The sequence below is a fragment of the Dermacentor andersoni genome, chromosome 1 (genome assembly GCF_023375885.2).
Source record: "Dermacentor andersoni chromosome 1, qqDerAnde1_hic_scaffold, whole genome shotgun sequence".
NCBI lineage: Eukaryota > Metazoa > Arthropoda > Arachnida > Ixodida > Ixodidae > Dermacentor > Dermacentor andersoni.
In genome coordinates this window covers 305,738,474-305,810,562 of record NC_092814.1, presented here as the reverse complement: position 1 = coordinate 305,810,562, position 72,089 = coordinate 305,738,474, and the positions used below count along the sequence as shown (strand labels likewise).

Sequence of the window (72,089 nt, the reverse complement as noted above, 5' to 3'; positions counted from 1 at the left end):
CTACATAAATAATTAGTAATTATAAACTAATTAACCATCTAACGGCCAGTGTGTTGATCCGAACCTTTAGAGCGCATTTGAAAACATACGTTTCAGTTGTTTCTTTTGCGCTATATTTATGGCATCTATTTTCCATGATATTAAAAGAAATTCTACGAAAAGTTAGATCGTATCCTGCTGGCACGCCGGAGCAGTGCTGCTCACAAACAGTTTCTTTTAAATTATGGGGTTTTACGTGCCAAAACCACTTTCTGATTATGAGGCACGCCGTAGTGGAGGACTCCGGAAATTTCGACCACCTGGGGTTCTTTAACGTGCACCTAAATCTAAGTACACGGGTGTTTTCGCATTTCGCCCCCATCGAAATGCGGCCGCCATGGCCGGGATTCGATCCCGCGACCTCGTGCTCAGCAGCCCAACACCATAGCCACTGAGCAACCACGGCGGGTTCACAAACAGTTAACAAACGAACCATTTCTGCCCGTGTCGTGGCCGAATGTAGCCTTTCCGTCGCTATTTTAATTCGCCTAACCCGGCCAACTAACAGCCTGCGCGGTGATAGGCACTCGCCCACTACTTATCACCGTCACAAAGTATTCAGCGTTTAAGCCTATAGTACAGTCAGCTAACTGCATATCGGCGTCCAAGCAACGATGTTCATCCGGCATGATTGCCAGGTGCCTAGCGTCAGGAAAGCTGACGCCTGGCACCAACCTGGTCTAGTCAAATACTTTCTTCGTGTTACCGCCGTCACCGGAAAGGTTATAGTTTAGTTTTAAATGTTTTTGAAACAGCTAAGAAAAGGAAAGTACCTCGTGCAGAGCGTTGTCGCTAACCTCCGTGGTTTAAGTACAGACTGAGAACAGCAACTGAGCGAATACAATTTCTTTATTTTCGCGAACACGTTTGCAATGGTTTCCAGGGCTAAAATCGGCGGTCAGCAGCTTCACAGAGGCCCAGAAACCGAATACAAGGCAGGGGTTGGTTTCATGCGCGCCTGGTGCCCCCACCTTGCTAACCATGCCACACCATCAACAGATACATATAAGTAGGTAACAGACCATTAAAAACTCAAAAATTATAAGAAATTATAATAGCGTAATACGTCGTCGGACATGGTAAAAAATGATAACACAAGCAGCAAACGTGCTACAGTACTAAAGTATACAACACTAGATATCTAAGTAAGCGTATTGTAAAAAAATGCTCACATAAATGCTGACACAAAGAACACAACAAACGTATGAGTAAGTAACAGAGCATTAAAATAGCAGATCAACAGAGATATATTAGATAAACATTAAACATTAAACAACTTAACGTGAAATTATTCACTGCAAAATACACAACAACGTGAACTCCAAATAATAGCAGGATAAGGTTGCCCTCGTCCGAAGAACATAACTGAATAAGCACTTAAAGGTCCGTACGCTAAAGTAATTTAATTAAAATTACTTGACGTTAATACGGGCGTCGCTATATCTTCGTAGCTCATCATCATCATCATCATCAGCCTGGTTAGGCCCACTGCAGGGCAAAGGCCTCTCCCATACTTCTCCAACTACCCCGGTCATGTACTGATTGTGGCCATGTTGTCCCTGCAAACTTCTTAATCTCGTTTGCCCACCTAACCTTCTGCCGCCCCCCGTTACGCTTCCCTTCCCTTGGAATCCATTCTGTAACCCTTAATGACCATCGGTTATCTTCCCTTCTCATTACATGTCCTGCCCATGCCCATTTCTTTTTCTTGATTTCAACTATGATGTCATTAACTCGCGTTTGTTCCCTCACCCAATCTGCTCTTTTCTTATCCCTTAACGTCACACCTATAATTCTTCTTTCCATAGCCCGTTGCGTCGTCCTCAATTTAAGTAGAACCCTTTTCGTAAGCCTCCAGGTTTCTGCCCCGTAGATGAGTACTGGTAAGACGCAGCTGTTATACACTTTTCTCTTGAGGGATAATGGCAACCTGCTGTTCATGATCTGAGAATGCCTGCCAAAAGCACCCCAGCCTATTCTTATTCTAATTATTTCAGTCTCATGATCCGGATCCGCGGTCACTACCTGCCCTAAGTAGATGTATTCCCTTACCGCTTCCAGTGCCTCGCTACCTATCGTAAACTGTTCGTAAACTATCGTAAAAGTTCTGCCAGTTCTATTCTAGCTGTAGGGTTAGAGGCTTTCATATATTGGCGTTTCTTAATGAGACCTTTCGTCTCCTGCGATAGCTTACTGGTATACTAACGGAGTTACCACCTACTTCTATTGCGCACTCCTTAATGATGCTCATAAGATTGTGGTTCATTGCTTCAACACTAAGGTCCTCTTCCTGATTAAAGCCTGTTCTGTTCTGTATCTGTTCTGTTCTGTAGCTTGATCACAAATTCCTCTATTTTCCTTCTTACCGCTAACTCATTGATTGGCTTCCTATGTACCAGTTTCTTCCATTCCCTCCTAAAGTCTAGGCTAATTCGAGTTCTTATCATCTTATGGTCACTGCAGCGCACCTTGCCGAGCACGTCCACATCTTGTATGATGCCAGGGTTAGCGCAGAGTATGAATTCTATTTCATTTCGAGTCTCGCCATTCGGGCTCCTCCACGTCCATTTTCGGCTATCCCGCTTGCGGAAGAAGGTATTCATTATCCGCATATTATTCTGTTCGGCAAACTCTACCAGTAATTCTCCCCTGGCTGTTTCTAAAGCCTACGCCATATTCTCCCACTGACTTGTCTCCAGCTTGCTTCTTGCCTACCTTGGCATTGAAGTGGCCCATCAGTATAGCGTATCTTGTTTTGACTTTACCCATCGCCGATTCTACGTCTCCATAGAAGCTTTCGACTTCCTGGTCATCATGACTGGATGTAGGGGCATTGACCTGTACGACGTTCAATTTGTTATTAAGTTTCACAAGGAGACCTGCCACCCTCTCGTTAATGCTATAGAATTCCTGTATGTTACCAGCTATATCCTTATTAATCAGGAATCCGACTCCTAGTTCTCGTCTCTCCGCTATGCCCCGGTAGCACAGGACGTGCCCGCTTTTTAGCACTGTATATGCTTCTTTTGTCCTCCTAAGCTCACTGAGCCCTATTATATCCCATTTACTACCCTCTAATTCCTCTAATAACACTGCTAGACTCGCCTCACTTGATAACGTTCTAACGTTAAACGTTGCCAGGTTCAGATTGCAATAGTCAGATTCCAAAAAAGGTCAACTTTCAGGATCTGTAATTTATAAAAGTACAGAAACATGGCATTAGCCATAGGTCAGTGCTACGTGTGCGATTATCGCAATGCTGTTGAAGCAGTGCAATTGAAGTAATGAAATTCTTTAAAGTGGGAAGAAGTGGGATACATATAATGAGCGGGAAACATGAAGTTTATACGTATGCTGTATTTTTATGATGTTGTATGACTCGAAATAATGTTCAGTCGAAGATAAATGATCAATATTTGCGATGTTGCGAAGAACTTTCTTTTGTAATAAATAAATCTTTGTAATATTTCTTTGTGTAGTAGACAACCATATCTTACTGTAATGATTACTGTGTGAAGCAAATAGTGCATTGCACTGGAAGAATGGCACAACGCGACAGCGCTCCTGCAGTCATTGAAAGTTTTTTACTCAAATTGTCAATGTGGGAATCCCAAGTGAGATACGAGCTAAATGTAACGCCAAGAATTTTATATTCATTGGCAACTTCAATTCTGTGTGCGTCACAGTATATATGCTGTTCCACGTTAATTACTTTATTTTGAGCACGCAAAAAAAGAACCTTAGTTTTAGTTGGGTTAACTTTAAGAAACTTAGAATGGGACCAAAATACTAGTTTTTGAAGTACGTAATTACATCTTGACGCCAGATAGCCTTCATGAGGGGCAGAGAGCAAGATAGTGCTGTCATCCGCGTATACTCTTATAACAAATTTTGAGCTTCTATCAACACTGACGATATCGTTTGTGTATACATTACGCAAAAGAGGACCTAAAATATTGCCTTAAGGCACGCCACATTTTATGAGGGCATATGAATGGTAATTGCCGATGCACACATTCTAAGTAGTGTTGGTTAAATATGAACGGAATAACTCGATCTACCTACCACGAACCCCGTAATCTGGGAGTTTTTGTATAAATATATAATGGTGGAGTGAATCGAAGACCTTGCTATAATCGCTGAAAAGACCTGTAGTCGGGTAGAACTTTAGAAAAAAGGGGGCGTTTACTCCTCCGAGGCGGATGCACTCGAGCATCCACCAATGGGCGCGCATTCTGGACTGACGTCATGAGCAGGACAGCCGGTCACCCCGCCGACGGAGAAGATGGTCGCCCGCGCTTCAAACTGGGCCAAGTGGCGTCAGCTCTCTGCGTCAGCCCCTCGTCAGAGTGAATTCCTGAACTGTTTGTGATGGTCTATGATGCCCGAAATATCACTGCAAGCTTACGATGCACCATGTGTGCCGCGTGCGTTTATTCTGAGCCGTGATCCGGCGAAAAAATATTGCAGCGAGCATCGCTGACGCTGCGCTACGCTTTGCCTGAAAACAGGATCTCGCGGCGACACACCGCTACAAACACACATCCTGCGTCTTTGTTCCATGTTGTTTTATTTCGCTCCCAAGTGAAGTTAAGACGAGGAAAGTTTGCCAAAGTCTGGTGCCTACTGTTAGTGGCGGGTGTGTTCGTGCACTGTGCGGCTGCGTTTCTCGTCGGACGGGGTGAAGTGACGGAGCAAAACCATTCTCGGGAGAAATGAGGAAAGCGTGCGCACATGAAGCAAACCTACGAGTGTCTCAACGGAAAATATATGCAAGAGAAGCGTGAACGATCGTTGTCAGCACTAAAATAGTCGAGCGTTTAGCGGCGGTGTTCGAGCGTTGTGTAGCACCGTCGGTTGATTGCTGTCCACCAGTGCGCACTGCACGCGCAAGCTGTAGGATGCGAGCTGTGCCACAATCACGCATAAGGCTAGGTGTGCTGCGAGCACTCGATATGCTTTGCCACAACACGGCTCCGCAAGTGACTCTTGTCACTTGCAATGAAGCTAAAGAGCAGACGACGGGCAGCTCTGTAGAAGGCACGCGGTTATTTTTCTCTCGCGGTCCGGCATGTGCTGTAGCACATCAGAGATCTACTAAACCAGTCATCAAAATATAAAAGCCTTTATTTATACCGACAATTCCGCGTTTCAGAAGCGTGACTTCTTGAGCGGAACTATTTTAGTTGGGGAGGCATTCGGCTGTCGCGCTTTGGTTATCTGGGCGGGGCCTCCCCTTTTTTCTAAAGTTGTACTCGACTATAGAGTTATATGTTTATTTTCAATGTTCCGTAGCACGCCCTCTTCTAAACTTAACAAAGCTGTTTCAGTAGAACACACTTTCCTAACACCAAGATGGCCGTTGGAAAATTGAATCATTTTGTTACAGAAGCTGGTTAATCGAGAAAAAAGTATATTTTCTTAGCCTTTCGGAAAAGTTGGTATCACAGGTGCGGGCCTATAATTGTTCGCCTCGTTCTTATTGCCACCTTTGAAAATAAAAGATACCTTGGACCTTTTCGTTGCACCAGGAAATTGACCGAATTGGACAATAATATTAAATATTTAGGCGAGCACAAGCACAATGTTTTCAATAACTTCTTTATAGGTTTTAACTGCGGTTAATTATCTATATCTAAAGCCTTGCTCTTCTTTAGACCTATAAATATTCGACAGATTTCAGCTTGACTTATATCATGTAAAGCAAAGCTTTCAGCCGGGAGCTTGAGTGACGGTCTGATAACCCCTACGTTGCTATCTGCCAAAGCATGTTCAAAGAAGACTCGGATAAAAGGATCAACAACAATGTCCGACGATTTCGCGGTTATCGGACCTTAGCTTTACGGGCGTTTCCTATTTGTTTTATTGACAAAGAACCCTGCTGAGCACTTTCCACACAACTTCAGCTTGTTCTTTTTTAATGTCAGAAAACAGTCGTTGATAATATGTTGTCTTGGAAGATATAAGCTGCGCATACTATATAATCAGCGATTCCCAAACTGCAGTACGCCACTTCGCGAACAGCCGGATCTCACTTGAGGCACTAAACATATTCAGAAAAGGCAAAACAACAAGGAAAGACAGATGCGTGCAAATCCTGTGGATACCAGCCTACACCCCCGAATCAACGGCAGAGGACAATCCTAACGCGCCGGCACACAACGTAGCTCGAGGATTCACTTTCCGAGTTGCGACGAACGTAGACCCCTCGACAGAGCCCTCCAAAGAATGGGAAGACAGAATGACCAGGTTCAACGACATCACCAACCATTACAAGATGCAAAGATGCACTTATCCACCACCCCATCCTCAAGTGAGTAGATCGCAAGCTGTCCAGTGGCGACAACTACAAACCAAATGATACAAGAGTCCGAGACTAATGCACGCTATTTATTCAGAAATATGCATAACAGATAGAGGCAAAGTGTGTGGTACCAGAGCCACACTAGAAAACATGCTGTGGGAGTGCCCGGGATTAGTAGGCGAGAACTAGAGTGAGACCGCCACCAACAGCCTCCGCACGCGATGGCAGGCCGCGCTGCTCAACTCGAACCTGGAAGAACAACTCTGCCCTATTGAAAATCCCAGCATTGCCCATCATGAATTTTATGCTGGGCATCTTGTAAAATCTGCTGGGCATCGCGGAAAACATAGTGGGTATGATGAAAGTCATCGTGGGTATATTGGATGGATTAGGAGCAAGAATTTGGAGTGGCGCCCTCTCGCGAGTGACGTCATGGCCAGGACTCCGCTCGCTCCGGCTCGCTTGGCTGCCGCGCGTGCTCGTTCCTTACGTGCATGCTTGGGGTATTGGCGGCTCTAACTGTACTTACTTAAGGATATGTTGGATTATTTCTGCTGCCACGCCTGAACGGCAGTTTCTTCTTCAAAACCGCGTGCGTCATTAAAATTTGCGACTTGGATATCGTAAACTATGTAGCGCTGAAGGGGTCTACTGGTCTTTCAATGCATATATGTGTCTGTCCATTAATTTTGCTTAAAGTGAATGTCTGCAAGTTCAACACGCGAAGTTATATATGATGCTCCTCTAAACACTTAACATTCTCTTGGTACTTAGCTATTAGAGACATCGTATTTACATGGAATAAAAACCTTGATATTTGGTGTCAACATTATAGATCCGTGTCAGAAGGACACTGCCCAGGGAAGCTTTCATCACGATTCTTATTACTCTGGTGAGTTGTTTTAGTCAAATGTGGCAATTGTAGTAAGGCCTAAAAGGAAGAGTTAGGCGCGCATTTTGTGTGAAAATGTTTGGTACTTCTTTCACCGTTCTCTGCAACAGGCACCCAGAAACGCATCGTCTGTTAAGCTCCACGACAGTGCATCATGTAGAATACATATATACTTCACGAATACCATGACAGCAATCACGTTAAAGAAAATTTCATGGTTAAGATCGAGAACCAATCAAGTGCAAGCGATGAAATGTGTCATAGTGGGCCTCACTAGCTTTTATCGACCATATGGCACACCCCTCCCGCAACGGAACCGACCAACTGTCGTTATGGCGAGGCACGCATTGTTCGCGAAACCCAGCAGTTCACTACTACTTCGAATTGAAAACAGGAAGTAGCCCTTTACAGCGCCAATTAAAATGCCTATAGCATACTCGACGCACTACAGCGCCGCTTAGGCTACCTTGAAATGGAAAATTCAAACATATTCTGCCTCACCATGTCTCGACCCTGCGTTGTTAAATTATACAAACTGAAAAATATTCGCTTCATCAGTACATAAAAGAGAACGTCGCATACCCGCCTCATAAAGAAGACAGCACAAGCGTCACACGAATTCACTTGACTTTTGACCTCCACTGGGGAACAATATCTTCAATATGTGACACACTACTACTAAATGAGGCTTCGGTTTCTTGCTGGCTGCAGCGAAACGGCCCAAAAGGCATATTTCACACAAATATTTGGCCCGAGCAGCCTATGTCACTTCTCCAAACAGATTCATCATGTCTGTTTCTCAAGCAAGAAGCGCCAGTAAATTGCTCAAGTGAGTTGAACATGTAGCACGAAAACGGAATAAATATTGGTAAATTCCTTTCTGTGTGCTACAAACAGCTGTGAGCCTCAATCAGCCTTTCTTCAAATTACCGCCACCTAAATTTAACCGGTGATGGACGGCCTAATTTTGAGATGAAGTTAAAAACGCAAGTGGTGCTGGCAGAATCTTAACTGCAGTGTTAAGTCCTCGTGTTACTGCCGAGCGTTTCTGTGAATAAATAGAAAAATTCGATATTATACCATGAACTACTCGTCACGAGCAAACATTTTAAGCTGGTTAAAATGAAGATAAATGCTGTAGAAGTCATATATAGCCAGCGTTTAATTGGGACACGCATGTTGCACCATGGTGGGTATGGAATGTGCTTTCCTTTCGCGTCTATACTGTTATTATCCACGTGAGCTACTGCTGCAAAGTGTAGATCCGCGCATGAAAAACCCGTAAAGGGATTGTCTGAGCACCCTCGGGTGGCACTATAGCGCTGCCTTTGAAAAATATGTCGTCGTCTAGGAAATAAGCTGCTTGATTATACCTTCGCGTACGAAGGCGTCGGAAAACATCCATTCAAGAGGACCGTCATAAGTATACAAGCATGAGGAACGAATGCGAACAAATCGAAGCCCTACAGAAGCCGCCAGGACAGTGCCCGGACACCGCCCGAACTGTAGCAGACAGGCGCGAGTCCGTGCCCTGACGTCCCACGAGCGGCGCTCGCAGCGCCCTTCTAGATCGTTCTCGGGGCTAATGGTGGGTGCAGTGGTAGATAGTGGGATGTATTGGTGGGATACATACTGGGTGACTTGCCTCAATGGTGTGCGTGCTGGGTGAATGGCGGGCGTACTCGGTGGATCGTGGGACACATAATTACACTCGGTGCATTTGTTCAAAGGCTACTTTTCAATTTTAACTGACACCTAAACAATGAGCGATTGCAGAGATGTGCATATGATGTGTTACAGTTTCTGTAGAAGAAATTGTAGCATTCATTTTGTAGTATCACATTTCTTATTGCGATTAGGTGAGATCTTTCATAAAGGATAAGTAGCCCTATCAACACAAAGCAGCCATGATAAAAACACCAATAAAGGAAAATGAAGCAGCTGTTCTACTACAATAAAGTAGTGGAAAGTGAACTGTTTGTATTACATTCCACAACTCAAAACAGGGGATTTTTAAGTAACTGGTAACAAGCCAGCAACTCCAAAACAAACGCAAGAGACAACACAAATGTAGGCACCATATATTTTTTTACGTTGTCCATACAAAATATATGCAAAAGCGGACCAATAGAATACAGAACGCAATATGTATTGCTGAAACATCCTGAAATGACATACAAAGTGGTGGAAATGACTAAAAGTATCTTGGAGAAAATATTTAAGCAGGGGACAGAGAATGAACATGACTCAGTAAAGTATTCCAAAGTTCTATAGTATGGACAAAGACAATATTTAGATGTCTCGGTGCAGTGATGAGAATGAGACATATTCCGACAGGATGGTGTTAACTGGATGTAGGTCTGGGAACTGTTATGAATCTGCTGAGTAAACGAAATTGTGGATTGCTACACAGCATGGAAAAACTTCAATGATTCAATGTGGCGACAGGAAGAGAGAGTGGTAAGCTGAATATTTCAAAGGAAGGAGATATTGCAAAGGGAAAAAACTACATGAGAACTGTGCCTGCAACTTATTACAGAAAACATGAGCTGAATTATGACATCAGAATATTCAACGGAGAGCATAAACTTTCTGAACACAACAATATACATTGACAATGGGACACTAAGGACAACGAAAGTTAGGACTAAACTTGCTAAGCACTAAACTAAGGACAAAGACGAAGCTAGGAACCGGTCCCTGTGGCCACCCCAGGTGCTCTACATGCAAACATATTCAATCTACTACTATAGTAAAAAGTACAGCGTCAAATTACTCACCCAAGGTAACTTCGAGTTTCACCTGCACATCAAGCAACGTAGTCTACTGTCTAGAATGTGCCGCTTGTAGCAACAATACATTGGTGAGACTGAGCAACAAATTCATACAAGACTCAACGGTCACCACGCAGATACAAAACGCAATCTACCTAAAGCAGTAGCGAGCCACTACAATAAACCTGGTCATATATTCGACAAAGCAAGGCTCTATATACTACAAACGACTTTCCGCTCACCTCGCAAAAGGAAATATACGGAATCATACTTCATACACAAGTTTAAATGCTTTCACCCGACAGAAATTAATTTGGCACATGGAAACTTAGAATCTTTAAAAGTTGTAACGTAAATCTGAAATTCGCATGTCATCAACCAAGGCACAAAACACATTGTGCCACCAGCTAACCTTAATTCTTAACGTTGCCGATTCCTCGATTTCCAATTTTTCCCTGCCTACTACTCAATTTATTATACTCTTTCATGTTTTTACGTTTATGTCAACTATACGACCCCTTTTCCCATGTACACCTGCCTAAGCCCGCTTTTACTCATGTCACCCTCCCATTAGTTATTCCTCTTTAAGTTGCCCCCCTTTTTTGTCTGTTTTTATTATATTTTTTAAACACCCTAACCAACACATTGCAAAGTCCCATACGCCAGGATACCTTTTTCGGCGCCTCAGCCACACAGGGTATCGCCACTTCTGTATACCGCCGTGACGACACCTACGTTGAGCTACTGTGGCTAACGTCCCTAGAAAGACCATGCCGCTACCTTCCAGCTACGCCATGCACTGCATCTCAGACTCATTGTCGCTATCTTAACTCCTTCAAAATTAACTCCTTCCCGACGCACTGCTGCTAGGCTACTCAAGTCATTCTTTCAACTGATGTCTTTTTGGGTGTTCTTGTTACTCGCGCACTGACCACCTGACCGGCGCTTCTAAAGCCACAAAAAACATTCCGCCAACGACACCCCTGAATGCTCCCTAACCTCCCGCTTCCCCAACACCCTCCCATGCCTTTCTTTTTCTTTTCTTGTTCTTTTTTTCCTCTTGGTGTCCTCTTTTCTTCTCCTTTGCTTTCGTTTCTTTTCTCCCCGCATTCCCACTCTCCTGCTTTTCTCCCCTCGTCTTAGGAACCACGGTTACAGGCGTCAGGCTACAGCGCTCATTCTCTTTGAAGTCTCTCCCTTTACAACCAGCAGCCACCGACAACAACCGCACGTGACTTCACTCTACTAACCCTTTAAAACTAGCATGCAGAGGATGAGGAGCCCGCCTTTGACGAAGATAGCCTTATTGAAACGTTGGCCAGCCTTTCCGAGGCCCCTTATCCCTGTTTATAGCCTTTTACCACCGTGTGCTATTCCATCTGTCAGCCCCTTTAAGATTTCGGATGTTCTGATTATTGATGTTTGTAAGATATGGCCTATCAGCACTGTCGGTATGTTTTCAGCGATCTTATTTTATGTAAGCATAAAATGAGGAAAGAACTGCTACACAAAGAAAGCACGTCGAACATTAGTCGCATGTACGCTGTGACCTGGATAGCTGATCTTGCCTTACGCAAAACATCCAAAAATTTTCATGTCTGTCATCGGTGCCAAAATAAAGCAAGGTGCTGGGAATCATGCAGAGTTCCAGCGCTTGCCGCCAGCCTGAATTACAACGGATGACTATATAGTGTGGATGTAACTGGCCTTCTTCTTCTGCTAAGATTCAATTGTTTTGTGGATTGTATTATTTGATGTGCCGGTAACTCTTGTCTGGCATCAAGAATCTGCCGCGAATTCCGTTTCCTACAAAAATGTTTTTTTAGAAACAAACGAGCGTAAAAGATTGCTTTGTATTATTTTAAAATGCTTGTTTAGGCTTTTTTACATTGAAGATGTAGGTTAGCTTAGCAAAGTAGCAATATGTAGATTGAAAAGTAGGACACAAGAAATTGGCGGATCCCATGCATTGTGAGAATCGATGTAAGCGAATCTTTGTACGCTGTTTGCTTTGATTGACAATAATTAACAGTGATGTTGGCGGCAAATGTGTAATTTCTTCAGCGTTTAGTCCAATACGAGAGTGGTGAATTGATGCAAAGCATTACCTTGAGTGCACCACTGCTGTTTGTCTGCATAGTCCACAGAACACACAAGGGGATGTGTTTGCTTGAGGCGTTGTTGCGAGTCATTGTTCATAATCTCTGAGAGGGAACTGAGCATTGTCATCAAATCACACGGCGTACCACATCATGACAGAAGTATTAAACTTTAATTGAATTATGGGGATGTGCGTACTTCAATTACTTATTATAACTGTATGTATACATTGTTTACATACGTTCGCTGTCTGCACCAGGTTTCGCTGCATAGCGAAGACACTCCTGCTCTGTGTGGCGCTTCTTTCGGGCCTGGGTGTCCTCGACATCGAGTGCACACCTTGGAGCCATCTTGCTGGCGTGTGCTTACGGGCTGCTTCTACACACGTGGCCAACACACTATTGTGACTCCTGCTCAAAGCGCTCTCTTCAGGATAAGGACGATTGTAATATTTACTCTATCACAACCCAGCACCTGCATTTTTGTAGCATAGGAATTGAAACAAGCACAGCATGTGCAATACGCACAAACTGTGAAATGCTGGCACGGCACTGCCAGTAGGGATGCGCGGAGGTGAGCACCCTCTGGTGGTGTAGCAAGAAACTGAGCGACACGCGCAAGACCATAGCAGCAGCAGCGCCCGTAACGTTGGGAGAAGAGGCAAAGAAAGCTTCATTGTAAAACATTGGTTACCATCATTTGCAGCTAAATAAAGCTTGAAAACCAGCCATGTCTACAGTTTTTACATAACATTTTTTTATGCCTATATGGCAAATGCTAAAGTTACGACCTGGTTCCTCACCAACTGCATGAGTAACAGATAACGGTAGCAAATGACAGAGCGGACATACCTGGCAGCTTGCACCTTGCAGCTCCCCTGCATGCATTAGACACAGTGTAGCCAAATCGTGGCTCTCCCAATCTAACAGGAATTTGGGTGGTAAAAGAGCACACAAATTGTTCAAAATTAGAAGCCAAAGATACGCCCCATGAGGCTTTGAGTACAGCTACCATGTGATTGAACTTTGCAGTAAAGCCAACCTCCCGGTGAGAAGAGGCGTGGCTGTGGCAAAAAAAAAAAAAAAAACCCAATGTAAATCTGCAAAACAATGTGATGCATGTGTATGCATTCTCACTGCAAATAAAGCTGATCTGGCTTGCGCACTGGGTAGCATATGTTTGTGCGTAATATTTGCTGCACTTTATTATCTGAAAATTTTATTGAATCGATCGTTCGCGTCAAGTAATTGCAGCAGATTTCCTTCATTCACTTATTGCTACAAATCATTGCAAAAACAATTCATTTCTATATTTATTGCACTCTTGTTTTAGACTGCCTGGAGAAATACATGTGACCAGCCAATGGGGCCACAAGCACCACCTCCGGAAAATCGCCTTGCTTTTGTGCGGAAGCACCTTCGGAGCTTTTTTAGAGAAGCAGGTCGCTGGGCCAAGAGAGTGCAAAGGTAAATACAGTATAAGACCAGTGAATTTTTTTACAATAAAGTGTGATGATATCCAACATGGGATAGTGCTTTACATATTGATTCTTTGTGGCATGAAAATAGCCGTGTACTTGGCCACATGTAGATACAGACTGTACACTTCACAAGACTCAAGATAACATGAAGATGGCCCGTCATGAGCTTCCTGGGTGCAATGGCTGCTCCTTCAATTCATCGCATAACTTGCCTTTGACGTGCTGGGCCCACGATTATATCCAACATGCCGCCCAGCGTCCACCGTGCAACCCAGCACTTACCATGCCGCCCAGCACCCACTAAACGCCCAGTGCCCACCGTGCCACCCAGCACCCACCGTCTCACCCAGCACCCATCGTGTCGCCCAGCACCACCGCGCCACCCAGCATCAACCATGACATCCAGCTGCCACCGTGCCAGCCAGCCCCTACCATGCCACCCAGCCCCATCCATGCCACCCATCCCCCACCGTGCCGCCCAGCACCCACCATATCACCCGTCACCCACCGCGCCGCCCAGCACCAACCGTGCCTGCCACCCAGCGCCCACCTTGCCGCCCCGCTCTACCGGGCCGCCCAGCACCCACCCACCTAGCCACCCATCGCCCACCGTACCGCCCAGCACAGACCCTTCCGCCCAGCACCTCCGTGCCACCCAGCATTAACCGTGCCGACCAGCTACCACCGTGCCGCCCAGCACCCACTGCGCCACCCAGCACCAACCGTGTCACCCAGCACCCACTGATTACCCGTCCCCCACCGTGCAGTCCAGCACCCACCGTGCCGCCCAGCACCAACCATGCCGCCCAGCTCTCACCGTGCCACCCAACACCCACCGTGCTACCCAGCAACCACCGTGCCGCCGAGCACCCACCGTGCCACCCAGCACCCACCATACCACACATCGCCTACCGTACCGCCCATCATCCACCATGGCAGCCGTCGCCCAGCATGCCACCCGTCGCCCAGCATGCCACCCGTCACCCACAATGCCACCCGTCACCCAGCATGCCACCCATCACCATACTCCACCATGATGGTTGGTGATGGATTACACTATGTCCGGCAACGGGCGAACATTCAATAGGGTGGGCAGTCCAGCGGTCCAAGGAAGCCGCCGGAAGACAAGAACTCTTGGCCGTAACCTCGGCGGGTGCCCCAGCCCACTAACTCGCCGGACGCGAGTCGTTATGATTTGAAATAAAGTTTTCTCACTCACTCAGTTTATCTCTGCAAGATTTAAAATCTTTCAAGAGTACCGATACTCTGGTACGTGAAAAGATGTGAAATAATCAATTTCTCTATTTGAATTATTGAGAATTAAACTACTGAGAAATATCGGGCTAAGCTGCTCACGACAAATGAAAGATTGCACTGAAATCCTGTATCAAAACAATACTGCGGGTAAAGACGTGTCTTTACCTACTTCGGTTATTTATTTCCAACTTGCCTAAGTCAACTTTCTTAAGCCTCGTAATTCGTGGTGGGGCAAACGCATGCATGTTGATAGTGTTCCCTTCATGTCACCTGCAACACAAGCGTTGTCTCCTATTTTGAGGCTCAAATGTTACTCGTGAATGAGCTTGCCAAAACCTCATTTCAGTGTTATAATCATCGCTTCGAACAGCCAAGCTTATTGTAACATCTTGTGGTATGAGTATTTTGAAGCGTAGCCTGTGCCAACATACGTGGAGTGTTGCTCTACCAGGACTGTATGAGGCTAAGTTCAGTCTTTTGTAGACAAATTCCTCTAGTAATATCGCGTGTGTCGCGAAAAACTTCGGCGTCTCGCAAGGCCAACTGGTCAATAACATCGCGCCATTGTTTTCATTGGTAGGTGGCGGGCCTAACCAACCAGTGAGCTAAGCGACGCGTACTCGTTACAGGTAGGCGCTAAGTTGCCTGAACCGTCGACAACCCGGCGCAAAGAGAAGTATTCGCAAAGGTAAATGGCAACTATAAAACTCTTGCTCATTTTCATGCAACTTCCAGTCTCTTTGCCTTGTCACCTTATAGGCGTCCGACATCTCTGCGGCACAGCGCATACCTATTTGTCGATCCGTTTCCTGTATGCTGTTGACGACTCCTTGTAAGTATGCCTTGTATGTGGCCCGGCGAGTAATTATGGGAGATGAGCTTACACCAGATAGTAATATTGTGATCATAGGTTGCCTATTTCATGTCTGAGATGTTCTGCCGTGTTGTACGGATATTGCACGTTGCAAAATTGCATAATGTTTGAAAGACTACAGAGCTTTTGAGGACGCCCTTGCAGGGTTGAGGGCTTGTTTCAAGCAGCATAACCAACGTGAGGATGCAAGTGCGGAGCCTCAAAAAAAAAAGCATCTGATGTAGTTGCAGAGCTTGGTGCCGCACTGGGTGGCTTTGAGCTCTTGTAGTATGGCGCCCACACGCTACGTAATCAAACCTTTCTTGACGTCGATGGGGAAAATTGCATTGGGTGGGGCTGTGCTTAGTTCCTTGATGACATACTACTAGACCTGAGGCATTTCATCATAGGTCGAGATGTGTCGCGTGTAAGCGCTGACATTATGGGATAAGGAGCGCATTAAGAGTAATGTGTTTAAGAACAATGCGAGCCACGGGAGGGGTAGACAAGATACCGTTAGGTTGCAGAAAGGTATAAATTGGTTGAACGGGCCCATCTTCTAACAACAGACTGAGAGAGCATAGAACATCCATGTAGGCTTTGCATGGTGGTAAACATTTACTCTTGCACACCAAGGAATCTGACTGTTGCCCATCATTTGAGAAAACTTCTGTAATTCGTCGGAGTAATTAAGGCAGTTTGAAAAAAAGAAATCGTAGAAGTTGCTCATATCAATAATTTTTCTGACTAGGGCATCAGTGTGCCTTCGAGGGCGTTGACGGACAGAGAACTACCTTTTCTTAACAGTTCAAAACACGTTTAATGTAGCTGCCCTTTTTTTGTGCTTCACCTGATTACAGTATTGTTTATCACGCTTTATAACTCTAAATATAATCGCTGATATCATTGTAATCGCTTTCCTTTCTTTCTGTACCTGACAAATTCTCTGCTCGTCTTAGGCGCATGTGTGCTTCTGCTGCTCGCGAGGAAGCATTTCATAAAACTACATTTGTGAGCGACCATCTGACCTAACCGCCTTGCCTCTGTTCTTCCCCTGTGAGTTTTCCCACTCTGTGCAATGTTGCGTAGTGCCTTTAGATTTTTCGTTTCTTACAGCAAAGCTGTTTATGGCTAGGGTTCCGCGCATTTTGCTTCTGCGTCAACAAATACTCCGGTCTCGCGTGAACGCGCTCGTGCCACTGCTCGCGCGTTCGTCATCCTCTTCTTCCAAAGCTCACCCGGAGGCTTCCCTCGTATATGTAGTTTGAGTACATTAGTCATCAGTAGGCACCATGATCAAGAACAGTAGAATCTCATGCAGATAATAACGATTTGTCAAACACTCGCACCACCCTCTCCTACGTATCGGGTTTCCTTTTCTTCCGCTGTCCCGTGGTGGTGCTGCCGCCTAAATGTCACGCGTGTCTAGTTTCGTATGGCTCCTCGGGACGGCGGTGCCATCGTACACGCGAAGGTACATAAAAAAGCAGAAAGACGAGTTGCCGTTCTCCATTTTGAATTTCGCTTCTCTTCTGTCGCCGTAATGGGGATGCCACGTATATTCCGGACTCCCAAGGAGCAAACCGCCTGCGTCATAAACAGCTTTGCTGGTCATCTAGCTTCACCGAGTGGAATGGCTCATAATATTTTTTCTGGTGTTGGGCTGCTGAGCACGATGTCGTGGGATCGAATCCCGGCCCCGGCGGCCGCATTTCGATGGGGGAGAAATGCGAAAACATCCGTGTACTCAGATTTAGGTGCACGTCAAAGAACCCCAGGTGGTCGAAATTTCCGGAGTCCTCCACTGCGGCGTGCCTCATAATCAGAAAGTGGTTTTGGCACGTAAAACCCCATAATTTAATTTTAATAATATTTTTTTCTTTGTCTCTTGCATCGTGTACGTGTAAAAATAGCAGTCTCTCAGTATGATTCGTTCCTAAATAAAAGGATTCCTTTCATGACAGTTGCGTTTACCGGGCCACATTATATTTGTGGCGTTTTCTTTACCAAGCGGCGCAGCTGAGGCGAGGAACAAAGGGTGCGATGGAAATACAGCGTGTATGTATATATATATATATATATATATATATATATATATATATATATATATATATATATATATATATATATATATATATACGTTTCTTATTTCGATTTCCTTACTCGTGCCGGGTTGAATCCAGATGCTCGTCTCGTCGCCATTCCTACCTTTCCTTTTCTTGCATGCTTTCTCTCAGTCTTTCTATCTATATTTATGGCCGTGTCGCATTTTGTTTGCAGCATCTTTGTGAGTATAGAATAAATCGAAATTTAAACGAAGTGCACAAGTCGGGAGGTAGTAAAGACAGCTGAGGGCACGACAAGCATTACTTATCGCTGCTTAAAAGATAGACAATATGGGCAGTGGTACAGGCATAATCGACGGCGATATTTTCCGTGGCAATGTTATTTAAGGAAATCCACTCTCGCAACCATGCTTAGCAAGGAAGCAGAGCATTAATCTTAGATAACCGCGAGGCATGCAGGGCCTTTGTCAACGCCTGAAGCTGCGCTGGTAGAAGGGGGAGATAGTAGAGGGGTAGATATAGTGATATGGGAGAGATAGAGATCATGTGTGTATCCATGGCTTGTGCTAGCAATGAGATTACAGCCGCTGTACAGAAGGCGACACAATGATACTTTTTACTGTAGTGCTCCAGCAACGGAACTGCCGTGAGGTTTACCTTTTCTCTGGACGGAACTGTGTTGGTGACTGTAGTTCAGTCTACAAGGATCACAGGGCACTCCGTATTAATAGATTTTTTTGCAAAAGAAGAAATAAAGGAGCGTCCATCCAAGTTGACGCGAAAGAATACAAGGTGGGCGTACACGACGTGATTTTTATGTATTTATGCGTATTTATACCTCATATTGACTTTGGGTCATTAAAAATAGTGCTTTGCATTCTAGCTTTCCTTTATTTCAGTTTCAGATCCCTCGTTTTTCCAATCCTTTGATTTTGCCATTCATGTCAACTTTTCAATCGCGTTATTTTTTATTCATTCCTTTTCTTTATTCGCATTATTTTACGCTCATATACGCCTTTCCTCCTCCCACCCACACAAACTCACGAACAAACGCACAAACAGGCCCACACACACATAGACACATATTTATTCGCAGCATTTCTACTCGTCAATCATCTGCATATCGACTTTATCTTTCACGCATCCAACACTGGGTCGACGCATGGTGTTGTATGACACTTATGGTACTCATTTCGTGGATACACTTCTCACGCAGGCACAATACGATGTCGACCCAGTATGGGTCGTAGCAACACCAAGTCCAAATTCAAATATTGTTACATAAACTCTGTCAACGACCCTATTTTCCGCCGGCCTGGAAACGTTGACGTCAACGTCATCGAAGACCATGAGTGCCCCGGCACTCTCCTTGGTGTGGCGGACGCAGGCGGCGTCGGCACATTTGCGTTTCCCCTCTTCCACGTCGATGGTCTTGGCAGGTCGGTGCATCTTGCTTCGTCTACGCCCGTCCGCACACTAACAGCACCACACGTTACGCGCACATGGTGCCGTTTCAAATGCACGCGCCTTACTGAAGCCTGTTTCTTGCGGCCCGACATTGGCAGCTGTCGCCTCCAAGATCTGAGCTCGCGTATTTGCGTCTTTTTGTGCTGTCATCGCAAGTTACACTGATATTCCTTTATTTTTTTACGTTTTGTCGCCTTTCGCCTGACCGGGGCCTATTATTTGGCACATTTTTCAACTATCTGTGACGTTCTACAGCCACAAAATGGCCATTTGCGTGACAGGCAAGTTGCATACATACCCAGATCCCTCTTACGCCAAACCCGTGCAAAGTCGCCGAAGGCCGTGTGTTCAAAATTGCCGATGACGTATTCACTGTCTCAATGCATTTTTGTCCGCTACTGCTTGTAGCACTTGATGAGAAGAGCAGCAGCTTTTTATTGAGAAAGCGATTATAGGTACACTTCAGGCGAATTACCGATGTTGTAGTGCCATCGACGTCGTCGTGGAAGTGAGGCTCCGTATAAAATCCAAGTGCGGTGAGATGGCGCCCCAAATGCCGTTTGCTTTGGGGTCGAGGGTAAGCGTGCTAGGGTGTGCAGGTAATCATGTCGGCTTGATGTTCGCCCTCCTTCGCGTGGCCAATGTGGGAGGTCGCGTGATCGAACGGTTGACAGGAGGGGGGGGGGGGGGAAGCGGTGAGCGCACGTCTTTTTCTGTACGCCGGTCGTGGCTTCGCATGGCTGTCCGCGGCTGAGCGCGAAGCGGGCCACGCACCGTATCTTGGAGGTTATCTGCGGCAGGTGCACCGATTGGTGAGCCCAGATGGCTGTTCCCCTTTCGTGCTGTCGTCCCACGCGCCTGGTGTTGGAGGTCGCGTAGTTTCAAGTAATGGACACGTGTTGTAGCAAGAGGCCGCCCGAAGCGTTCGCTCCCCGATGCCGGCGACCTACATGAAGCGCGTTGTGAGACCGAGTATTCGTGGTCATCGATTGAGATCTGCTCATGTTTGCCTGTGCGTGCATGACACCATGCTCTTTAATTAAATTAGCAAGCGAATGTTTACTGTAATTTATTTGTTTGCCACTAATGAGCATGTCTGCCGCTATATGTTTACCGCTAATTAAACTGCGAACCTTACTTCTTGTATTTGCCTAATACATTTATATCGCTATCGATGCTTCGGCTTTCGGGCGAAACTTTGAATTGTTTTATTCAGTACGATACCGGCAACGAATCTATACATGGCACCTTACTTTGTTGTGACAATTCTGGCGCATTGAATGAAGGTGTGGGGCATCAGTGCAATGGTTGGTCATTTCTTTTGTTTTTCTATGCAACACTGCCGTTAAGCATAATAACCAACGCTTGGTTATAACAACGAGTACTGTAGCATAAGCAACCGCAAAAGTAAGGTGCGTCGAAAGGCACGGCATGCTGTGTTGTCTTGCGAACCTGGGGCCGAATTCACAAAGCTTTTCTTTCGTAAGTGCTCTTTGCCATTGGCCTACGGCCTTCGCTTATGATGTGTCCAGCAAGGGACAATGCCTGGGACGCATGGGTCATACTGTCACTTCGGAAAAAAAGTAGCTATAACGAACATTGTACGCTGCGAAGTCCAACACTGCTGTACTCGCACCGGGGAATCACAACTCGCTAACGATATCAGTCCATAATATCATTCTTGCCTACACCTGTATAAGAAAGTAAAATGGACAGCTGTTCTCTTTTCTTTTTTTTTTTTTTGCTCAGAAGCTACCAGTGACATTGTTGACGTTCTCCATTATCTACTATGCCTACGTAGAATATGGGGAACATCCGTACGTGGTAGATGGGGAATGTCCTTCTTGAATTTCTCACAAGAATAAAATCTATGTTCCATATCGTGGCTCTTCGAATCTATTTCCTGTAGCCCCTCCTCTTCCACAGAAGGACATTTGTTCTCACTTTCTTTGTGCTGCCGGGATTTTCCTTCATATTTATTGGAGCTTCTCCTTACTTCTTGGAGCAGCTTCCTTTTTGATCCCTTAGGTTGTTTCTCAGATCCCTGTCTTGCTTCAGCTAGCCTCTTCAGTTTTCCAAGAAATGTCTTCCTCGCGGTCTAAGCATATTCTTGCTGAATTACTCATTTCTCTGACGTGTCGCTTAGGAGTTTGATGCTCCCTTTTTTTCACCTTTTACGAACTGATTTTCGTGGCGCCTCTGTTGCCTAAGGACGGATGTCAAGTAGGAAAATTTCTGTTGCAAAATCTCCCTGGAAAATGCAGTATTTCATTCCCTTCACTTAATTGGGGCTTCAAGAAGGCTGCCCTTTTGTGTTGTTTCGTCGGCATCTTCAGTGAAATGTATTTCTCTAGAGGGACATGGGAGCCGCTGGCCACACTGGGTACCGTGGCTGTCTCCTACACCCTTTGTTGGCTCTAGTCGATCGGTTACAGAAGACATCATGCAATCTTCATCCCTGAAAGGCTCACTGTTGAATAGACGACCGTTACGGGGTCATAGCATTGCCGAGATTATGTAGAAATATGGTGCCCGGAATACGAGAGTGGGTCCAACTCTCGTATGTCCCTTTCGTCTCGCCACCAGTATTTCACTCGTCCCAGGCTGCTTTATATGCATAAAGCGATTTGTTTTCGACTAAGACTTCAGTTAGGCCTATAGTCTTTGTGTAATCGAACGTTTATGCAGCGAGGCATGTTTTTATAAGGCTAGTGCGGCTTTGGGCTGCATGAAGCAGTAACCGTTCAGCACGTACGAGTGCAAAGCAAGTCGGCTTTGTTTATTTTGGGTGGCCGAAAACACTATTTCTTGTAGAGCATGCCCACCATTAGACTGAAGCAGTGACCCAGACTCACGCCATCTGTTGAGAGGCCAGTCAACCTTGTATGCCTCTATTAGAAGGAGTAGCCACAAATATCCCAGTACTCCCATGCCTGCTTTCTCTTCCCTACAGTCCCCTTTATTTTATTTTAGACCCATAGTTTAACGCTTTCTTTACCTCCTCCCTGAAGATAACGTTCCTTCGAGCACTACGTCTCCTTAGGTATAGCGCTTTGCGAACGTTTAAGGCCTACGGCACTTTTGGAGAACCAGTGGTGCGCACTTAAAACAGACATGCAATTGATGTGATTACGTGCATTAGTGTTAAGGGCTAAATTCACAGACGTCGCTGTTTACTGAGTATTATAGTGACCTATGTTCTGAGTGACACCTGTAACCATTACAAGTTCCCGTATTTTTTATTATTACGTTATGTTCCTTTGATTCAGAGAGCTTTGTGAAAACTTTGCGTAGCCAATCTTAAGACACCTGTCACACGATATTTTTAGCCCAGTGCCTCATAGGCGTTTTATTTGTCAAACAAATAAGTGAGCTATATATACTTGGTGCTGTTACTCAGTCGCAACGTCAACGGCCGCGATCCCTCCGGGATGAAGTGTTGCAGATGCACACCTCGTTGACGCATCTTGAGTGGACAGAAAAAGTAGAATAGCGAGTCCACCTGAATTTATCTATGCAGGATTGACGGCACTGCCTTCTCTCGCATTCTGAAAAGAAGAAAAGGCGACAGCACGCACTTTCTGGTAGGCAGTGGATAAAATGCGCCTTCATGGATTCGCAGTAAATTTTTCTGAGGATGTTTTCTCATATAATAAAAAAAATATGGCTGGCAATAATAGTTTTCAGCACGAAATAGATATCTCCGTCTTCAAAACAAGTGGTTGTAAGCTCAAATATGCGCCCTATACCGTTCGCTTGAGCGTCGATTTATCTGTAGTATATCCTCAAGCTGCGATTATGGTTTTGAGCGATTCTGCTCTCTTTGGCTAATGGAAATTCTCAGCCAAGCCAAGTACGAACAAGCGAAGCAAGCAGTTTGGCCTTTCGAATATGTTTCGAATGTGTTTCTCGCCACGTTGACGTCATGGAACATAGTTATGGGAGATGACTTACAGCTGTCAACGACATTGCGTTTCTTCCCCTACGTTTTCTTTTTTGTCACTGCTATGCAGAGAAACAAATAACCACGTGTTTATATTACGTTACTTCGTCGAATGCGTCGTCATTAAGGACAATATGTGGTGCCCACGGCTACCTTTGTTGCGAGAGAGCCGTTTACTAGCACACAACACGAAAAACCGCAGAACTGCTTCTTCGTTGCATGACGCAGTCTTACTTTTGTACTATTATTTGCAGTTTGCTTTAATATGTAACTTCGCCGGCCCTTCCCACAGGCTTTAGTTCCGTTTATTCGCTGCTATATGACTACCGAATGCATACTGAAGTTCTTGCTCATGGAAGAAATGCGCGAATACACTCGTCCGGCGAAGTTACCACAGCAGCGAAAGCATGTAGCAGTTTGGAGACTATGCGTAACTAACGAATAGACGACAACTATACTTAATCATTGCTTACAATGCGTAGAATCAAAGTGGCGTTCTCGCTTGTCCTTGGGATTGCTCAATAATTTTCGTTGACAAGCTCAACAAGATTCGTTAACAAAAAGAAGTAAGGAAAGCCTCACGGTAGCACAATATTCCCTGAGCAAAAGCTGGTGGCTTCGCAGCCTGCGATGGTAAATCCGGTAGCAGGGTCTCACGTCCCCTGTCGTTACGTGGCTGTGCAATACGCAGCACCGGCGCGATTGCCGGCGGTGTTCGCTCAACTGCTGTGCACTCTAAACGAAAATAATCTGGAAGCGGAGTAAATTGCCTGTCCTTCAACGCATTCCAACTTCGGTGGTGTTTTCACTCTCAATATGTGGGAGTAAAAAAATTACTCACATACGGGTGAGGGCTTCTCGGGAGTACACAAAAAAAAATGACAACTATTCTACTCTGTGAAGATTGAATGGCAGCGAAAGCTGACGACAGCCAACGCTCTCAAACGAAAAGCAAAGTACATTCGCTGCCATTCAATCTTCACAGAGTTGAATGGTTGTCATTTTTTGCGTTGCGAGTCTGGCGTCGTTGATCGTTTGGAGGTGCCCTGGCTCGCTAATGTCGTTTCCGTTCAGCATCGCGGAAACCTTCTTCGTCGGTGGTCGTTTCGCGCCGGCGCGGTTTACATTCTCGTTGCTGTTCCCTCCGGCGCTCCTCGTACGCATGTTGGTATTCGGGTGTACTAACTGTACGTGTCGTCCCCATCTATAAGGCAGCTGTTCTTAGCGCCGATACCTCTCCTGCTTATATACTGCGATGATCTTGACGTCACAATATTGTTCACGGCGAGCGTTTTAATTTGTTCCCCATTATGACATCTGAGCCGCAGCACTGCACCCCTATGCATTTGTTAGAAATCACCGAGTCCGTTTTTGTTGCCGGACACCGAAAAAAACTACGGAAGGTTTATCATATACAGCTTTCGCTGTAAAAACTATAATTTTACTCCCTCATCAAAGGTGGTGAGGGCTGGGGGATAGTCGATTTGTGGACACTTTGTTCACAACAGCTCCGTCGCACGACAAGTTTCTGCACAGCGCTCAGTAATTACGATAAACGCCTGCCTTTTCTGTGCAAAAAAATACAAAAAATGTCCGGTGCGGCATTTAGTCAAGGCTTCGGTATATCTATTTGCGCAGAGCCTCTGGTCACAGCAATGCTGTGAATGCGAATTCCACAGAACACGCTTCAGCAGCCGTGGTTTTTGCGAAGAGCGCAAAATTATGACGCAGCTGCGCATTCGTTGGCAGCAAAGGCGAAAAGTTTGATGTCATATTTTCACACCATGTGGTGCATGACGCCGAGCTACGGTGAGCACCCTTGGAGAACCCACCGGGCAGTGTACTCACCACGCGAGCCGTTTAATCCAGCGCGAAAAGAGGGGCGCTATTTGAGGCGACAGACACGTGCCTGCACTAGCCACTGTTGACGCATACAGCCGCGCTGTACAAAACATATGCGGTCATCGTTCACGCTGAAGCAAAACACTTGCGCCTCGATCAGCTATCAAAGGCGGCGTCTGAAAGCCTCGACGCTCACGTCTAAAAGCGGCTCTGCCTGCACGCTATACCCTGCGTGTCACTGCGTTGCTGGGAGTTCGGGCTATTTTAGCGCTTCTTCTGCGCATCTGCTGCAAGGGGAGGCGGGCAAAATGTACCTATAGCTTCAGACTTTTCTACAGTGATCCCTAGACGGACCTCTGGCGCTGCGATCGTTCAGCCACCATGGAAATGATGACTGGTACATGCATTCGTTTGATCTTTGTTCTCGTGACTGCAGTCGTTCTTGTGGCGCTTTATGCTCCTCCATTGCCCTAAATTTTAAACCAATATAGAATTCTCTAAAGGTAGAAGGCAATGAGACTGTGCGAACACACATCGCAGTTGTTACAACGGTCGATGTAGCGAAATCAAAACGCGCCAAGCACCTCGACGCGCTGAGTTTCCTGCGAGAAATTCTTAAGGGTGTTCATGCCGCTTGTCGACGCATTCGTTGGTGGCATAATGGTTTCAATATGGGAATTCTGTGCATTAAAAGTTCCGTGTTCAAGTCCTCCGGCCGGATAATTTTATCATGTTTCTTTATTTGTTTATAATGCGATATTTTGTTGATAATAAAGAGTTTGCCAAATCGCGAAGCCGTTCCAATCTTGAAGGACGATGTTTTAGGCAGATACATCTACTAACTATCATTCCCATGCAGGCTGAGCGATCCTGTTTGTAGCTCCCGTAGACACTAGCGCCCAGAGTTTCCTCTAGCAAGTATTGTATTACACTCTTTGTCTATAGCAGCCCAGCTGTAAGCCAAGCGGTGAGCCTCCTAATTGATTAAGTCATAATATTATTATTTGTTTTGAACACATGTACACATATACACAGTTTACAGGAAAGGGAAAGCGACGGCTCGCTTGGCTGCCGCGCGTGCTCGTTCCTTACGTGCATGCTTGGGGTATTGGCGGCTCTAACTGTACTTACTTAAGGATATGTTGGATTATTTCTGCTGCCACGCCTGAACGGCAGTTTCTTCTTCAAAACCGCGTGCGTCATTAAAATTTGCGACTTGGATATCGTAAACTATGTAGCGCTGAAGGGGTCTACTGGTCTTTCAATGCATATATGTGTCTGTCCATTAATTTTGCTTAAAGTGAATGTCTGCAAGTTCAACACGCGAAGTTATATATGATGCTCCTCTAAACACTTAACATTCTCTTGGTACTTAGCTATTAGAGACATCGTATTTACATGGAATAAAAACCTTGATATTTGGTGTCAACATTATAGATCCGTGTCAGAAGGACACTGCCCAGGGAAGCTTTCATCACGATTCTTATTACTCTGGTGAGTTGTTTTAGTCAAATGTGGCAATTGTAGTAAGGCCTAAAAGGAAGAGTTAGGCGCGCATTTTGTGTGAAAATGTTTGGTACTTCTTTCACCGTTCTCTGCAACAGGCACCCAGAAACGCATCGTCTGTTAAGCTCCACGACAGTGCATCATGTAGAATACATATATACTTCACGAATACCATGACAGCAATCACGTTAAAGAAAATTTCATGGTTAAGATCGAGAACCAATCAAGTGCAAGCGATGAAATGTGTCATAGTGGGCCTTACTAGCTTTTATCGACCATATGGCACACCCCTCCCGCAACGGAACCGACCAACTGTCGTTATGGCGAGGCACGCATTGTTCGCGAAACCCAGCAGTTCACTACTACTTCGAATTGAAAACAGGAAGTAGCCCTTTACAGCGCCAATTAAAATGCCTATAGCATACTCGACGCACTACAGCGCCGCTTAGGCTACCTTGAAATGGAAAATTCAAACATATTCTGCCTCACCATGTCTCGACCCTGCGTTGTTAAATTATACAAACTGAAAAATATTCGCTTCATCAGTACATAAAAGAGAACGTCGCATACCCGCCTCATAAAGAAGACAGCACAAGCGTCACACGAATTCACTTGACTTTTGACCTCCACTGGGGAACAATATCTTCAATATGTGACACACTACTACTAAATGAGGCTTCGGTTTCTTGCTGGCTGCAGCGAAACGGCCCAAAAGGCATATTTCACACAAATATTTGGCCCGAGCAGCCTATGTCACTTCTCCAAACAGATTCATCATGTCTGTTTCTCAAGCAAGAAGCGCCAGTAAATTGCTCAAGTGAGTTGAACATGTAGCACGAAAACGGAATAAATATTGGTAAATTCCTTTCTGTGTGCTACAAACAGCTGTGAGCCTCAATCAGCCTTTCTTCAAATTACCGCCACCTAAATTTAACCGGTGATGGACGGCCTAATTTTGAGATGAAGTTAAAAACGCAAGTGGTGCTGGCAGAATCTTAACTGCAGTGTTAAGTCCTCGTGTTACTGCCGAGCGTTTCTGTGAATAAATAGAAAAATTCGATATTATACCATGAACTACTCGTCACGAGCAAACATTTTAAGCTGGTTAAAATGAAGATAAATGCTGTAGAAGTCATATATAGCCAGCGTTTAATTGGGACACGCATGTTGCACCATGGTGGGTATGGAATGTGCTTTCCTTTCGCGTCTATACTGTTATTATCCACGTGAGCTACTGCTGCAAAGTGTAGATCCGCGCATGAAAAACCCGTAAAGGGATTGTCTGAGCACCCTCGGGTGGCACTATAGCGCTGCCTTTGAAAAATATGTCGTCGTCTAGGAAATAAGCTGCTTGATTATACCTTCGCGTACGAAGGCGTCGGAAAACATCCATTCAAGAGGACCGTCATAAGTATACAAGCATGAGGAACGAATGCGAACAAATCGAAGCCCTACAGAAGCCGCCAGGACAGTGCCCGGACACCGCCCGAACTGTAGCAGACAGGCGCGAGTCCGTGCCCTGACGTCCCACGAGCGGCGCTCGCAGCGCCCTTCTAGATCGTTCTCGGGGCTAATGGTGGGTGCAGTGGTAGATAGTGGGATGTATTGGTGGGATACATACTGGGTGACTTGCCTCAATGGTGTGCGTGCTGGGTGAATGGCGGGCGTACTCGGTGGATCGTGGGACACATAATTACACTCGGTGCATTTGTTCAAAGGCTACTTTTCAATTTTAACTGACACCTAAACAATGAGCGATTGCAGAGATGTGCATATGATGTGTTACAGTTTCTGTAGAAGAAATTGTAGCATTCATTTTGTAGTATCACATTTCTTATTGCGATTAGGTGAGATCTTTCATAAAGGATAAGTAGCCCTATCAACACAAAGCAGCCATGATAAAAACACCAATAAAGGAAAATGAAGCAGCTGTTCTACTACAATAAAGTAGTGGAAAGTGAACTGTTTGTATTACATTCCACAACTCAAAACAGGGGATTTTTAAGTAACTGGTAACAAGCCAGCAACTCCAAAACAAACGCAAGAGACAACACAAATGTAGGCACCATATATTTTTTTACGTTGTCCATACAAAATATATGCAAAAGCGGACCAATAGAATACAGAACGCAATATGTATTGCTGAAACATCCTGAAATGACATACAAAGTGGTGGAAATGACTAAAAGTATCTTGGAGAAAATATTTAAGCAGGGGACAGAGAATGAACATGACTCAGTAAAGTATTCCAAAGTTCTATAGTATGGACAAAGACAATATTTAGATGTCTCGGTGCAGTGATGAGAATGAGGCATATTCCGACAGGATGGTGTTAACTGGATGTAGGTCTGGGAACTGTTATGAATCTGCTGAGTAAACGAAATTGTGGATTGCTACACAGCATGGAAAAACTTCAATGATTCAATGTGGCGACAGGAAGAGAGAGTGGTAAGCTGAATATTTCAAAGGAAGGAGATATTGCAAAGGGAAAAAACTACATGAGAACTGTGCCTGCAACTTATTACAGAAAACATGAGCTGAATTATGACATCAGAATATTCAACGGAGAGCATAAACTTTCTGAACACAACAATATACATTGACAATGGGACACTAAGGACAACGAAAGTTAGGACTAAACTTGCTAAGCACTAAACTAAGGACAAAGACGAAGCTAGGAACCGGTCCCTGTGGCCACCCCAGGTGCTCTACATGCAAACATATTCAATCTACTACTATAGTAAAAAGTACAGCGTCAAATTACTCACCCAAGGTAACTTCGAGTTTCACCTGCACATCAAGCAACGTAGTCTACTGTCTAGAATGTGCCGCTTGTAGCAACAATACATTGGTGAGACTGAGCAACAAATTCATACAAGACTCAACGGTCACCACGCAGATACAAAACGCAATCTACCTAAAGCAGTAGCGAGCCACTACAATAAACCTGGTCATATATTCGACAAAGCAAGGCTCTATATACTACAAACGACTTTCCGCTCACCTCGCAAAAGGAAATATACGGAATCATACTTCATACACAAGTTTAAATGCTTTCACCCGACAGAAATTAATTTGGCACATGGAAACTTAGAATCTTTAAAAGTTGTAACGTAAATCTGAAATTCGCATGTCATCAACCAAGGCACAAAACACATTGTGCCACCAGCTAACCTTAATTCTTAACGTTGCCGATTCCTCGATTTCCAATTTTTCCCTGCCTACTACTCAATTTATTATACTCTTTCATGTTTTTACGTTTATGTCAACTATACGACCCCTTTTCCCATGTACACCTGCCTAAGCCCGCTTTTACTCATGTCACCCTCCCATTAGTTATTCCTCTTTAAGTTGCCCCCCTTTTTTGTCTGTTTTTATTATATTTTTTAAACACCCTAACCAACACATTGCAAAGTCCCATACGCCAGGATACCTTTTTCGGCGCCTCAGCCACACAGGGTATCGCCACTTCTGTATACCGCCGTGACGACACCTACGTTGAGCTACTGTGGCTAACGTCCCTAGAAAGACCATGCCGCTACCTTCCAGCTACGCCATGCACTGCATCTCAGACTCATTGTCGCTATCTTAACTCCTTCAAAATTAACTCCTTCCCGACGCACTGCTGCTAGGCTACTCAAGTCATTCTTTCAACTGATGTCTTTTTGGGTGTTCTTGTTACTCGCGCACTGACCACCTGACCGGCGCTTCTAAAGCCACAAAAAACATTCCGCCAACGACACCCCTGAATGCTCCCTAACCTCCCGCTTCCCCAACACCCTCCCATGCCTTTCTTTTTCTTTTCTTGTTCTTTTTTTCCTCTTGGTGTCCTCTTTTCTTCTCCTTTGCTTTCGTTTCTTTTCTCCCCGCATTCCCACTCTCCTGCTTTTCTCCCCTCGTCTTAGGAACCACGGTTACAGGCGTCAGGCTACAGCGCTCATTCTCTTTGAAGTCTCTCCCTTTACAACCAGCAGCCACCGACAACAACCGCACGTGACTTCACTCTACTAACCCTTTAAAACTAGCATGCAGAGGATGAGGAGCCCGCCTTTGACGAAGATAGCCTTATTGAAACGTTGGCCAGCCTTTCCGAGGCCCCTTATCCCTGTTTATAGCCTTTTACCACCGTGTGCTATTCCATCTGTCAGCCCCTTTAAGATTTCGGATGTTCTGATTATTGATGTTTGTAAGATATGGCCTATCAGCACTGTCGGTATGTTTTCAGCGATCTTATTTTATGTAAGCATAAAATGAGGAAAGAACTGCTACACAAAGAAAGCACGTCGAACATTAGTCGCATGTACGCTGTGACCTGGATAGCTGATCTTGCCTTACGCAAAACATCCAAAAATTTTCATGTCTGTCATCGGTGCCAAAATAAAGCAAGGTGCTGGGAATCATGCAGAGTTCCAGCGCTTGCCGCCAGCCTGAATTACAACGGATGACTATATAGTGTGGATGTAACTGGCCTTCTTCTTCTGCTAAGATTCAATTGTTTTGTGGATTGTATTATTTGATGTGCCGGTAACTCTTGTCTGGCATCAAGAATCTGCCGCGAATTCCGTTTCCTACAAAAATGTTTTTTTAGAAACAAACGAGCGTAAAAGATTGCTTTGTATTATTTTAAAATGCTTGTTTAGGCTTTTTTACATTGAAGATGTAGGTTAGCTTAGCAAAGTAGCAATATGTAGATTGAAAAGTAGGACACAAGAAATTGGCGGATCCCATGCATTGTGAGAATCGATGTAAGCGAATCTTTGTACGCTGTTTGCTTTGATTGACAATAATTAACAGTGATGTTGGCGGCAAATGTGTAATTTCTTCAGCGTTTAGTCCAATACGAGAGTGGTGAATTGATGCAAAGCATTACCTTGAGTGCACCACTGCTGTTTGTCTGCATAGTCCACAGAACACACAAGGGGATGTGTTTGCTTGAGGCGTTGTTGCGAGTCATTGTTCATAATCTCTGAGAGGGAACTGAGCATTGTCATCAAATCACACGGCGTACCACATCATGACAGAAGTATTAAACTTTAATTGAATTATGGGGATGTGCGTACTTCAATTACTTATTATAACTGTATGTATACATTGTTTACATACGTTCGCTGTCTGCACCAGGTTTCGCTGCATAGCGAAGACACTCCTGCTCTGTGTGGCGCTTCTTTCGGGCCTGGGTGTCCTCGACATCGAGTGCACACCTTGGAGCCATCTTGCTGGCGTGTGCTTACGGGCTGCTTCTACACACGTGGCCAACACACTATTGTGACTCCTGCTCAAAGCGCTCTCTTCAGGATAAGGACGATTGTAATATTTACTCTATCACAACCCAGCACCTGCATTTTTGTAGCATAGGAATTGAAACAAGCACAGCATGTGCAATACGCACAAACTGTGAAATGCTGGCACGGCACTGCCAGTAGGGATGCGCGGAGGTGAGCACCCTCTGGTGGTGTAGCAAGAAACTGAGCGACACGCGCAAGACCATAGCAGCAGCAGCGCCCGTAACGTTGGGAGAAGAGGCAAAGAAAGCTTCATTGTAAAACATTGGTTACCATCATTTGCAGCTAAATAAAGCTTGAAAACCAGCCATGTCTACAGTTTTTACATAACATTTTTTTATGCCTATATGGCAAATGCTAAAGTTACGACCTGGTTCCTCACCAACTGCATGAGTAACAGATAACGGTAGCAAATGACAGAGCGGACATACCTGGCAGCTTGCACCTTGCAGCTCCCCTGCATGCATTAGACACAGTGTAGCCAAATCGTGGCTCTCCCAATCTAACAGGAATTTGGGTGGTAAAAGAGCACACAAATTGTTCAAAATTAGAAGCCAAAGATACGCCCCATGAGGCTTTGAGTACAGCTACCATGTGATTGAACTTTGCAGTAAAGCCAACCTCCCGGTGAGAAGAGGCGTGGCTGTGGCAAAAAAAAAAAAAAAAACCCAATGTAAATCTGCAAAACAATGTGATGCATGTGTATGCATTCTCACTGCAAATAAAGCTGATCTGGCTTGCGCACTGGGTAGCATATGTTTGTGCGTAATATTTGCTGCACTTTATTATCTGAAAATTTTATTGAATCGATCGTTCGCGTCAAGTAATTGCAGCAGATTTCCTTCATTCACTTATTGCTACAAATCATTGCAAAAACAATTCATTTCTATATTTATTGCACTCTTGTTTTAGACTGCCTGGAGAAATACATGTGACCAGCCAATGGGGCCACAAGCACCACCTCCGGAAAATCGCCTTGCTTTTGTGCGGAAGCACCTTCGGAGCTTTTTTAGAGAAGCAGGTCGCTGGGCCAAGAGAGTGCAAAGGTAAATACAGTATAAGACCAGTGAATTTTTTTACAATAAAGTGTGATGATATCCAACATGGGATAGTGCTTTACATATTGATTCTTTGTGGCATGAAAATAGCCGTGTACTTGGCCACATGTAGATACAGACTGTACACTTCACAAGACTCAAGATAACATGAAGATGGCCCGTCATGAGCTTCCTGGGTGCAATGGCTGCTCCTTCAATTCATCGCATAACTTGCCTTTGACGTGCTGGGCCCACGATTATATCCAACATGCCGCCCAGCGTCCACCGTGCAACCCAGCACTTACCATGCCGCCCAGCACCCACTAAACGCCCAGTGCCCACCGTGCCACCCAGCACCCACCGTCTCACCCAGCACCCATCGTGTCGCCCAGCACCACCGCGCCACCCAGCATCAACCATGACATCCAGCTGCCACCGTGCCAGCCAGCCCCTACCATGCCACCCAGCCCCATCCATGCCACCCATCCCCCACCGTGCCGCCCAGCACCCACCATATCACCCGTCACCCACCGCGCCGCCCAGCACCAACCGTGCCTGCCACCCAGCGCCCACCTTGCCGCCCCGCTCTACCGGGCCGCCCAGCACCCACCCACCTAGCCACCCATCGCCCACCGTACCGCCCAGCACAGACCCTTCCGCCCAGCACCTCCGTGCCACCCAGCATTAACCGTGCCGACCAGCTACCACCGTGCCGCCCAGCACCCACTGCGCCACCCAGCACCAACCGTGTCACCCAGCACCCACTGATTACCCGTCCCCCACCGTGCAGTCCAGCACCCACCGTGCCGCCCAGCACCAACCATGCCGCCCAGCTCTCACCGTGCCACCCAACACCCACCGTGCTACCCAGCAACCACCGTGCCGCCGAGCACCCACCGTGCCACCCAGCACCCACCATACCACACATCGCCTACCGTACCGCCCATCATCCACCATGGCAGCCGTCGCCCAGCATGCCACCCGTCGCCCAGCATGCCACCCGTCACCCACAATGCCACCCGTCACCCAGCATGCCACCCATCACCATACTCCACCATGATGGTTGGTGATGGATTACACTATGTCCGGCAACGGGCGAACATTCAATAGGGTGGGCAGTCCAGCGGTCCAAGGAAGCCGCCGGAAGACAAGAACTCTTGGCCGTAACCTCGGCGGGTGCCCCAGCCCACTAACTCGCCGGACGCGAGTCGTTATGATTTGAAATAAAGTTTTCTCACTCACTCAGTTTATCTCTGCAAGATTTAAAATCTTTCAAGAGTACCGATACTCTGGTACGTGAAAAGATGTGAAATAATCAATTTCTCTATTTGAATTATTGAGAATTAAACTACTGAGAAATATCGGGCTAAGCTGCTCACGACAAATGAAAGATTGCACTGAAATCCTGTATCAAAACAATACTGCGGGTAAAGACGTGTCTTTACCTACTTCGGTTATTTATTTCCAACTTGCCTAAGTCAACTTTCTTAAGCCTCGTAATTCGTGGTGGGGCAAACGCATGCATGTTGATAGTGTTCCCTTCATGTCACCTGCAACACAAGCGTTGTCTCCTATTTTGAGGCTCAAATGTTACTCGTGAATGAGCTTGCCAAAACCTCATTTCAGTGTTATAATCATCGCTTCGAACAGCCAAGCTTATTGTAACATCTTGTGGTATGAGTATTTTGAAGCGTAGCCTGTGCCAACATACGTGGAGTGTTGCTCTACCAGGACTGTATGAGGCTAAGTTCAGTCTTTTGTAGACAAATTCCTCTAGTAATATCGCGTGTGTCGCGAAAAACTTCGGCGTCTCGCAAGGCCAACTGGTCAATAACATCGCGCCATTGTTTTCATTGGTAGGTGGCGGGCCTAACCAACCAGTGAGCTAAGCGACGCGTACTCGTTACAGGTAGGCGCTAAGTTGCCTGAACCGTCGACAACCCGGCGCAAAGAGAAGTATTCGCAAAGGTAAATGGCAACTATAAAACTCTTGCTCATTTTCATGCAACTTCCAGTCTCTTTGCCTTGTCACCTTATAGGCGTCCGACATCTCTGCGGCACAGCGCATACCTATTTGTCGATCCGTTTCCTGTATGCTGTTGACGACTCCTTGTAAGTATGCCTTGTATGTGGCCCGGCGAGTAATTATGGGAGATGAGCTTACACCAGATAGTAATATTGTGATCATAGGTTGCCTATTTCATGTCTGAGATGTTCTGCCGTGTTGTACGGATATTGCACGTTGCAAAATTGCATAATGTTTGAAAGACTACAGAGCTTTTGAGGACGCCCTTGCAGGGTTGAGGGCTTGTTTCAAGCAGCATAACCAACGTGAGGATGCAAGTGCGGAGCCTCAAAAAAAAAAGCATCTGATGTAGTTGCAGAGCTTGGTGCCGCACTGGGTGGCTTTGAGCTCTTGTAGTATGGCGCCCACACGCTACGTAATCAAACCTTTCTTGACGTCGATGGGGAAAATTGCATTGGGTGGGGCTGTGCTTAGTTCCTTGATGACATACTACTAGACCTGAGGCATTTCATCATAGGTCGAGATGTGTCGCGTGTAAGCGCTGACATTATGGGATAAGGAGCGCATTAAGAGTAATGTGTTTAAGAACAATGCGAGCCACGGGAGGGGTAGACAAGATACCGTTAGGTTGCAGAAAGGTATAAATTGGTTGAACGGGCCCATCTTCTAACAACAGACTGAGAGAGCATAGAACATCCATGTAGGCTTTGCATGGTGGTAAACATTTACTCTTGCACACCAAGGAATCTGACTGTTGCCCATCATTTGAGAAAACTTCTGTAATTCGTCGGAGTAATTAAGGCAGTTTGAAAAAAAGAAATCGTAGAAGTTGCTCATATCAATAATTTTTCTGACTAGGGCATCAGTGTGCCTTCGAGGGCGTTGACGGACAGAGAACTACCTTTTCTTAACAGTTCAAAACACGTTTAATGTAGCTGCCCTTTTTTTGTGCTTCACCTGATTACAGTATTGTTTATCACGCTTTATAACTCTAAATATAATCGCTGATATCATTGTAATCGCTTTCCTTTCTTTCTGTACCTGACAAATTCTCTGCTCGTCTTAGGCGCATGTGTGCTTCTGCTGCTCGCGAGGAAGCATTTCATAAAACTACATTTGTGAGCGACCATCTGACCTAACCGCCTTGCCTCTGTTCTTCCCCTGTGAGTTTTCCCACTCTGTGCAATGTTGCGTAGTGCCTTTAGATTTTTCGTTTCTTACAGCAAAGCTGTTTATGGCTAGGGTTCCGCGCATTTTGCTTCTGCGTCAACAAATACTCCGGTCTCGCGTGAACGCGCTCGTGCCACTGCTCGCGCGTTCGTCATCCTCTTCTTCCAAAGCTCACCCGGAGGCTTCCCTCGTATATGTAGTTTGAGTACATTAGTCATCAGTAGGCACCATGATCAAGAACAGTAGAATCTCATGCAGATAATAACGATTTGTCAAACACTCGCACCACCCTCTCCTACGTATCGGGTTTCCTTTTCTTCCGCTGTCCCGTGGTGGTGCTGCCGCCTAAATGTCACGCGTGTCTAGTTTCGTATGGCTCCTCGGGACGGCGGTGCCATCGTACACGCGAAGGTACATAAAAAAGCAGAAAGACGAGTTGCCGTTCTCCATTTTGAATTTCGCTTCTCTTCTGTCGCCGTAATGGGGATGCCACGTATATTCCGGACTCCCAAGGAGCAAACCGCCTGCGTCATAAACAGCTTTGCTGGTCATCTAGCTTCACCGAGTGGAATGGCTCATAATATTTTTTCTGGTGTTGGGCTGCTGAGCACGATGTCGTGGGATCGAATCCCGGCCCCGGCGGCCGCATTTCGATGGGGGAGAAATGCGAAAACATCCGTGTACTCAGATTTAGGTGCACGTCAAAGAACCCCAGGTGGTCGAAATTTCCGGAGTCCTCCACTGCGGCGTGCCTCATAATCAGAAAGTGGTTTTGGCACGTAAAACCCCATAATTTAATTTTAATAATATTTTTTTCTTTGTCTCTTGCATCGTGTACGTGTAAAAATAGCAGTCTCTCAGTATGATTCGTTCCTAAATAAAAGGATTCCTTTCATGACAGTTGCGTTTACCGGGCCACATTATATTTGTGGCGTTTTCTTTACCAAGCGGCGCAGCTGAGGCGAGGAACAAAGGGTGCGATGGAAATACAGCGTGTATGTATATATATATATATATATATATATATATATATATATATATATATATATATATATATATATATATATATATATATACGTTTCTTATTTCGATTTCCTTACTCGTGCCGGGTTGAATCCAGATGCTCGTCTCGTCGCCATTCCTACCTTTCCTTTTCTTGCATGCTTTCTCTCAGTCTTTCTATCTATATTTATGGCCGTGTCGCATTTTGTTTGCAGCATCTTTGTGAGTATAGAATAAATCGAAATTTAAACGAAGTGCACAAGTCGGGAGGTAGTAAAGACAGCTGAGGGCACGACAAGCATTACTTATCGCTGCTTAAAAGATAGACAATATGGGCAGTGGTACAGGCATAATCGACGGCGATATTTTCCGTGGCAATGTTATTTAAGGAAATCCACTCTCGCAACCATGCTTAGCAAGGAAGCAGAGCATTAATCTTAGATAACCGCGAGGCATGCAGGGCCTTTGTCAACGCCTGAAGCTGCGCTGGTAGAAGGGGGAGATAGTAGAGGGGTAGATATAGTGATATGGGAGAGATAGAGATCATGTGTGTATCCATGGCTTGTGCTAGCAATGAGATTACAGCCGCTGTACAGAAGGCGACACAATGATACTTTTTACTGTAGTGCTCCAGCAACGGAACTGCCGTGAGGTTTACCTTTTCTCTGGACGGAACTGTGTTGGTGACTGTAGTTCAGTCTACAAGGATCACAGGGCACTCCGTATTAATAGATTTTTTTGCAAAAGAAGAAATAAAGGAGCGTCCATCCAAGTTGACGCGAAAGAATACAAGGTGGGCGTACACGACGTGATTTTTATGTATTTATGCGTATTTATACCTCATATTGACTTTGGGTCATTAAAAATAGTGCTTTGCATTCTAGCTTTCCTTTATTTCAGTTTCAGATCCCTCGTTTTTCCAATCCTTTGATTTTGCCATTCATGTCAACTTTTCAATCGCGTTATTTTTTATTCATTCCTTTTCTTTATTCGCATTATTTTACGCTCATATACGCCTTTCCTCCTCCCACCCACACAAACTCACGAACAAACGCACAAACAGGCCCACACACACATAGACACATATTTATTCGCAGCATTTCTACTCGTCAATCATCTGCATATCGACTTTATCTTTCACGCATCCAACACTGGGTCGACGCATGGTGTTGTATGACACTTATGGTACTCATTTCGTGGATACACTTCTCACGCAGGCACAATACGATGTCGACCCAGTATGGGTCGTAGCAACACCAAGTCCAAATTCAAATATTGTTACATAAACTCTGTCAACGACCCTATTTTCCGCCGGCCTGGAAACGTTGACGTCAACGTCATCGAAGACCATGAGTGCCCCGGCACTCTCCTTGGTGTGGCGGACGCAGGCGGCGTCGGCACATTTGCGTTTCCCCTCTTCCACGTCGATGGTCTTGGCAGGTCGGTGCATCTTGCTTCGTCTACGCCCGTCCGCACACTAACAGCACCACACGTTACGCGCACATGGTGCCGTTTCAAATGCACGCGCCTTACTGAAGCCTGTTTCTTGCGGCCCGACATTGGCAGCTGTCGCCTCCAAGATCTGAGCTCGCGTATTTGCGTCTTTTTGTGCTGTCATCGCAAGTTACACTGATATTCCTTTATTTTTTTACGTTTTGTCGCCTTTCGCCTGACCGGGGCCTATTATTTGGCACATTTTTCAACTATCTGTGACGTTCTACAGCCACAAAATGGCCATTTGCGTGACAGGCAAGTTGCATACATACCCAGATCCCTCTTACGCCAAACCCGTGCAAAGTCGCCGAAGGCCGTGTGTTCAAAATTGCCGATGACGTATTCACTGTCTCAATGCATTTTTGTCCGCTACTGCTTGTAGCACTTGATGAGAAGAGCAGCAGCTTTTTATTGAGAAAGCGATTATAGGTACACTTCAGGCGAATTACCGATGTTGTAGTGCCATCGACGTCGTCGTGGAAGTGAGGCTCCGTATAAAATCCAAGTGCGGTGAGATGGCGCCCCAAATGCCGTTTGCTTTGGGGTCGAGGGTAAGCGTGCTAGGGTGTGCAGGTAATCATGTCGGCTTGATGTTCGCCCTCCTTCGCGTGGCCAATGTGGGAGGTCGCGTGATCGAACGGTTGACAGGAGGGGGGGGGGGGGGAAGCGGTGAGCGCACGTCTTTTTCTGTACGCCGGTCGTGGCTTCGCATGGCTGTCCGCGGCTGAGCGCGAAGCGGGCCACGCACCGTATCTTGGAGGTTATCTGCGGCAGGTGCACCGATTGGTGAGCCCAGATGGCTGTTCCCCTTTCGTGCTGTCGTCCCACGCGCCTGGTGTTGGAGGTCGCGTAGTTTCAAGTAATGGACACGTGTTGTAGCAAGAGGCCGCCCGAAGCGTTCGCTCCCCGATGCCGGCGACCTACATGAAGCGCGTTGTGAGACCGAGTATTCGTGGTCATCGATTGAGATCTGCTCATGTTTGCCTGTGCGTGCATGACACCATGCTCTTTAATTAAATTAGCAAGCGAATGTTTACTGTAATTTATTTGTTTGCCACTAATGAGCATGTCTGCCGCTATATGTTTACCGCTAATTAAACTGCGAACCTTACTTCTTGTATTTGCCTAATACATTTATATCGCTATCGATGCTTCGGCTTTCGGGCGAAACTTTGAATTGTTTTATTCAGTACGATACCGGCAACGAATCTATACATGGCACCTTACTTTGTTGTGACAATTCTGGCGCATTGAATGAAGGTGTGGGGCATCAGTGCAATGGTTGGTCATTTCTTTTGTTTTTCTATGCAACACTGCCGTTAAGCATAATAACCAACGCTTGGTTATAACAACGAGTACTGTAGCATAAGCAACCGCAAAAGTAAGGTGCGTCGAAAGGCACGGCATGCTGTGTTGTCTTGCGAACCTGGGGCCGAATTCACAAAGCTTTTCTTTCGTAAGTGCTCTTTGCCATTGGCCTACGGCCTTCGCTTATGATGTGTCCAGCAAGGGACAATGCCTGGGACGCATGGGTCATACTGTCACTTCGGAAAAAAAGTAGCTATAACGAACATTGTACGCTGCGAAGTCCAACACTGCTGTACTCGCACCGGGGAATCACAACTCGCTAACGATATCAGTCCATAATATCATTCTTGCCTACACCTGTATAAGAAAGTAAAATGGACAGCTGTTCTCTTTTCTTTTTTTTTTTTTTGCTCAGAAGCTACCAGTGACATTGTTGACGTTCTCCATTATCTACTATGCCTACGTAGAATATGGGGAACATCCGTACGTGGTAGATGGGGAATGTCCTTCTTGAATTTCTCACAAGAATAAAATCTATGTTCCATATCGTGGCTCTTCGAATCTATTTCCTGTAGCCCCTCCTCTTCCACAGAAGGACATTTGTTCTCACTTTCTTTGTGCTGCCGGGATTTTCCTTCATATTTATTGGAGCTTCTCCTTACTTCTTGGAGCAGCTTCCTTTTTGATCCCTTAGGTTGTTTCTCAGATCCCTGTCTTGCTTCAGCTAGCCTCTTCAGTTTTCCAAGAAATGTCTTCCTCGCGGTCTAAGCATATTCTTGCTGAATTACTCATTTCTCTGACGTGTCGCTTAGGAGTTTGATGCTCCCTTTTTTTCACCTTTTACGAACTGATTTTCGTGGCGCCTCTGTTGCCTAAGGACGGATGTCAAGTAGGAAAATTTCTGTTGCAAAATCTCCCTGGAAAATGCAGTATTTCATTCCCTTCACTTAATTGGGGCTTCAAGAAGGCTGCCCTTTTGTGTTGTTTCGTCGGCATCTTCAGTGAAATGTATTTCTCTAGAGGGACATGGGAGCCGCTGGCCACACTGGGTACCGTGGCTGTCTCCTACACCCTTTGTTGGCTCTAGTCGATCGGTTACAGAAGACATCATGCAATCTTCATCCCTGAAAGGCTCACTGTTGAATAGACGACCGTTACGGGGTCATAGCATTGCCGAGATTATGTAGAAATATGGTGCCCGGAATACGAGAGTGGGTCCAACTCTCGTATGTCCCTTTCGTCTCGCCACCAGTATTTCACTCGTCCCAGGCTGCTTTATATGCATAAAGCGATTTGTTTTCGACTAAGACTTCAGTTAGGCCTATAGTCTTTGTGTAATCGAACGTTTATGCAGCGAGGCATGTTTTTATAAGGCTAGTGCGGCTTTGGGCTGCATGAAGCAGTAACCGTTCAGCACGTACGAGTGCAAAGCAAGTCGGCTTTGTTTATTTTGGGTGGCCGAAAACACTATTTCTTGTAGAGCATGCCCACCATTAGACTGAAGCAGTGACCCAGACTCACGCCATCTGTTGAGAGGCCAGTCAACCTTGTATGCCTCTATTAGAAGGAGTAGCCACAAATATCCCAGTACTCCCATGCCTGCTTTCTCTTCCCTACAGTCCCCTTTATTTTATTTTAGACCCATAGTTTAACGCTTTCTTTACCTCCTCCCTGAAGATAACGTTCCTTCGAGCACTACGTCTCCTTAGGTATAGCGCTTTGCGAACGTTTAAGGCCTACGGCACTTTTGGAGAACCAGTGGTGCGCACTTAAAACAGACATGCAATTGATGTGATTACGTGCATTAGTGTTAAGGGCTAAATTCACAGACGTCGCTGTTTACTGAGTATTATAGTGACCTATGTTCTGAGTGACACCTGTAACCATTACAAGTTCCCGTATTTTTTATTATTACGTTATGTTCCTTTGATTCAGAGAGCTTTGTGAAAACTTTGCGTAGCCAATCTTAAGACACCTGTCACACGATATTTTTAGCCCAGTGCCTCATAGGCGTTTTATTTGTCAAACAAATAAGTGAGCTATATATACTTGGTGCTGTTACTCAGTCGCAACGTCAACGGCCGCGATCCCTCCGGGATGAAGTGTTGCAGATGCACACCTCGTTGACGCATCTTGAGTGGACAGAAAAAGTAGAATAGCGAGTCCACCTGAATTTATCTATGCAGGATTGACGGCACTGCCTTCTCTCGCATTCTGAAAAGAAGAAAAGGCGACAGCACGCACTTTCTGGTAGGCAGTGGATAAAATGCGCCTTCATGGATTCGCAGTAAATTTTTCTGAGGATGTTTTCTCATATAATAAAAAAAATATGGCTGGCAATAATAGTTTTCAGCACGAAATAGATATCTCCGTCTTCAAAACAAGTGGTTGTAAGCTCAAATATGCGCCCTATACCGTTCGCTTGAGCGTCGATTTATCTGTAGTATATCCTCAAGCTGCGATTATGGTTTTGAGCGATTCTGCTCTCTTTGGCTAATGGAAATTCTCAGCCAAGCCAAGTACGAACAAGCGAAGCAAGCAGTTTGGCCTTTCGAATATGTTTCGAATGTGTTTCTCGCCACGTTGACGTCATGGAACATAGTTATGGGAGATGACTTACAGCTGTCAACGACATTGCGTTTCTTCCCCTACGTTTTCTTTTTTGTCACTGCTATGCAGAGAAACAAATAACCACGTGTTTATATTACGTTACTTCGTCGAATGCGTCGTCATTAAGGACAATATGTGGTGCCCACGGCTACCTTTGTTGCGAGAGAGCCGTTTACTAGCACACAACACGAAAAACCGCAGAACTGCTTCTTCGTTGCATGACGCAGTCTTACTTTTGTACTATTATTTGCAGTTTGCTTTAATATGTAACTTCGCCGGCCCTTCCCACAGGCTTTAGTTCCGTTTATTCGCTGCTATATGACTACCGAATGCATACTGAAGTTCTTGCTCATGGAAGAAATGCGCGAATACACTCGTCCGGCGAAGTTACCACAGCAGCGAAAGCATGTAGCAGTTTGGAGACTATGCGTAACTAACGAATAGACGACAACTATACTTAATCATTGCTTACAATGCGTAGAATCAAAGTGGCGTTCTCGCTTGTCCTTGGGATTGCTCAATAATTTTCGTTGACAAGCTCAACAAGATTCGTTAACAAAAAGAAGTAAGGAAAGCCTCACGGTAGCACAATATTCCCTGAGCAAAAGCTGGTGGCTTCGCAGCCTGCGATGGTAAATCCGGTAGCAGGGTCTCACGTCCCCTGTCGTTACGTGGCTGTGCAATACGCAGCACCGGCGCGATTGCCGGCGGTGTTCGCTCAACTGCTGTGCACTCTAAACGAAAATAATCTGGAAGCGGAGTAAATTGCCTGTCCTTCAACGCATTCCAACTTCGGTGGTGTTTTCACTCTCAATATGTGGGAGTAAAAAAATTACTCACATACGGGTGAGGGCTTCTCGGGAGTACACAAAAAAAAATGACAACTATTCTACTCTGTGAAGATTGAATGGCAGCGAAAGCTGACGACAGCCAACGCTCTCAAACGAAAAGCAAAGTACATTCGCTGCCATTCAATCTTCACAGAGTTGAATGGTTGTCATTTTTTGCGTTGCGAGTCTGGCGTCGTTGATCGTTTGGAGGTGCCCTGGCTCGCTAATGTCGTTTCCGTTCAGCATCGCGGAAACCTTCTTCGTCGGTGGTCGTTTCGCGCCGGCGCGGTTTACATTCTCGTTGCTGTTCCCTCCGGCGCTCCTCGTACGCATGTTGGTATTCGGGTGTACTAACTGTACGTGTCGTCCCCATCTATAAGGCAGCTGTTCTTAGCGCCGATACCTCTCCTGCTTATATACTGCGATGATCTTGACGTCACAATATTGTTCACGGCGAGCGTTTTAATTTGTTCCCCATTATGACATCTGAGCCGCAGCACTGCACCCCTATGCATTTGTTAGAAATCACCGAGTCCGTTTTTGTTGCCGGACACCGAAAAAAACTACGGAAGGTTTATCATATACAGCTTTCGCTGTAAAAACTATAATTTTACTCCCTCATCAAAGGTGGTGAGGGCTGGGGGATAGTCGATTTGTGGACACTTTGTTCACAACAGCTCCGTCGCACGACAAGTTTCTGCACAGCGCTCAGTAATTACGATAAACGCCTGCCTTTTCTGTGCAAAAAAATACAAAAAATGTCCGGTGCGGCATTTAGTCAAGGCTTCGGTATATCTATTTGCGCAGAGCCTCTGGTCACAGCAATGCTGTGAATGCGAATTCCACAGAACACGCTTCAGCAGCCGTGGTTTTTGCGAAGAGCGCAAAATTATGACGCAGCTGCGCATTCGTTGGCAGCAAAGGCGAAAAGTTTGATGTCATATTTTCACACCATGTGGTGCATGACGCCGAGCTACGGTGAGCACCCTTGGAGAACCCACCGGGCAGTGTACTCACCACGCGAGCCGTTTAATCCAGCGCGAAAAGAGGGGCGCTATTTGAGGCGACAGACACGTGCCTGCACTAGCCACTGTTGACGCATACAGCCGCGCTGTACAAAACATATGCGGTCATCGTTCACGCTGAAGCAAAACACTTGCGCCTCGATCAGCTATCAAAGGCGGCGTCTGAAAGCCTCGACGCTCACGTCTAAAAGCGGCTCTGCCTGCACGCTATACCCTGCGTGTCACTGCGTTGCTGGGAGTTCGGGCTATTTTAGCGCTTCTTCTGCGCATCTGCTGCAAGGGGAGGCGGGCAAAATGTACCTATAGCTTCAGACTTTTCTACAGTGATCCCTAGACGGACCTCTGGCGCTGCGATCGTTCAGCCACCATGGAAATGATGACTGGTACATGCATTCGTTTGATCTTTGTTCTCGTGACTGCAGTCGTTCTTGTGGCGCTTTATGCTCCTCCATTGCCCTAAATTTTAAACCAATATAGAATTCTCTAAAGGTAGAAGGCAATGAGACTGTGCGAACACACATCGCAGTTGTTACAACGGTCGATGTAGCGAAATCAAAACGCGCCAAGCACCTCGACGCGCTGAGTTTCCTGCGAGAAATTCTTAAGGGTGTTCATGCCGCTTGTCGACGCATTCGTTGGTGGCATAATGGTTTCAATATGGGAATTCTGTGCATTAAAAGTTCCGTGTTCAAGTCCTCCGGCCGGATAATTTTATCATGTTTCTTTATTTGTTTATAATGCGATATTTTGTTGATAATAAAGAGTTTGCCAAATCGCGAAGCCGTTCCAATCTTGAAGGACGATGTTTTAGGCAGATACATCTACTAACTATCATTCCCATGCAGGCTGAGCGATCCTGTTTGTAGCTCCCGTAGACACTAGCGCCCAGAGTTTCCTCTAGCAAGTATTGTATTACACTCTTTGTCTATAGCAGCCCAGCTGTAAGCCAAGCGGTGAGCCTCCTAATTGATTAAGTCATAATATTATTATTTGTTTTGAACACATGTACACATATACACAGTTTACAGGAAAGGGAAAGCGACGAGCAGGCTGGCAACTGCAAGTCATAGGCGCCAAAACTAGGAGGAGTATTCATTCTTTTTATTGGCCGAATATTCTAGGAAAACATTTTCTCCAGTTGTGAATTATAATTCCCTCTTTAACCTGAAACAGCTCTAACAACAAACAAATAATAATAATAATGATTATCCCTACTCTATAGTTCAAAAAAAGATAAACTCTAAGACCTCTGTCTATCTTCGCAATCAAAATACTTTTGTAAAACTCTGACCTGCAGATTAGTTAACGCACCTGCCACTGGCAGGTCTCTAAGCGTATTGCATGTAAGTATGCTCTCTAAGTATGCTCCTGAGCAACACTTTGCTATGTGATGAAGACGTTTTAACTCATTTATTTATCCAACACATCGATAAACTGCGACGTAGTGCTGACGCATTGCTCTCACAATTACCGCTAAATCGCCACTGAGTTCCTTTTTTTAGAAATTACCCCTCAGAAAAGCGCAGGACTCGGTTTGGGACGTTGAATAACGCAGGAGAAAGGGACTGCGCGCGAATGTTAAAAAAAATAAACTCGCGAACCTTGGGCGCTCTAGCAGCACTCGCGTCTCAACCGTTCTTTCGGAGCCGGTGCGCTGAGCCCTCAGGAACGCCTTTAGAGTGAGTATATACTACTGAAATTATTAGGTCCTTCTTTGCGACGCAGAGCATGCAGACTTAAAGCCACCGTTACGTAAAATCCCAACGCGGGCGGCAGCATAAAACTTCGACGAAATCGGCATCAAATCAACGTTGGTTGCAAAGTCATATGAATGAGTGCTGTCACAATACTCCAACTATTGATAAAAAATAAGTAAGAACGCACAATGATGCGAACACAACCTGTCCGAGCACTTACTGTCGTCCCAGTCGCAGTTGCAGTCCGATCTAACGCATATCGCTTTGAGGCCAAGCCGGTCCCTGCCTGCTTGGGCGCTCTTGCACAAACGGTGGCACGCCTTCAGAGTGCACGCTGTCAGGTGTTTGTGGAGAAAACAAACAAACAAAACGAACCGCATTTAGGCGTGAAATACTTATGTCCCCGCGATTAATCGGATTTCGAGCGAAACAGAGCGAGAAATTTTCCGCTCTTACTCGTTTTTCAACTTTGAGAAAAACGCATGAAGCCTGGACGTCATCTTTATTGTTTTTTACAACAGCCCGTCGAAGCTTGTGCAGTGGAACGCAGGCACGGCATAGGCATTTCAGTGCGGCAGAGAAATGAGCATCTCTTGTATTTTATTACGAGGAAAGCGCTAAGCAAGGCGCGTTAACTAACGATCATGACGGAGAGTGCGGCATGCCTAGACATTACTGCAAATAGAAAAATGGCGTCAATAACAGTGCTCTACAGGGAGCAGCTTCCTGTGATTTTTCCGACCTTCCCACCTTATCATCACGCGTCATACAACCGGCACTACTAACACCGTTCATGCTTGGAAGCGCATGAGGAGGAATTGGATTTTCGGGTGTATTGCCGTGCGAACTATATTAAGGTATGGTAACTTTTAATCACGTAATGTCTCTTAGTAAACGACAGAAATTACCAAATAATCTTGATGTCTTATGAATGTTCTTTTTCGTAAGAAACTTGTGGAAGGCGACAATTTACCAAACGCGCAAAGTCAGCTTCTCTCATCCGCGGCTAAGCACCTCCGCTCCAGACGCGGAAAATTACGCACTATGTCCCAGCTACCAAGCATCGCGTTTTTTTTTCAAAACGGCGGGCCATTACACGCGAAGATAACCCAGTGCACATTGCTCAGAGTTGAGTATATCAGGCACCGCTTATTTTTCTTTGTTGATGCTATTGAATGTATTAATTAGTTGCAATTAGCCATTATTTTAATTACTGCTCTGAATGCCGCGTTTTCGATGAAAAATTGGTGGAAAATTGAAAGGAACTTAAAAGTGGCAGCCTGGTACTTTTTGTACGTTTATTTTTTCCGGCTGACAATGAAAGCCCACCTCAAATGAATAATATCACCCGACTAGCGGCCTCAACACACGCTACCGGAGTAAGTGGGCGATCTGTCACGCCGCGCTGTCGCTCTGAGGGGGGGGGGGGGGGGCAGGTAAAGGGCCCGCTCTTCCTCCAACTGCAGTGGAGCTTGTTTGATCAAGGGACCGGTATTTTTCTCAAGTTTGGGCAGCTTGTTATTGAGCGATGTAATTCTGAAGTTAGCAAAGTGGTTGACTGGGGTAGTTGGTAATCAGTACCAAACGTGAAGAGCGCTAAGGCAACGCTTGATCGAAAAAGACGTGGGACAGGTGCTTGTCCCGCTGTGTTTTCGTCCATGTGTTGCCTTCAAGTTGCGTTGTTCATGTTCACCTATTCTAAAGCGGCGTTCTTTTTTTCCCATTCACGAGGGATTCGAGGTGCTTGGCATTGGAATCAGACGTAACGATCATCTTTTGAAAGCATTTGTGCTAGAATATAAGTACATGTGGATGGCACAATCGCTTTGAGGAGCTACCAGCAACATTTCGTTGACGACAGTTAATTAGTTAACTGTCACAAATGACCTGCTTGTTCAATCATTGTCCTACTTCTCAAATCGTCAAGTAAGCAGCTGCAAACGATTATAAAAAAAAAATTACGTTTGGCGATGTTTTCGACAACACACTACTTTCCTGTTCATCTTTCTCTTTAGCTGGCTGAAGAAATAGGAAATTTCATGAAACATGAAAAATATAGCGTGTCTGCGCACCCGCTCACACTAAACTCACACCAGAATGAAGCAAGGCCCCGAAGCAGAATCACTGGGAGGCAAAAAAAAAAGAAGTCTTTGAGAGAGCTACCTCTTTATCTCTCGCGCCCAACCCGAGACAACGCGTTCGATTGGTAACGTAACGAGCCCCTATACCGGTTGGTGCGTCGTGGAATGAGTGCGGGTGCAGTTACATCTCGCGGGACAAGAACATTTTCCAGCTCTTGTGAGCACCGCGGAGTAAGCCTCCTTAAGGGGCAATGTGATTGTCTCGTTGTAACGACGATACTGTGCGCAAAATATTAAACACATCAGGCTACACTCTAGAACTTCGCACGAATGAAGCTTTTTTTTTTTTTTGCACTCGCGGTTCAAAAGTGTAGGTGCCACTGCAATCTTAAACAGGCTATACGCATGAACAAGTGCGCTTGGAATCGTGAATACGTAAGCATTGTTCGATATTGCGCTTCTGGTATTCAAGGACAGGAGGTGACGTATGCTATGGATATTGAAGTGACCAATTGAGAACGGGAACGTAAGGTCGAGTGTAGCCACATTCTAGCGCTGGGAAAGTGCAGGTAATTAAAGGTAACGACTCATTTGAGAAATACAGTCAGTACGAATATACCGGCATCGAATAAAAGTTACAGATTCGCTTTATATTTTCGCAATTTGATCAATCATTCTATTTTGGAACGAAGCCAATATTACGCCAGCATACCTGTATTCTAGCAGCGGTGTCATGTTAGTTGAGAACTCACATAGCTCAACAGCTTGGGATGCTTGCTTTATTTTCGGTGAAAGGGCCACAACTGCTTTTTTTTTTTTTTTCGCAAACGCGCACGTTCTGTTCACATGGGGTCTTAAAGCCTAATGGATTCGAAATGGTGACAAATTAATCACCGAGTCGTTATGCAAAAAAGAGATGAGGCGTGCAGACAGGACACAAGAGTAGAGAAGTGAACACGAACGCCGACTATCAACTGAAGGGGGGCACTGAGGCGAAAAAAGAAATACACAAAACTCATCTTCGCAAGCTCAGGAACGGTATCACCACGTGTCAGTCGGGTACATGTACCCGTCTGCGTGAGAGATAACTGTTAGGGCACTTAATCTCTTCCTTATGTAAAGTAATCGAAGACTAACTAATGCACGCACTTCCACCATTACAGATGTGCCATGCCTCTACCATAAGACAGGTATCTTCATTCTTATGTCTGTACAATATCGCGCATTCATCTAACTCCGGCGTGCAGTTACAATCTTGGCAATGTAGGGAAGGGAAGGATTAGAAGCTGATCCACCGGTTAACGACCTTTTAAGTTCCACTAGCCTCTCATTGATACACCGTCCCGTTTGCCCTACGTAGAACTGGCCACAGCTAAGAGGAATTTTATAAACCACACCCATACGACAGTCAGTAAAATTCCCCTTAGCTGTGGCCAGTTCTATGTAGGGTAAACGGGAGCGTGTATCAATCAGAGGCTAATGGAACATAAAAGGTCGTTACCGGTGGATCGCCTTCTAATCATTCCCTGCATTGCCAAGATTGTAACTGCACGCCGGAGTTAGATGAATGCGCGATATTGCACAGGCATAAGAATGAAGATACGTGTCTTATGGTAGAGGCATGGCATGTCTATAATGGTGGAATTGCGTGCGTTAGTCAGCCTTCGATTACTTTACATAAAGAAGAGATTAAGCGTGCGATCTTGTACGCGTTCCAAAATCGAACGGAGGCGGTCCGTTCTTTACGTCGCGAAAGAGGTGGTCCATTCCGTAGCGTTCGTCCGATAGCAGACGACACGGACTGATTGACAGCAGATATCATGTCACAATTGACGCCATGGCGTTCGTCACGGTTCAAATTGACCAATCGTGTGTGACTCGGTGGAACGGACTGCCTCCGTTCTATTTTGGAACGCCTACAAGATCGCACCCTAAGTGCCCTAACAGTTATCTCTCACGTAGACGGGCACATGTACCCGACTGACACGTGGTGATACCATTCCTGAGCTTGCGCAGATGAGTTTTGTGTCTTCTTTCTTTTTTCGCCTCAGTGCCCCCCTCCAGTTGATAGTCGGCGTTCGTGTGGACCACTTCTCTAACCTTGTGTCCTGTCTGCACGCCTCACCTCTTTTTTGCATAATGAATCCTTACCAACTAGCTCAGGTTTCTGTCGTTCTAATAATCGAGTTACAGCCAAACGTGTTTTATTCCTTTTGTAACTCGCCGCATGATAGGTCTTTCATTTTCTACTTAACAGCCCTTTCTTCTACAGCTTTAAAGGTTTTCTTTTTTTGTTTTTGTTTTTCAAAAGCAGTGCTTGATCATGCGCACCATTAATTTCATAATAAGTTAAGCAGTCATCCATGAACGCTCGAGTAGCTATGTAAATGTATGCTCATATTTTGCGAGAGCGTCCAAGCAAGGAATGATCACCAAGGGATCGTAATGTTCCCAGAACACTCCTTATCGTCATTTTTCTTGCATCTCTCCAACTGCACAACGGGTGCACGCCACTGCAGTAATAAGAATGTATCAGGTATATCTTACGCGGTTTGTGCTGGCATACACATGACAAATTGTAGCAGTTCCCTCTAACGTCATATGCGTCTTTCCATTTGTCTTTGCAGTCTTGCATGCATCTTTCGTGCCTACAATCTGTGGGGAAAGAAGACAAATCCCTATTAATTGAGGTCGTGCCACACCCGAATCTAACCTCATCAATTTCATGCACATTTTTCGTGAGAATAACTGCGAAACAGGAGTCTGCACTCAAAAATTCATGCCAGCGATGGAGATGTAAATGATACGATCGCCACGCTGATGCCCTATCACGGCCAGCAAATACGTAAAAAATAACTGTTTGTACAAGCGCCCTTACTCCAGATAGGACACTACAATCTAAACGATATAACGCCCAATATTGTTTTTTTTTTTTACAAAATGTTGTATAACGCACAATCTCGGCAATTTGTTATTTCATGCCAACTTTCACAACCTTGGCACTCGACGAGCTCCGCTTTCTTGAAAATAAGTTTGAGGCCTTTCATGATATCAGAAAAACCCTTCTTACAAAGTATTTCCTACCCAAACGTTTTGATCCCCACAATAACGGCGTGAAATTTCTGTTAACACTTTCGTTACGACGGCCATTGAACGTGTTTCACGGGCACCCACGGACGTCACGCTTAATTCCAAGGCTCTCTGCGCAATTATGGATTTTTAACAAGTCTTGGTGACCGTTTGTACATTCGGTGCGTACCTTCAGATGCGCGCGAAACTGTGCTCTCTCTCCTCTCTCTCTTGTCTTGTCTGCATTCCTTTTCCCAGTACAAGTTAGCAAATCACATGTGCGTCTGGTTAACCTCCCTGCCTTTCCTCTTTTTTTATTGAAAGAATATTAGAAGAGGTTGGCGCCTTCATGGCGCCACCGGCTACTCCTTGTGGCTTAACAAAGGAAACAAATATGTGCAAAAAGGGAGAATATCTCACAAAATATAACACTCACTAGAACACCAGATGAATAAAAACTATAGAACTCAATAGTAGAATAATCGGAAAGTTTTGTGCATGAGGTCAGTACCCATACGCATATATATAGTCAGATATTTAGAATAGCCATACACACAACACATGTAATTACACTGCAAGCACAGAGCACAATTACAAATTGCGTAAAACTTAAGATCACTAGATAAATCAATTTTGAACCCAGAAAAACATTTATATCACTCATTTAGCTTATTAAGATCAACTGAAACTTAATATTTTCCCAGAGGGTTCGTTCTCCGAAAAACTTCTTCAAAGCAGGAATAGCTCTTTTCTGGAGGCCCGCAGTTGGCCATGCACCAAGTTTCTTATGTTTTAGAGTAAATTGTGTTCTGTCTAAAAGAAACAAATTTGCTTGCAATACCCTTCGTTGAGGATCGTATTTAGTGCACTCGAAGAGGAGATGATGCACATCTTCTTCTGGATGGCCACAAGAACACTGCGGACTAGAGGCACGTTTTATCCTGTATAAGAATTGTCCCGTAAATGCAGTACCAAGCCGCAGGCGGTGCAGAAATGTTTCAAATTTACTGTTTTCTCTTAGATTTTCCGGAATTCATAGATTTATGCATGGGTCTGTAAAGTATAACTCCAAGTTCTTAGAATGCTGATCAAATAAGGTAGTTTTGCTGAGACGACCGGATATCTGCCTCAGGAGCAGACGGACTTCACTGAGCAAAAAGGGGCAGATTAATTGTGTCTTCATTATTGTGCGCCCGATTCGCAGCTGCGTCCACCACAATATTACAATAAATTTTGCAGTGCCTTTCCTCTCTTCTATTTCTCTCTATCTAGAGTGCCTCGATGCCCGCGCTATCGCGTCTAGGCACCCTATCTCTATCTCTCTTGCGGCGCTATCTAGAGCTTAAACGTTCGTTGTACGAGGAATTTATTTGTTTGCCGTATGGAGGCCATTTTTAACAAGCGCGCAGAAATGGACAACCAGTGACCGCGAAGATGGCATTCGGGATCCGTTAGGTGAACTCTCGTTCGAGCGAAGACGCTCTCGTGACTGTGCCCCTCCCTCACATGATGATGCAGCAGTAAGTCTGAAGACGATGTCTGAATCATTAGATTTTACTTTAAAAGATGAAGCCCCCAAATTTAGCGCGGACCTTCATAAGCGGTTTCATGGCGAGTATCGTTTTTTGCCAAATGAAGTCACTGACTTCTTTATGCCCATTCAGATGTCGCAGAGATATTGGCAAATGCATCTTAGTTTAAGTGCTTGACAGCATAGAGTGAAACTTTGATGCTACCGTCGCCGCAAAATGTGGCGTTTCGTCCAATATCTGCGACATCTACCAGAAAAAGGCAATTTTTCACTAGGCAGAAATCTCTCCCTTCTAGCTCACACCCCTGGTAGGATAAAAAAATGTTAACTTTCATGCAATGTGAGCAAATAAGAAACCGCCATTTTGTATATTTAGGAATATAGTTTGTCATTGTTAACGTAATCCGCGTTACATTGTAAACATTTCTGCAGTTTTCGGTAGACTCTGTTCTGTAGCGATACGGGCATATTCATTGAAAAAATTATTACGAAAGGCTTCAAAACAGACCATTTATTTTCTTGGTGAGGAAGAAGATAAAGGATGAAACTGTGCGTGGAAATAAGATCGGGGATAGGTAGGGAGGGCATAAAGACTGCGTTCGCTCTCATAAAAAAGTACCTAAGCTAGAAATGTTTCCAAAAGCATACGCCTGCGCATCGTAAATGTGGCCAAAAGAGAGGACTACCGGCCAATGGCAAACAGCACTTACCGACGAAAAGCTTTATAATGTGGCCTCTCTCCCTTAATTAGGAAATAAATACAATTTTTCTACCAAAAATGGACCGAGACGCTCACCTAAAATCATCATCCTCATCACCACCCCCACCATAATCATCATCATCAGAACAATCTGTATTTATTTATTTATTTTATTTAGACAATACTGCAGGCCATCAGGAGGCCCTAGCAGGAGTAGATATATATGCATTCAACTAATACAAGAACACATACAATTCAGATGGATGTCGGCTACAAGACGAAGGCCTCTTTCAGTGATCTCCAATTGCTCCTCTTCTGTCTTGCGCTAGCTGATTTCAACTGGCATACATTAACTAAACTTACGGACTTATTTAAGGACGACATGTGGAACCCTGGTACATTGCCACTGGAATGGAAGAAAGCTAAGTCTCATACTTAAACCAGGAAAACTAAAAAACATCAAAAATATACGACCTGTATCACACACGTCGTCCATAGGAAACCTTTTCGAGAAGGCAGTCCAAACGCGGCTCAGTAGGCGTGTCAAAGATTCCGGACTTTTTCCGCATTCGATGTTCGGCTTTAGACCACACCTTTCAGCACAAGACGTCTTCCTACTCCTAAAAGAGAAGGCACTCAACCCACCAAACAGAGGGAAGGTTAGTATAATCGTAGCACTAGACATAAAAAAGCTGTTGATACCATCTCTCATCTCGCTATCCTAGAGGATGTGGCGAAAACTGGATGTGGGAAACGAACATACAGTTACATAAGATCTTTCTTATCGAACAGAACAGCAACGATCGGTATAGAGTCAACGAGATCTGCACACATCCCACTAAGCAGCCAAGGAACTCCACAAGGCACCATCCTATCCCCACTCCTCTTCAATATAAGAATGCTAAAATTAGCACTAGTTCTCGGGGAGGATCAAGACCTGGCGCTCGCCATATATGCAGATGGCATCACGCTATGGGCACACAAAATATCATATGGGGAAAAACAGGACGCACTGCAGAAGGCGATTGAGAAAGTGAAACACACTTCTCGAGAGGCAAGCATGAAATGCACACTGGCAAAATTGGAATGTATACGAGCGAAAACCGAATAGTCGAGTAAAAGTGAGTACCCGGATATAAGCTTAATATTGTAAGGACAGGCAGTTAGAGAGGTACAAAAACTCATAATACTAGGCATGTGGATACAAGACAATGGTAGGGTATCACACACGCTACACACATTAAACCAAACCACAACGAATGTGGCCCGAATGATCCACAGAGTCACAAAAGAACGAACAGGCTTAAAAGAAGCGGAGACGGTCAGACTTGTGCAATCATTTCTGCATAGCCTCCCCTTTCTAAAAACTAAAGAAGGCCGAAATGATCAAAGTGAACTCCATCATCAAGGCAGCGTATAAGGCTGCCCTGGAGTCACCAAAAACACGAACATCAAGTAATTGGAGGCTCTTGGTATTTACAACACATAAGAAGAACACACTTGGTGGTGGCAGTGGCACAGAGAGAACGTCTGAATTCAATGGAACAAGTCCCTAATGCAAAAGTTGGGATATCCCCTGAGAGCGCAGTACGGCGGAGAAGAAACAGTTTTGCTACCCAGACAAACAAGCGAGAAAATTCTAGTTTCACTAATCGCAAAGAATATGAGTACGGAATACCACCAAATCAGAAGAAAAGCGCGATCAAAAGCTTTACAAAACAAATATGAAAGAGATCCAGCGATATACTCCACCCACACGTGTAGAATGGCAACAGAAAAGTTCTCAATATTGACTCTCAATCAGTACACAGCGATAACCGCCTCCATCCGGACCCCTTCGACGTGGACGGCGTAGGCAGTAGCCATAACACTGCCTACGCTGTCATTCCTTCGAGATGCAGAGGTAAAAGAAGAATCTTCATTGGTCATGACGGACTCCCAGGCAGCATGCCGTTAGTTCATGACAGGTACCATTCCACACAACATTCACAGAGTGCTAGGCACCACCCTAGAATGGCACCACGCAGTAATGTGGTGGTCGGCGCACTCAGGACTCGAGGGACACGAGAGCGCGGACCGAATTGCTCGAGGCATAAGCATCCGAGCATCGGTCGGGCCTTCGGAGGAGCCCCCGATCCACGCGCATGATATCCTCGAAAAACAAAGAAAAGAGAGACAGGAATACAGCAGCGCACACCCAGACCTTACGGGAGGACAGGCCAGGGACTGGCGCCGCATGCAGAAAAACACATATCCACACCTCCACATGCTTAGTAAGACGCACCCTGCACTCTATGCGGATACCTGTCCTTTGAGTTGGGAGTGGCCGACGCTTGCCCACGTCACGTGGCAGTTTTGGGTGCTAGCGAAGATCTAGAGAGCCAGAGAGCTCAATCAAGCCCAGCGAACCGCAGAAACCTGTGTAGCTCTAGAATCAGGGACCCACCCAGCGCCCAAAACCCCTGATATAAAGTTTATACTACTAATTACAAAGTTCTACTCTCAACTTAGTGGTATACTTCAGAGAGGTATATCCTGCATAAATTTTGTCCGCTTTAGGTTTTTTATTAAGTTCTGTTCACAGAATTGGCACCGCTTTTTTCATTCCTGAGATACAGAGTTGTAAATTTGGTACTCGAGAGTTTTAGAATTTAAACCTTTGTGCGAATTTTTAAGAACCTTACGGCCTAAATAGAATATTGCTTCCTTTAGTTAGAAAGCTTGAACTTATTTTTTAATTGCATCGAACCACATCAAAATCAGTGCAGTGGTTATCAAAAAAGGTAGGGTCAACGATTTGTCGATGCTTAAGAGGACAAGGTCCGCATACATGGTATTCAAATGATTCGATGCTAGAACCTTGATTATATCCCCCGATATTCTCTCTTTCTTTTTTTCACGTTCATCATTCACTCATTTCGTATCTTATTCGCATTGTATTTTACGCAAATTAGGTAGGCCTTGCCTTCTTTATGGTCGAGAGTCGGTTGGCCCTTTCTTTTTTGTCAGGTGGCCAGGTGACCCTATCACATAGAGTTGTGTAGCCTGTGGTGCAATATGGTTAATTTTCCATTACCTAAATGCTTGCCCCTAGCGGCTGCACCGAGAACCAGCTGAGCTAGGTTCAGTCTCAGATTTCTACATTACAGCGGCCGCTGCAACGTTGCCCCGTAGTTCTAAAATCGTTGCGATGCCGCCGCACACTGGCCCAAAAAAGAAAAAAAACGTATGTTGAAAGTATTTTAGTGCGTACCATTGTGCGCGTCCTCGTGGTGGAAAGACATCAATGTATAACTTCACCATTTTCCTAAAGAAGCGGACGACACACGTCGGATACCTACATGAATAAGAATCTTCCGCATTGAGAAAAAGGCGACTGGGGAGGATCAGGGCGACTTCTTTATTATCGTCGAGTATTTAATTGCGCTCTATTTATATTGTATATTGTAAATATGTTGCCGGCGTTTCAAATCGTGGAGTGTACTTTGTTTAGGCAGGCGCTTTAGTTAATTCGAGACGTACGCTTAAGCTTCATTTGGTTCGGTTAGTTTAGTTTTCTTCCCCTGCATTATAGTCTTACTAATGCCTTAGGCAGCAGCAATATTCTCACTTATATACGTTTTGTCTGCAAGCACGGTTCCAAGAATGATTACTAGCTCGGAAGGTCTGAAGTGAACCATGACAAATGTTATGCCGCGAGGCGACATATACTTCTGATAGCATACTTTACAGTGTAAAAATGCTTACACCCTTCATGGTGTTTTCTTGTCAGACTGGTAACACCCTTACCGTTAGGGCCATACAAAACTTTATAGAGGACGACAACGGAGCTCTAACTAGACGTGCAATGAAAAAGACGTAGTTGAAAACTATATAATAATTCTGACAGGCTTGGGCACGCAGAAATATGCGACAGGAGAGTTGCATATCTCTCCCTGTGAAATTCTGTTGTCGGATATTTCTGTGCGCCCAAGGCTCTCAGAATGATTCCGTAGTTTTCAACTACGTCATTTGTCATCGCACGTCTGGTTAGAGCTCCGCTGTCGGCCTCTATAAATTTTTGTAAGGCCCTAATGGTAAGGATGTTACCAATATTACAAGAAAATATCATTAAGGGTGTAAGCATTCTTACAGTGTAGTTTAGCAGTGTAAGCAGAAGGTGCTGTTTTCTCATTCAGAATGGTGACTTGAAAGTTTATTTGCTCGCGAGAAATATGGAAGCAACTGCAGACAGCGCTCGTTCCAGATTTCTTCGACCTGGTGACAGCGCCGTTAGATTGCTTTCCGACTCTGCGCACACAGCTAAATTCCATTACAACGGATTCGACTCGTTTCCAAGGCATGCACTTACACTAGTAAAAGTGACATTGCTCAAAATAAAACCCTCGCTAAATTTCGGAAAACTGTTGGAGGATACACAACTTAGTTCGATTCCTTGCTTCTATTTACTTTTCACGTTTCACGTCTGCTGTGTTCCCAAGCCTGGACCCTACCTCGAACGCTACGTAATCTGAGCATCAGACGCAGAGTACCTTATCACACGGATCAGTTAACTATGAAGAGGAATGTGATCCCCGACTGGCAAACAGAATTTCCATTTGTTTTCACCCCAAGACACAGTGGGCAGGTAACGTAACTGTTCTGATGCAAAAGCGTCAAATTTCCCATTGACTGAAAAAGACGGCGTGTGTAGCAGTGAAACGGCATCTAAGTTCCCATTGGCTACGACGCCACGTCACGAACGCCTCGACGGAGCAGAGCGGTCGAAAAGGAACACCTGCTGCCGCGATTGAATCGAATTTAATTCTGGGTTTTTACGCGCCAGAACCACGATTTGATTATGAGGCACGCCGTGGTAATTTTGACAACCAGGGAATCTCTGATGTGCCCCCAATGCAAGGGGCAAGGACGTTTTTGCATTTCGCCCCCATCGAAATGCGACCGCCGCGGTCGGGATTCGATCCCGCCACCTAGCCGCTAAGCCGCACCATAGCGGCTAAACCACCGGGGCGGACGACTGTTGCTGCGATAACGCGCCACGTGTTGCGTGAGGCGAGAGGGTGCCGCCCCGACGCCACGTCACCCTCCCTGTCGCTCTCGGAAGTCGGCGCGTGATCTGTATCTCTCTGTCTCCCACCGCCTTGGTGGCCGCTGCTGCTTCCTCAATGTCTCGTCGCGCAGGACGTCGGTGGCATGCGGCGTTGGCACCGCAGGCTGCTGCTGCTTCCTGCCTCGGGCAGCACGTGCCGCTTTGGAGTCTGAAGCATCTACATCGTCGTCGGCCGCAACCTCGGCATACTCTAAAAACAGTTGCACCTTTTGGGGTGTATATTTATTACACAACAGTACACTCTAAAAAAAGTTTACGCCCTTTGGCTGTATATTTGCCAAACAACAATAATCGTCATCTGTCTTGCTCGCATTTCCTTTCTTGAAAACCCTGCGCTCGTTATTTTCCTGTCGAGAATGCTCTGCCATGCAGATAACGCGCATGCCGTTCGCGACTTGGAAATACCGGGCTCGCAGCGTTAAAGAAAGGAAATGCGGACAATACAGATGATAATTATTGTCGTGTGGCAAATATGCACCCCAAAGGGTGTAGCGGTTTTTAGTGCGCAGCAGCGAAACGTGACAGTACACGCCTGCACACCGCAGAAGAAGTAAGGGAGCAGAAGGACGCATAAAACGAGTGAAGAAGCAGGCAGCGGACCAGCTGAGTAGGACTGAAGACATCGTGGCCACCGAAGAAGACATCGTCAGCTTGACTATCCCCCTAGACAATAGCGAACGCAATGCGCGAAAATAAATTAACCTGATTTCGCCGCAATAACGTCCAAGTGATTCTGGTCTACAGCCAACATGCTAACGCAGAAACTGTAAAAAAAACTGCCCCAATTTCATCGCAAAACTCAATAAGATAGCCCGCAGCAAATTCGAAAACATAACTCACCGCGGAAAACTCGAAGGACCGCTCAGTGCCGTTCAATTCGACAATAATGCTTTCGCTTTCAAAACTCATAAGTGGTTAGGTGTCCTCGGAATTTTAGCCACGTTCGATCAGAGCACAATATCCGTATTTAGCTTCTGAAGGTAGAACGGACGTTACGGCCTACAAATTTTCGGATGCTATGTGATATTCTGCATCAGGAGTTGCAGTGTGGAGTTATTTATATGAAGGTCGAAAACATCCAAGCATCGCACTTGTAGCGGCCTAGATATGCAGCGAAAAAGTGATTTAATCTTTCTGAGGCTCGCTACGCGTGGCGAATTCCATTTTTTTATCCTGCGGCTCCCTTGAAGGGTTCTTTGTACCTACAAAAGACTAATGTGGTTGGCTAGGCAAGCGGGACGTTTGCACGAAAAGCGCTACTATTCCCGCGGTTTCATCGCTGAAATCTTTGAGACCGATCCAAATAAGGTAGCCGGAAGCACCCTTTAAGCTTCGAGCAAGCACTTCGATTCGGCGCCGCAAAAGAGAAATTTGAAGACAGCACCAAGCGATAGAGCCGGCTTGAACCGGGGTGTCGTAGCCATCTTTGTTTATTTGGACACTGTGGCCACCACAAGTAACAGTTTCTGCAGTTACTAATTAATATTGGCGCTAATTACACCCGTACCGTTAGCTTTACCTACTCAGCGACTATTTCTCGCTACATGTACGCAACGCCGAAGCCGTCTTACAGCCGTCATTGCGTCGCAAGCGCCCTCCTTAGTTCAGGCCAACTTCCAGCATTTCTCAAATATGCCACACGGCGGCTTTTCCTCGGCATATCCACACCTACGGTGGTGCATGTTTTACAGGGATAATGTACTATCTTTTTTTTTACTAGATTGGCGCCATGTTTTTCTTCATTGTTAATGTTACTCTGCGACTAATCTCGCTCCTTGCTTTGTTGACACATTGTGATAGTTATTGCCACTCGCTAAGGCGCTACGGAAGCGGGAAAAAGCTGTTTCCTTTTTCTGGAAATTGTTACAAGATACCCCCATTCCAGACACGCTGAGCCCGTGGGAAGTCAGCTAAGACATTGTCTTCAAAAATGGTTTCTCCGTTTCAATATATTTAGATAGGATTTACTTATAGCTAAACCTTACTGCAGTAGAATGCTCTAACACTGAGCTATGAGTGATCAGCTATGAGCTGAGTGTTGCGGCGATGACGTAGAGGTAGAGCATCCGCCTCGCGTGCAACGGGCCCGTGGTTCAAATACCGGTGCCGCGCAATTTTCCACCGGATTAAAAAAAAAATTAAAATGCGCGTGTTGATAAAATTACACAAACAGGCCTTGAGTATGGCCTGATCCCGGTGACCAGATCCTGTAACGCACTCCCTCACCAGAGCAGGATTGGATTGGCCACCCTGGCGCAGTACTTGGCCAGAACCTCCTATACGAATACAACAATCAAATCCTGGCCCTCAGTCCCGAGCATCTGCGAAGCAACTGACCACGGTGGCGGTCAGACTTGTGACGCAGCGGAGGGTGCTAAGAATCTCTGGATCCGGATAGGCCGCCATTGGAATCTGAAGCTGGCAACGTTTAACGCTAGAACGTTATCTAGTCAGGCGAGTCTAGCAGAGCTATTGGAGGAATTAGCGGGCAGTAAATACGATATACTAGGGCTCAGTGAGGTTAGGACGATAAATGAAGCATGTTCAGTGCTAAAAAGCGGGCACGTCCTGTACTACCGGGGCTTAGCGGAGAGAAGTGAACTAGGAGTCAGATTCCTGATTAATAAGGGTATAGCTCGTAACATACGGGAATTCTATAGCATTAACGAGAGGGTTGCCAGTCTTGTTGTGAAACTTAATAAGAGATACAAATTAAAAGTCGTACAGGTCTACGTCCCTACATCCAGTCATGATCACCACGAAGTCGAAAGCTTCTATGAAGACGTGGAATCGGCGGTGGGTAAAGTAAAAACAAAATACACTATACTGATGGGCGACTTCAATGCCAGGGTAGGCGAGAAGCAGGCTGGAGACAAGTCAGTGGGGGAATATGGCGTAGGCTCTAGGAATATCAGGGGAGAGTTATTAGTAGAGTTTCCAGAACAGAATAATATGCAGATAGTGAATACCTTCTTCCGCAAGCGGGATAGCCGAAAGTGGACGTGGATGAGTCTGAATGACGAGACTAGAAATGAAATAGACTTTATACTCTGCGGCAACCCTGGCATCATACAAGATGTGGACGGGCTCGGCAAGGTGCGCTGCAGTGACCATAGGATGGTAAGAACTCGAATTAGCCTAGACCTGAGGAGGGAACGGAAGAAACTGGTAGATCAGAAGCCGATCAATGAGTTTGCGGTAAGAGGGAAAATAAAGGAATTCCGGATCAAGCTACGGAACAGGTATTCGGCTTTAACTCAGGAAGAGGACCTTAGTGTGAAGCAATGAACGACAATCTTATGGGCATCACTAAGGAGTGTGCAATAGTAGTTGGTGGTAACTCCGTTAGACAGGATACCAGTAAGCTATCGCAGGAGACGAAAGATCTGGTCAAGAAACGCCAATGTCTAACCCTACAGCTGCAATAGAACTGGCAGAACTTTCGAAGTTAATCAATAAGCGTAAGACAGCTGACATAAGGAAGTATAATACGGATAGAAATAAACATGCTCTCAGGAACGGGGGAAGCCTAAAAGCAGTGAAGAAGAAACTAGGAATAGGCAAGAATCAGATATTATGCGTTAAGAGAGCAAGCCGGCAATATTATTACTAATATGGATGAGATAGTTCAAGTCACTGAGGAGTTCTATAGAGATTTATACAGTACCAATGGCACGCACGACGATAATGGAAGATGGAATAGTCTAGAGGAATTTGACATCCCATAAGTAACGCCGGAAGAAGTAAAGAAAGCCTTGGGAGCTATGCAAAGGAAGCAGGCAGCTGGGGAGGATCAGGAAACAGCAGATTTGTTGAAGGATGGTGGGGAAATTGTTCTAGAAAACTGGCCCCCCTGTATACGCAATGCCTCATGACCTCGAGCGTACCGGAATCTTGTGCAAGAACGCCAACATAATCTTAATACATAAGAAAGGCGACGTCAAATATTTGAAAAATTATAGACCGATCAGCTTACTGTCCGTTGCCTACAAAGTATTTTCTAAGATAATCACAAATAGAATCAGGAACGCCTTAGACTTCTGTCAAACAAAGGTCCAAGCAGGATTTCGTATAGGCTACTCAACAATAGACCATATTCACACTATCAATCAGGTGATAGAGAAATGTGCGGAATATAACCAACCCTTATATATAGCTTTCGCTGATTACGAGAAAGCGTTTGATTCAGTCGAAACATCATGAAATGCAGGCATTACGGAATCAGGGTGTAGACGAGCCGTATGTGAAATTACTGAAATATATCTATAGCGGCTCCATAGCCACCGTAGTCCTCCATAAAGAAAGCAACAAAATCGCAATAAAGAAGGGCGTCAGGGAGGGAGATACGATCTCTCCAACGCTATTCACAGCGTGCTTACAGGAGGTATTCAGAGACCTGGATTGAGAAGAATTGGGGATACGATTTAATGGAGAATACCTTAGTAACTTGCGATTCCTTGATGATATTGCCTTGCTTAGTAACTCAGGGGACCAATTGCAATGCATGCTCCCTGATCTGCACAGGCAAAGCAGAAGGGTGGGTCTAAAAATTAATTTGCAGAAAGCTAAAGTAATGTTTAACAGTCTCGGAAGAAAACCGCCGTATGCAATAGGTAGCGAGGCACTGAAAGTGGCAAGGGAATACATCAACTTAGGGCAGTAAGTAACCGCGGATCCGGATCATGAGACTGAAATAATCAGAAGAATAAGAATGGACTGGGGTGCGTTTGGCAGGCATTCTCAGATCATGAACAGCAGGTTGCTATTATCCCTCAAAAGAAAAGTGTATAACAGCTGTGTCTTACCAGTACTCATCTAGGGGGCAGAAACCTGGAGGCTTACGAAAAGGGTTCTACTTAAACTGAGGATGACGCAACGAGCAATGGAAAGAAGAATGATGGGTGTAACGCTAAGGGATAAAAAGAGAGCAAATGGGGTGACGGAACAAACACGAGTTAATGACATATTAGTTGAAATCAAGAAAAAGAAATGGACATGGGCAGGGCATGTAAGAAGAAGAGAAGATAACCGATGGTCATTAAGGGTTACCGATTGTATTCGAAGAAAAGGGAAGCGTAGCATGGGGCGGCAGTAATTTAGGTGGGCGGATGAGGTAAAGTGGTTTGCAGGGACAACACGGCCAGAATTAGCACATGACCGGGATAGTGGGAGAAGTATGGGAGAGGCATTTGCCCTGCAGTGGGCGTAGCCAGGCTGATGATGATGTTGAAAGCTTACTCTTAAGAAGACGTGTGGGCTACTAGGTTTCAGCTTCACAATTGCATCATGTCCTTTAAAGGGAATAACTATAACCTTCACCTTAGATAACCTTTTTTATTTACCTATCTGAATAGTTTCAATTTTAATGAAAGTACTTTCCGCTTCTTCTATAAATCTAGCTAAAATGGTGGAACAGCGCACTTCCATCATTATTATAATCACCATAATCACCATCAGCCTATATATATCCACTACAGGACGAAAGGCCCTCCCAACGACCTACGATTACTGCTGTTTCTCGCAAGCCGCTTTCATTTAACGCCTGAAAATGTTCTAATTTCATCAAGCCATCTGATTCGAAGACACTTATGAAAAACGTGATGGTATAGTTGCTTCTCATGCCTTGCCGCGGGTGAGAGACGGAAGTATCACGTTTCGCATATTCTTCAATATTCTGTAGAAAAAAAAATATTTTTACAATTTCTTGCGTCAGATCCCCGATTGAGGGTAAGAGCCACTTGATCGCCAGATAATATTAACGAACCATTTAGAAAGCGGTGGGATTATTTACTTACCGTCGACGTAGGTCCAATTATGGTTTTCCGGTGGTATGGGTATCACCAATTTGGCGCGACCTCTGCGCATAAATGACCGAAATAAATTGTTAAGTAAGGTTAGCCAACTGCATATGTATCGGAGTCCTTTGCGGCAGCACTCCACTTCCTCATCATGCTGCAACGCAGTGGGCGTGGACAAAGTACAAAGTTAGAAAACGTGATTGATGCCCGGCTCTAGGTGAGCGGACATAATATGCAAGAATGTCTGTACAACACAACGCCTCTGAACGACGCGTTGAGAAAGCACAGTGTACTGTAGTCTTGCAGGCTATCATTAAAACCTGTTCGACCTGGGCCGATCATGATGGTGGTACAGCGTCGTACACTTTCTATGTAGCGGTATTAGCTGCTACGAGGAGGCAGCTTCAACGGCGACTCTTACCCGTCGTCGTCCAAGCAATCTACTTAATCCAGGCATCCCACGGTGGCTCCACGAATGGTATCAAAAACGACGCAGCACAAGCTTTGCGTTCAGCTCCAATCAAGCAATCAGTGAAGACTGAAGGTTCTAACTATGCATAATTTCTAAATGCTCGACCACCAAGCACTCAAATTCTGCCGCACTTGTAGAGTCCCTGCCACTTAGTGGCTATGGCAGGGACCTGTTCATCGTAGTTTAGTTATCGTGGTAAAAAATTAGAGAACGTCGTTTTTATATTTATTTTTTATGTATAACCGCACTCAACTGTCACGATACGCAAAAAGAGGAAATGACTGAAATAAACGAAACGATTTGAATTATAACTGAAGAAAAGTGACTATCTTCAATATGAGTGTACAGAAATTTGTAAACATTCACCTTGTAAAAAAAAATTTCGCTTTCTGAGATGAAGCCTTTCGTACTTACGAGCTTTTCTTCGCGTTGGATGAGCTGGTCACGAAGGACAAGAAGAAGAGCAGGCCTGCCAGAACTCCTACCTTCACCCGATCCATGCTAACAGCGGAATTGGGAGGCAATTGCAAGTGCAAGACACTTAAGAATTTTACAATTGCTTCTATATATACATCTTTCTAGGGAGCTGTATATCTTACGCAGACCGCACACTGGCCGCAGCAGAAGCAGAACAAGTTGTCGCTACGGTACCTCTGACGCAAATTTAGTGTCAAGTAGTAAGCGATCGAGCAGGTTAAATGGTGGGTTCAAGCAAAGGTAGCCGTAAACTGCAAGGTATATTGGGACAACCGATTGTCGCGTTCTGGCCCAGCGACAGCCGCTCTAGCGTTGTGCGTTTAAATGTACGAGTGCTATTCTAGGTGCCCCGCTTTTCGACATAACACGATTTATGTGTTTAACCCCAGCGCCGGCTGCAACTTCGCTTCACATCATGACGTGCATCACGGTTCGCGTCTCAATGATGATTGTCGGGACGCGAGGGGCCTGGAAAAGACAGCTCGTAAATTTTTAGCGTGCTGCAGAGCAGCTCGTGCAAGCAGCTCTTCAAGCTGCACAAAGGAACCCTCAGCGCAGCTTTTCTCTATGACGCGGTGTTACAGGCTCTTGATTAGAAAACTTCTGAATGGCGTCAATGTCGAAACCTCGTGTGGTGCAAATTTTTGTTTACTTCCGCAAAGCGCGGCCTTGTCCAGCGCCTTGTGCCAAAAGAAAGAAATTATCCCTGATTTCTGTCTACAATACGTTTCACGAGTAGATGCTGAGGGCTCTCATGCGTCCCCATTGTGAAAGTTGATCTGCAGCTACAAGTATTAAGTGGTGGATGCCGACTAAGTACGGCCGTCTTGTGTGGAGTTCTACTGAACCAAGCAGTATTGTATTTAACCACGGCCTGATAGCAGGTTAAGTTGGGAAAGGACCCGATATCTGGACGAAAGCAACGTATGCTTGCCTAATAAAACGGCAGGTGAATGAACCAACGTAAAATGGGACTCCACCAATGAATATTTGGTGTAAAGGGCTGCTCACTTTCACCAAATGATGTCACTAGACGCCAGATGTTCGTCGGGTCCTGAAAACATTTACTGCGACAGCACCAGGCTATCACTGCAGACACCGTTTTCTTCCTAAACAGGAAAGAAAAAGACTTCCTTGAGATAACCACAAAGCAATATTTATTCGCTGAGGTATTGCTTACTGTAGCATCCGATATAGCCGCACAGATGCCGCTACTGTTAGAGCCTGCCTGACGCAGAGAACCCTACATAAATTGTGTTCACTCCCTTGGTAGTGGCGTACAAAGTTTTTTTTTTTTTTTTCGCCATATGGTGAGAATGAAGCTTAGGATGAGAAGGTGGCCTATGGGAAGACGAAGACAACGATGACGACCCGCAAGACTAGCTTGTAGCTCATATCTAATGTTTATGTGAGCTCGGTGTAATAAACATTTATTCAAAATAAATTATGGGGTTTTACGTGCCAAAACCACTTTCTGATTATGAGGCACGCCGTAGTGAAGGACTCCGGAAATTTCGGCCACCTGGGGTTCTTTAACGTGCACCTAAATCTAAGTATACGGGTGTTTTCACATTTCGCCCCCATCAAAATGCGGCCGCCGTGGCCGGGATTCGATCCCGCGACCTCGTGCTCAGCCACCCAACACCATAGCCACTGAGCAACCACGGCGGGTTTTATTTATTTATTTATTTATTTATTTATTTATTTATTTAGTGCTGCCAGTCTGGGTATCAGGCCTTAAGTAGAAGGGGGCACTGAGAGCTGTAATTTGTCAAAGCAGAAAAAAAATATCGAGAAGCACAAGGGAATAGTGAACATAACATAAAAGAATATAACACCGCCTTATTTTCAAATATTTTAATAATAGGCGATATTCAAATGTCAAACTATATCTATATTTGGCGGTGCAGAAAGCCATCCGTCATCTTACTTACGGCACGGCAAAACGAAACTACTCGCTGCACAGCATAGCTACACGTATAGGCGCTGCCTTCGCATTTGTACAGTGGTGGCCTCCCACGGCTGTTGCCCCTTCACAGAAGAAAAAGTTCTAGGACACTGGTCCAGACGGGCCTCAAGACCTCTGCTCAAGTTTTTCAAGGACTGCGAATAGTGAGACTGTCTTTGAATGTTGTAGCGCATAGCAGCGCATTATTGTGTGAATGTTTCTCAATTTGTTTCTCTTCTTTCTCCTTTTCTCCCCTTTAGTCCTTTCCCCAGCACAGGGTAGCGACCCGCTACTTAGACGGGCTAGCCTACCTGTCTTTCCCCCCCTTTTGTCTTGTCTCTCTCTCTCTCTCCCACTGCAGTTCGGGGCTATAAGCAAAGCAAGGCATCCGTAGCAGGGTCGGCAAAAAGTTGAAGAGTTTTCTGCGATGGTCGCAAGAAAAATGAGCAAGTAAAACTCGAATCCGCATGAAATTCAACGACGCAGTCGACGTTGCATATGGTGTACTGTTATTGGCACCTAAACTGACGATGAGAACGTCTATATAGGCTGTTTTGCAGATAATCTGCAGATAGGTTGTAGCGCAGGCACAAAAGGCACCTGCAAAGCAGATAAGGAAACACATAGTGCCAGTCTGTCAATGAAACGCCTTTTCTTCACTAAAAACTAGAGATGGCTTCATTAACCTCCTCTTTCTTTTACTTACAATACTGTTGGCCACAAGGCCATTACAGGCTGGGTTTAAGGCAACACAAATACAAACTGGCTGCTACAACATTAATTTTACATCAATACACTTAAAGCCACAGAAAACAAGCACAACCCTACAAATTTGACGGTAGTTTAATGCTTTGGGCATTCACAATTCGCACTTTACATTCATGCAAAACATTGAATTCGCATCAAAGAGCTCAGAGCGCTGAAAAATATGAAAAGAAAGAAAATGTTCTGGAATACGTATATTAATGCAGGCGAAGTATATATTCAGGCTTGTAATGACGTCATTAAGGCGTTTTTCAAAGGTGTCAGGTGTGGTGCACTGCAGGACTGATAATACAAGGCATTCTAATCTTTTATAGTTCGAAGTCAAAATGAATTTGCACATGGCTTGCTATGTAGCTATGGCACAAGGAACATTGAGTAATGCTTTTTACTGCGATTTCAGATTTTCTGTCTTAACTAGGTAATATGTAGGTCGATGTTAAACTGTAGTCTAGAAAACAAAAACATCAATTTTAGTCTACTCACCCGGCGGCGCTGCGACAGGGTTGGTAGTTGGAGCTTTTTGCACATTTCTATAACCGAGATGGTGAAGTAATATCTGGCCAAAATAAGCCGTGCTACTTTTCTTTGTACCATTTCAGGTTAATCTGTTAGACCCACATGAAGGTCTCGTAAGAAAAAGAAAGCGGCTACACGTATTGTTTTTTTCATCATGTAGGTCAGGAAGCGCATGGATTATCAATTGTTGCTCATCTTGTTTGACGGGCAATTTTTTCCTCGGTCATTCCAGCGTTTCGAGGTGTTGGCACTTACAGTGTTGATTGTGGCGGCCTTGTCCACTGGATCATGCCAGGAGGCCTGACACACAAGTCAAAGAAGCTTGTGATTGTCATTGTGATTTATTCAGACGACATTGGAAAAGTTGGCACTTGTTGAGTCACCGGCATTTGCACAAACAATAAGTCATCCAGTGACCAAAGGATCATAACGTGAGATGAGTTCAGGCTTCATTTTTTGGGATTCTATACTGCGAACATGAGCCAGAGCAACTAAAATGTCATACGTTGCATCAGAAAGGCAGACTTCTTCCGGAGTATGAAGGTTGCAGGTAGTGCTCACTAAATCTTGTTTTCTTGTGCTCTTTATTTACTTATGCGGAGCAACGCTAAGGTAGTGGCAGGTTGAGACTATTTAAGACTAATGGGTGTTGTATTAGTGCAATGCAATGTAAATTATGTGAAATTAACTCTCCCCACAACAACCTTTCGCTGCTCATAATGACGACTGTTCTAACTACGCTTACATCTCGCACGTTCAATCAGATTGCATGGAGGTGAAAGAAAAAGAGAAGAAAAGACAAGGATGTGAGTTAGTACAAGTACCGTTTGACCACTCTGTGCTGGGAAAAGGATTAAAGGGAATAGGCAAAAGGGTATAACAAGCCTAATATATTTTTTGCATCTGTTTAAACAATTTTACATGGCCAATTGGCTCCAAGCCAAGTGTGCATGAATGTCTAATGATATGATTCCACTGCAATGTGCAAGCTTAAAAATTAAAAATTACGATTGCACTTTTTTGTTGCTACCCTGGGATGCGTGGTTTCTGCATCATGTAAGTACGGTGTGCTCGCTCCCTTACATGGAACTGCGTACGCGCAGTTTATCTACATCTTGGCGATGTCTTCTTTGTGCTAAAAATCTTTAAGTGTTCACAGCTTGTGGCGAAAAATGTGTTCTGTATTTGTACATTGGGTCCCAAATGAGCCACCATGTGTGCGTGAACCCTAGCATCAACATGAGAATAAGTGAACAAAGGAGTAAATGGTTTTCTAGCTGTCCTGACCACTCCACACAACAGAACACCAAATCTGTTACCAACAAAAACAACTAGAAATCAGTAAGAGGGCACAAAGACATGTGAAGCACGTAAACACAGCTGCCTACAAGAGCCCATAGAAGGAACGGCACAGGCTAATGCGGGACCTGATATGACAAAATCACGGAAACATTTCTACAAGGTGTACGCTTGTTTGTCGCACTACCCTTTGTATTGCTTTTGGCTCCATTCCCGCGAATTCCAACCAGCTCTGCTGCAAAAAACAGAAATTTAACGTGTACGCCGCTGCTATCCTCAAATTACTTTGTCATGACTAGCCAAAGGCCTAATTAGCGATAACAGAAATGTATCTTCAATATAGAGTGTAAATAAGGGCAACGAAAAAAATCGTGAACGCGTAACATACAAACACGGGTGTTTTTATGTATAATACTTGTAATTATATCTGAAATTGACAGCAAGTACACGAGACAAGTAAGGCCTAGTATTCGTTCACTTCGAGGAACAGGTTACAAAGATGGGAAGAGTGTCGCGAGATATGCTCCTCGAAATGTCTGTGCAGCAGCTGGAGCGTGGCAGACATTCGTGGAAGCGTCTCCCTTGCACATAAGACAGCTGTTAATTACGGGTTCCGTGCCAAGGCTGTCGAGTTGTACTTGTCCTAAACCATATGTAAGCAACATGAAGTAGTCATATCTTCGATGGAGAAGCTCGTTTATTTATTTGATGATGGAGCTCATCAGCTAACAATAAGCAATGGATGGCATGCCATTCTACGCTATGCTCACGAACTACTCAAAGACGAGATCGTTGTTCAGCCATCGCATGTGTCAATCTGGCCAGATCATCACCTGAAGGTTAGAATTTTCTCATGGCATTTCACCGCTTACAGGTTCTCTCTCATCCCAAGAACCTCCTGGACTGGAACCACTTCCCTGTCTTCGTCGCTGGTATTACTTGTTCAAGAAACCTTCGTGCCAGAAAACTATACAAGTATTTAACCTTGCCGCTCCTCTCAGTACAGCTTCGGGAGATGGCGAGCAGGAAATAAAATAAACGAACCGGTATTTCGATCTTTATCCAATTAGTTACAGTGGAAGTGGTTTACAAAACACATTCAGTGAAACTGCGACCACTTGCAAGTAGTCGGAATGATGCCTGATTTACTGGTTCTACTTAGGTACTGCCTACTGGTCCTAGCTGTGGTTGCTCAACTGCCTCCAGTTGCAAAGAACTAGCCGCAAGTAGTTTTCAAAAAATCCGGTATTCTGCCACCATCCAAATTACGTACCATTCGCCAGGGGCATGAAAGTGCACTTGCAAAAATTGTTACACAGCAGAGATTTAGCATGACATTACACGGCAAGACAATATAAAATTCTGACAGAACACTGCTGCAATTCGCGTACACTGTTTGCAACCTAGCCGAACCGCACCTAGCTTACTTGGACTTCACCGACGCACTGAGAGGACAATTGCACACCGATGACACAACTGCGACGCAAGCACCGTTCAAACTAGAGATAAAAAGGTTTGCGCAGTACACCAGAAGTGCTATAACGTAAAGCTATTCCAAATATTTCTATTCTATTTCTGTATTCAGCCCTTCAAGGTTGGTCAAAACATTTTTAGACCGACCTCCCTTCGCTTGTCAATCACGCGACATTCTGATAACCACGAAAACATCACGTCATCTTATATGACGTGTACACGCTCATTACGCACGACTAGACAAAACAAATGAAAAAAAATTATTTCCGCTTCTACGCCTTTTTCGTCATTAGACCTCCCCAATTGAACAAAAGTTTTTGGGCATCGCCTACTTCCGTCTGTCATGCGACGTGATAAAATTGCGAAAACTCACCACGTACAAGTGACGTATACGCATAAAGGTGCATGCCGAACCAAATTGAACATTTTTCAGAATAGCCGGGACACTCCAGTTTGAAAGGAATAGAAGATGGCTACCCGACGATTGCTCTGGCACTGGCTACTCGGAGCTGCTGGGGAGAAGGAATATATTTGCGTGTAATAACAAAACATCAACGCCCGCGCACTCCGTACAGATGGTTAACAAGCGAAGCTGAAACGTGCGGCCCCGGTGTTTATCACTGGGTTAATACCGCCGGTGCATTAAACGACGGCTTGGTAGGCTGCCGGAACCTCGGTACGAGTAGGCAATAGTGATTTTGACGCTTCACCACTTTCATCACGCAAATTGAAATTTCGGGCCAAGTAGCGGAACGTCATAGATCGGAGTAAACTGGCTTTGTGCTATCTAGGTGGTGTTGGCTAATCGCGCGCTTCTCTTTCTGTCTTCTTTTTTTTTCGCGCATG

At 45.2% G+C, this 72,089-nt stretch overlaps 1 long non-coding RNA gene across 1 annotated transcript; it reads right to left on the bottom strand.

Annotated features, from left to right (window-relative positions):
- Positions 1 to 41,830: 41,830 nt before the first annotated feature.
- Positions 41,831 to 65,524, bottom strand: LOC126547721 (uncharacterized). The gene is made up of 5 exons (XR_011890895.1): positions 65,180 to 65,524; positions 64,291 to 64,352; positions 50,633 to 50,740; positions 46,225 to 46,338; positions 41,831 to 42,056 (listed from the first exon to the last, which is right to left on the bottom strand). It is a non-coding gene; the product is annotated as an uncharacterized lncRNA (long non-coding RNA).
- Positions 65,525 to 72,089: the final 6,565 nt, after the last annotated feature.